This window comes from Pan troglodytes, chromosome 5 (genome assembly GCF_028858775.2).
Source record: "Pan troglodytes isolate AG18354 chromosome 5, NHGRI_mPanTro3-v2.0_pri, whole genome shotgun sequence".
Classification (NCBI taxonomy): domain Eukaryota; kingdom Metazoa; phylum Chordata; class Mammalia; order Primates; family Hominidae; genus Pan; species Pan troglodytes.
In genome coordinates, this window is record NC_072403.2 from 16140121 (window position 1) to 16212209 (window position 72089).

The 72089-nt window shown below is 39.8% G+C and overlaps 1 non-coding gene across 1 annotated transcript; it reads left to right on the forward strand.

Moving 5' to 3' along the window:
• Positions 1-33901: 33901 nt before the first annotated feature.
• On the forward strand, positions 33902-34027 carry LOC112209676 (U6atac minor spliceosomal RNA). The gene has a single exon (XR_002944499.1). It is a non-coding gene; the product is annotated as a U6atac minor spliceosomal RNA (small nuclear RNA).
• Positions 34028-72089: the final 38062 nt, after the last annotated feature.

Consider the following 72089-nt stretch of genomic DNA (forward strand, 5'->3'; position numbering starts at 1 on the left):
GGATAGATATCATTACCCCCGCCCCCTTTAACCTAGAAATAAACAGGCATACAGCTTTACCCATGGTCACACAGGCAGTAAGTTCATCCAGTCAGCAGACTCTGAACCCCACACTGCGTTTTCTGCTGCCTGAATTACTATTAAGAGCATTCCACCTGGTCTCCTTGCCTCTAACTTTTCCTCCCTGCAATCCCTTCTCCAAATGAAAAACAGGAACAACTCATACCTAAGTAGGTAATTTTCCTTTTTCCATGGCTGCTCATGGTTATACAGAAGATAACTCTGGCCCAATCTACTTTTCTAGACTGATCTCACATGACACCTGCTCCACCTATGGGGAAGGTCTCTACAGGTCCCCAAGAAGCCTGTGCTCTGCTCTATATTTTCACTTAATCATCTTCTCCATATACTACATTATATAACATACAAATATTATCTATTATAATAATTATATGCTGTAATGCAATTATTTGTTCACATATCCATCTCTCCAACTAAACTCTGTGCTTCTAGTACAGTGCCTGACACACAGAGAGAAAAAACAGATCTGATGAATGAAATAAGTCAGCAGAATGGCGTTATTGGAGCTTGATGAGAATAAGTAGTTTTGTTCTAATCATTTTAGTAGCAACACTCACTCAAGAACATTGTATTGCATTTGTCCAATGTACTCACAAATTAATATATACTAGTTTATGATTTTAATTTTTTTATTTCCAGAGTCTCAAATTGTGCACTTGAATTTTGAAATCATAATAAACCTCCAACTACTCTTTTTGCCTTCAATCCCTCCTTCCAATTCAAGCTATAAATTTTCACATAAAGGAAATTACTGTCTCTAGACAATTATCTGTTATCCATTTGGAAATGAAAGAGGTTGAGTAAATTTAGCCTTCCATCCATGCCCTCATTTAAGTCAGTAGATTCCATCTCCCCATCCAGCTACTCAGTGGTTTTATATACAAGTGTCACCACAAGAAACAGACAAATTAATGATTTTTCCATTATGAATTCCATAGGCTAACAGGTTTCCCTGAGAATGAAAATATGTCCCTTCTCTCAATATCATGTACATCATTATTCCACATACACTTTCAATTCTACTACTTTTATAGAGCATTAGATGAAGAATAAATTAAGTGCTTTGGAAAGAGTCAAAGCTCCCTTTCTTAGAAATGGAAAGATCTAATCCAGATATCCCCAGTCACAAGATGTGGACCTTCTTGTTGTCTTTGAAGTCTTTCCTTGTTAAGCAGAATACCATGCACCAATATCAACCCTTGGGACCATGCATCAGTTATGAATCCCAGGGAAGGCCTCTAAACACCTCACCAATACCATCCACCAGCATCAATTCCAGAGAACTCTAAATACCTTGCCAATGTCTGCTAAGGTTTTTAGATCTGGCAAGAGGTTTTGCACAAACCCAGCTACCAGAGGCTTTACATAAACCCAACCTCCAACATATGAGTCTAGTGAGACAGAGCACTTACACAAGAAGTCATGCAGAGCAACTTTATCACTCCCAGACAGGCAGCGTGAATCAACAGAAGTCTCAAATCCATGGTGAGCTGGCTCCCCAGGGCTCAGGAAAACTGCCTAGGGAAGATGTAATCTTACTGGATTTTATACCCTGGGGGAACTCGGATTACTGAGCTGAAGCGTTGCAGGACCCCAAGGAAACAGATCACTGAGCTAAAGTGTTGCAAGACATCCTGTCCTAGGAAGGAATAGGACAAAGCTTGGGCTGTTGAGAAATTTCCTCCTTATCTCAGGATACTGCATTCTCAGCACATTCTGCAATTATCCTGACAACTACAAACAGGAGATGGAAGAGCTGGTTCAGCCAAGGCCATTCAGGGACCTGTCATCCTGCATACCAGATTCATTTCTAATCAATTACAGATGCTTCCTTCCCTCTTTAATTTGCCATACTTTCCAACCTAAGAGAGGAAGACAGAATCCATGGTGTCCTCTTCCCTAGTCCTCCACTCAGAAGGTCCATTCATCACCCTCACCCTCCGAACTAAAAGCTTCAACGTCCAAGAAATATCACATATAGCATCAACATCTCTCCAAAAGGGGTTGAGGGCATTGAATAAACCCACTGAGAAATACTGTGGCTATTTTCTCTGAAAGTACTTAACTCATATTATTGGCTAGACTATTGAAACAATTCAGTCAAATAATCAGGTAAGTCCACCAAATAACTGATTTAAACCCCAGAATTTGCTCATTTAAATTTGCTGATTATTTTATCATTATATGGATGGCAACTGTACCACTTAATGCCAAAGGCAACATAATGGTGATAATGAAAATAGATACAGTTTTGCTTGATAATGTCTATGAACATATGAGATTGAGGATTTGTCTTAAATACTAAACCTCTCAGTGTATAGATAATAAAACTATTACCACAGATCAGTATCTTACCTAAAATTATAAAGTTATTCTTTTGCAAAACTGGCATAATTAGCTTCCCATTCAATTGTCTGTACAAGTAATTTAACTTTACAAGAAGTTTCTTTTATGGATTCTTGTTAGATTTAAAACATTACATTGAGCTAAAACTCATAAATTCATCTGAATAAGAATGTATTAATGCTGCCCTCAAAAGACTTCCAGTTTAACAGTCCAGTAATTAGACTGCAGGGAAGATTGAGAGATAAAGTCCTGGCCATTTAAAGGTGAACTCTGCAAGCATGAATCAAAATCCTGTGTACATGGAACAACCAGCTAGGAAATTCGATGGTGCTAAGCTCCATTGGCTAAGTTGGATACAAATGTCCAAGCTTCTAAAGAGTGTTGTTTTGGTGTCAGCGTGGTACCATGTAGAGGATCTAGGACCAGCAAGGCATGTATATTTTCCATTTGTGCAGATATTACTTAATTTGAACATGGCAAATCTAGGCTTGGGAGTGTATGAAAACAAACAGAAATATGGAAAGCTTATTAAAACCTTCCTCCTTACTACCCATCTATTTTTGGGGGGACCCAATCTGGTAAATAAAAATAATATTGTCATATCACACCTAGGAATATCTACGTGGGAAACTGGTGTGTGAAGGAAATAAAATTATGTGTTGTGTGAAATTCAGAAGGCTTGTCATCTGATACAATGCAAAGCAAAGGTTAAGTATTATGTGCTTCTTTTTATGATAATGAAAATAAATAGAAAAGACAAAAAAATTATTTCTAAAAGGTGAGACTTTAGGCTGGTCCAATTTCTGGACTTATGTAATCTTCCCACTAATAGTGTGTATCTGTACCCATTATACCTATTTTCTTATTTTAAATCAAATCTTAAAGGCAATCTCTCCAAGGACATACCAGAATAAAGGACATCTAAAGGACTTATCTTAAGACACTGACACATATTTGCATCACTGGTGGCAAAATGAGGCAGAAGTCTGATCTAAGAACACCTAAACGAAAAGTGTGAAATTATTCTTATACCAGGAGAAATATATCTTATAAAAACATATTGAAAAAGTCACTGAGCTGTATTAATATAGTTATGTGTGTGTGTATATCTATCTATAAATAGATAGATAGATAGATAGATAGATAGATAGATATGTTTGTTGAGACTGAATTCTAGACTCTTCCTTTCATTGTACATGCAGGGCAATGTACAAATTCAATGTACAGTATCATACCGATATGGAAATAATTTCCATTTTGCCTGTTTACTTCTTTACTCTAAAATATGATGTAGGTGAGTACTTTGCAAAATGTGTTAGGATTTCTACTGAGATATCAAACAATTTCTCAAAGCAATGTCACCAATTAGTATTTTTAATTCAAAAAAAAATGTGTGAGAAAACAAACACTCTCTTGGCCTCATGTGTGAAAGAATGGAGAACATGGCCTTTGCATCTCTTCTCAGTCTTTACAGAGCCCATGCTCCAATCCCAATGAAGCAATTGTGCCAAGTTGAATCCCCTACTTTGCCTGTAACTAGAAATAGCCAAGGAGTCCATTAGCATCCCCAAAGTAACTACAGCTGATCTAAATCATCCAAACTGATTCAGATTTTGAGGCCACAGGACCTATGAGATTTCTCGTGAATAGAGAAGAACTTTCAGTCATTCAGGGATTCTAAAGAGTAATCTCCACCTTTCCAACATAATTAGGAAGGAAACTGACCCATTATGCCAAACCAGCCTTGGGAAATAGTTGTCAGCACACAGCACAAAAATCGTCAAACTGAAGGACACTGTAACAATTGTTGAGTTCCGTCTTCTGAGAGATGCAGGCATTCCCTAGACGACATTCCCACCCAGGTGTTCTGGAGTCTGCTTCAGCATTTCCAACAATGAGTTATCTTAATATGATTTTTAATTTTTAGAAAGAGAATTACAGTACCCTCCATTTGTAATACACTTTGGAAAAATACTTTTCAGTGTGTTAATTTCAGACCCCAAGGAGTCCCTGAGGACCCTTCGGGGGTCTTGGAGTTCAAAGCTATTTTCATAATAAAATAAAGATACTATTTTCGTTTTTTAGTGTGTTGACATTTGCACTCATGGTGCAAAAGCAATGGGTGAAACTACTGGCCACTCAGCACAAATCAAGGAATGGTACTAAATTCAACTAGCAGTCATTGTATTCTTCACTGCCAGCCACTGGTGGGTTGGGGCAAGGTGGGAGGGGGTGTTTTACTTACTGATGGCCCTGATGCGGCAGTAAAAATGAACTGACTAAATCTGAACACTTGCATATACATTTTAAAAATATTGTATTATATTTGAAGAAATGGGAGTCAGACATAAAGTGCGTCAGCTGCGTGACAAAGAATGATGCTTGACTTCTGGGATCATTTGAGTTGCAAGTCACATTAGTCACTATTCTTCACAGAACATCATTGGTACTTGGAAGAATGACTGACAGCAGATCATGGTTATTCTGATTTGGTTACCTGGCAGAAACTTTTCAAAAAGTCAACCAAATAAATCTGTCAGGTCAAGGTAAACAACTGGCAATATTTGTTGCCAATGATAAAATTCAAGAAAAGCAGGAAATACACTAAACAAATTGGACTTCAGAACAAACAGAAGTGCCTTTACTTGTGAAGACCATAAATTCTAGTAGCAAAATTTCATACCAGAAGCTTTCTTACTAAAGGTAGACCTGCCCAAAGCATATGCATTAACCCAGAACCCAAATTTTGCAGTTTGCTCTGCTGTTAGCAAGATGTTCCCCTCACTACAGGTGACATGAGCAAGGAGTCCCCAATTTTCTGGGCCTATTCAGAGGCCCATTTGTTGTGGCTAAGGATGCATCCAACAGAGCTTGGCAGAACCTTCCCTGTTTCTAGCCAGAGACGCTTTGACAGGTAACCCTCCTCAAAGCTGAGCTCAGCCCTGGCCTATTGAGAACAAAACAGGAGACCTTCTGCCTTATTTCATAACCATAACCATCCCATCCACCATGAAAGACCCAGTGCTGAAAATGCAGAAACTCCCCCAACTCCCTTCAGGTTTGTTTTTCCCATAGGATTTGTCATTTTATACTATGAATGTTAAAATTTGTTCCAATGTTGGCTTCAATATGCAAGAAATAAGGCAGAAAAGAGATCAAAAGGAGATAAATCCTTTTAATCAAAAAATATTAACACCACAAAACAGCAGGGTTTATGTCGCTTGTGTTCTTTTGGTTTCTATGTGTTTGTTCTTTTTTATTTTGTTTTATTTTAATCTTCTGGCTCTTAAAGAAAAAAGAAACAGAAAATTACATAAACCAAAGAGAAGTTTAGAGATCCCTCATGAACAAAGATTGAATAATAATCTAATAGGACAAGTAAAGACAATTTAATAATAACTCATGGGTCTAGGTCACCAGTGCCCTGTAATGGAAGACACATGTATAATTTAAAATTTTCTCATAACCACTTTTTAAAAAGTGAAATAAAACAGGTAAAATTAATGGTAATAATGTATTTTATTATTTTAATGTCATCAATATAAAAATATTAACTAGATATTTTACATTATTTGTTCATACTATATATTAGTTTGCTACACTTGCCAAAATAAAGTGGCATAGATTGAGTAGCATCAACAATAGAAATTTATTCTCTCAAAGTCTGGAGGCTGGAAGTACCACTAGGGTTAGGTTCTTGTGAGGGCTCTCTTCCTGACTTCCAGACAGCCGCCTTCTTATAGTGTGCTCACATAGCAGAGAGAGAGCTCTCTGGTGTCTTTTCTTATAAAGGCACTATTCCTATGAGGATCCCACCCTTATAAACTCATTTAGGCTTAATTACTTTCTTACTTCAAACCTCTCATTGGGGGTTAGGGCTTCAGCATATGGATTTTGTGGGGTGGGGGGACACAATTCTATTTATAACATACTAAGTCTTTAAAATCTGATGTGTATTTTACACTCGCAGCACACCACAGCTTGGACTAAGCACATTTCAAATGTTCAATAGCCACAAGTGGATTCTGGCTGCTGTCTTAGACAGCCCTGACCTCAATAAATGGTTATTGGCTTCAGAAGTCAGAGCAACTCTGAAACTGAGAATTGCGGAGCTAGAGCCAAGAGCCTGATCTTTAGGTAGAAGGCAGTTACCCTAGGAAGAAGCCTGGCCAGAAGCCAAGGTTCATCTGCAGGCAGCCAGGGAAACTGATGACACACTGCTTAGGGGAAAATAATTAGTCTTCAAAACCCAACTGTCAGTTTCCAAAGTTTGTGGACAAAATTGGCAGCCAAAGCTTAATGGAACATTTTTCCTCAGCTAAGAAAAGAATAGCAAGATTTCTGGATGTGACTCGCTACAGGGTGTGTGCAGGTTCACCCGGCTCCCCACTCAGCCACTGTAAGCTCCCGGGGGACTCCAGCCACAGGCATGGGCTTGGGATGGGGGAGGGTTCTCTAGTGACTTGCCTTTACGAGGGAATTGGTATGACTGGCATTCATCACCGGCAAGCATAAACAACATTAAAGCACACCAAATCCTGCCATGTTACATTCTGTTCACCAAAACTGCAGGCAAACCAAAAACAAACAAACAAAAAAGATGTTGAAATAAGGAAACAATGCCTTAAGGAAAAAAAAAAAATCCCTTGATTTTCACAGAGTAACAACAAACAATAAAACAAACAATAAGTAAATAACCTTCAAAGGTAAAAATTATTGTCCTTTTAAATATAAAATCACACCTGCAGCAAGAAAAACGCAAATCATACATATAACAGATACCAAAACCCAAGAGAATCAAGAAAAACATTTCAGTTCAGAACATTGAGCAGTTGATACACTCTGTAAGAGTTCTCCATTTGATTAGTCATTTTTAATTCTACCTGTGGACTCTTAAAGGTGTTCTTTTCCCATGATGGTAATAGTAACTCTCAGGGACCCACCTAGGCTTTGACCTGCCAGAGGCAAAATTGTGACGGTGTCTTTGGCAGCTCCAACTTCTCCTTACTGGGACTCCAGCTCCCCTCTGTCCCACACACTTCTTAGCAGCTTCGCATTACTTTCCGGGCCTTTAGCTTTCACTGTCCTAGAAGGGCAATCCAATAGGCACATTTGCCCATAAACTTAGCTGCAGTAGAATCTGTTCTTTGCCTGCTCTATAAACCTTCTCCTTTCTTCTGGTAGTAGCCTGCTTTCTCTGGAGAACTATCCCTTCCTCACTCTCTGCCTGCGGTTGAGGTGGAACTGACTCCACCTTCAGTATCCAGGGTGGACCCATGACTGGGCACCCAAGCCACATGTTCCATCCGTTGGCCACAGTGACAGGTGAGGAAAGGGCATATAAACAAAGTCAACCAAGTAAGCAGTTCCCTCCGGAACTTCTCCAAAGGCCACAAGGAAAAACACTGCTCTCCTACTGGTGCTGCTGACAGAACCGTCTTGCCACCATTTGGGGACAAGACTGCCTAAATGAAGTGAGCAGAGGGAAAAACAGATTCCAGAGATGGGGAGATGTGTCCTCTTGACATCGCTCCAGTACCTGGTTCCAATGATCCAGGTTTCTGATTAAGCCGCTTTGAGCTGGGTTTTCTGTCACTTGCAACCAAGAGTCTTGACAAATAGAGCACTATACTAATTTACCTCTTCAGAATAAACATCCCTCCTACTCCACCCCTCCCTCAACATCACCACCACTCCCAGAAGAGAACAAGGCTTAACAACAAAGGAAGAGATCCCCAGTGAGGGGATTTTAGGCACCTACGGCAAATTAATGAAGCTGATAGTTACAGGCAGGAAGTTTTTCCAGCATCCACACAGCTTCTAAAAACGTTACATAGTTAACAGCTCATACTGTTTCACTAAGGCCAATTCTGCTGTTTTGCCTTCTTTGTCTACTGAGTTTTCCTTTAGTTATTTGAGCCCAGAGCCGAAAACATCTCAATAAGCCAGATGCTTTCCATTAGAACAGGCCAGGGTTGGGTTCTCACAACCGTGAGATGAAACAGCTATGTCTCCCTCCTACTGAATTATCCTCCCAACCATTGAAACCAGTCTCCTTTTTAAATTTATTTATTTATTTATTTATTTATTTTTAATTATACTTTAAGTTTTAGGGTACATGTGCACATTGTGCAGGTTAGTTACATATGTATACATGTGCCATGCCGGTGCGCTGCACCCACCAACTTGTCATCTAGCATTAGGTATATCTCCCAATGCTATCCCTCCCCCCTCCCCCCACCCCACCACAGTCCCCAGAGTGTGATATTCCCCTTCCTGTGTCCATGTAATCTCATTGTTCAATTCCCACCTATGAGTGAGAATATGCGGTGTTTGGTTTTTTGTTCTTGCGATAGTTTACTGAGAATGATGATTTCCAATTTCATCCATGTCCCTACAAAGGACATGAACTCATCATTTTTTATGGCTGCATAGTATTCCATGGTGTATATGTGCCACATTTTCTTAATCCAGTCTATCATTGTTGGACATTTGGGTTGGTTCCAAGTCTTTGCCATTGTGAATAGTGCCGCAATAAACATACGTGTGCATGTGTCTTTATAGCAGCCTCCCTTTCATCCAATTATCCTTAGGCCAGAGTCACCTTTCTCTAACATTTATATACTCATCATTTTCCTGCTCAAAACTTTTTCATGGAATCAGAATAATGTTTAAAGTCCTTAGCATTGCCATCTCCTCTGTGAAGTCTTCCTAGACAGCCCCTCTCCTCCACCACAGGATCCATACTTCTTTGGTGGATTAGTATTTTATCTGTCAATCTTCAATGATAGCTATTTGTGTGGCTATATTCTCTCCACCTGATTCTGTATTATAAATTCCTTGAGAATGGAGCTGTCTTATGCATCCTTTTTTCTTTCTTTTTTTTTTTTTTTTTTTGTGAGGGGGAGTTTTGCTCTTGTTGCCCAGGCTGGAGCGCAATGGTGTGATCTCTGCTAACTGCAACCTCTGCCTCCCAGGTTCAAGCAATTCTCCTGCCTCAGCCTCCCGAGTAGCTGGGATTACAGGCATGCACTACTATGCCTAGATGAATTTTGTATTTTTTTATTTTTTTTAGTAGAGACCTTGTTTCTCCATGTTGGTCAGGCTGGTCTCTAACTCCCGACTTCAGGTGATTCATCCGCCTTGGCCTCCCAAAGTGCTGGGTTTACAGACATGAACCACCATGCCTGGCCGTATGCATCTCTTAATTAAAAATTCCTGGCTGAGAAACAGACAAAAGCACTCGAGATGTGCATAGAATGCCTTGACCGCCACAAACTGGCACCAACCTACATTTCCACCACTCTACACACCCATCATTGTTCCTCTGTTCCAGCCATATAAGACAGCTTAGTTGGGGTCTCTTTGGATTTACTCAGACCAGCAGACATAATAACAGTTACCCTCTGGCTTCCCCACTGTCTATTATATACACTTTTTCCTAATATGTAGTGTCTGATTTGTAATAATTTCAACTTCATGATATCTCTTATTCATAATGTCCTTCTCTACCTCATTTCTCCTGGTGCGCACATCCTCTCAGCTTCACTTTCCAAACCTAACTGCCGATTTTCTTCATTTCAGGATGCAATTTTTTAGCAATGAGACTCCAACCAACCCAGTTCTTCCCTATTTGTGCAAAGCTTTCCAGGTCAGGACCCAGGTCAGCCATAGGTTGGCTGCTTTTGGATCAGCTGCTCCTCTCTGGTCCAACCAGCCTGGACAGTAGGGGCCACATGTCTGCCTTGGTCCGTCCATATTATCGTGAGTGGGCTAGTCATCCTTAACTGAGGCCAGGGTTAGGTCAGGCACCCTACAATTGTCCAAACTGTGCCCCAAACACTATACCCACTGACACTGTTTAATCAATCATTCATTTGAAATGCCCTTCCATCCACTTTCTCCGTTTGAAACTTCATCCTTAATAAAATCCAATTTAAATATTACCTACACTATGAGAACTTTCCCAAATCTCCGAATGGATATAAACCTCTCCTTTTTATGCGATCCCAAAGTACATGGTGCCTTTAATTTAGTATTATCACACTATCCTAGATGGTAAACATTTGGAGATGTTTCTTGTGTTTTTTTCTAGATTGTAGATTTCTTAAAGGCCAGGACCATAGCATTTATATTTTGTTTCCCACAGTATACCTCACAGAGAGCTTGAAAACACTGATATTCAATAAAAAGTAAAATTAAATTAAATTCCAAATAGTTACTAAATTGTAAGAACAATTTTGGAGATGCAATACAGTTAGCTATTGCCCTCGACTTCTTTGCACTGAGCCCAAATTGTCCCTAAAATATACATCATTTCTATCACACCATGTGTTCTTTTGCAGCTTTCAAGTCCCTCTACTTCCTCCAGGATTCAGTCAGTTCTTTCCCAAATCCCTCAGGCTACTCTATCCTACTCTATCTAAAAGCCCCAACCACTATGCCTTGATTTCAGTTGGAACAACCTGGCTGTCAAGATCTCCAGGGCCTAGAGATCAGCTCATAGCCGTATCTATTTAAGCTTCCTTAGCAGCAAAATCCAGTGAGCCTCTGCTTTCTAAGTTCCTAAATTTGGACTTTTTGTTCAGAAAAACTTGTACATGTGATTTGCCACAGAGGCAAACTTAAAATAAAATGAACTTTTGCCTTTTCACAAAAATGTGAAATGGGCTTAACTTAGTCCAAAAACCAATAAATAGTTCTGTTTCTTATATGATAAAACATCCAGCACTTTGCATGACAAATCAGACAATCTGGAATTTGCTTTGAAGGCTAAACTTGTCTTAATAATTTTAAATTACTAAGCTGGAAAATAATACTCCCAATTGTTAAAAAATCTTAAAAGAGCCTCTACCATTAGACAGAGCTTTCATAAAACAGTAAATTGTCCTCCAGTCTTCTAGATCTAGAAATGTCCACAATTCTTGATTATTCAAGAAACTAGGCTGGGTGCGGTGGCTCATGCCTGTAATCCCAGCACTTTGGGAGGCCGAGGCGGGCGGATCACCTGAGGTCAGGAGTTCAAGATCAGCCTGGCCAACGTGGCAAAACCCCATCTCTACTAAAAATACAGGTGGTGGGCACCTGTAATCCCAACTACTCAGGAGGCTAAGGCAGGAGAATCACTTGAACCCGGGAGGTGGAGGTTGAGATGAGCCGAGATGGTGCCATTGCACTCTAGCCTGGGCAACAGTGCAAAACTCTGTCAAAAAAAAAAGAAAAGAAACTATTATCTAACTTATGGATTTCCTGGTCTTCACTTTCATATTCTTTCTTCATGCTTGCTTTCTCTCTTTTAACCCCTTCTGGCAAAGGCTGAGTAAAACAAAGTGAGATGAAAAATTAAATAAAAATTGAAAACATGCTGCATGATAGTCATTAGTTTCATTATGGACATTAACTCTTCCTTGGCCTTTTTCACTGAAAAAGTGCACTCCATGTAACACTTCCTGCTAAGATCATGCTATTCCACTGGGGCACACAATGTTACTGACCCACTCTGCTGACTCCATGTCTCAGCGACTCCATTCCCAAAGTGTTAATCAAGCATTCTGCCTCTTATTTTTAAAGTAAGCTTGGGTGGGAATGTGATTTCAACACAGTGGATGATAAAGAGCTATCAAGAATTCATGCTCGGGCATCTAATTTGCTTTTAACCTAATGCCCTTCAATGGTAGACTGGATAAAGAAAATGTGGTACATATACACCATGGAATACTATGCAGCCATAAAAAAGGATGAGATCATGTCCTTTGCAGGAACATGGATGGAGCTGGAGGCCATTATCCTTAGCAAACAAATACAGGAACAGAAAACCAAATACCACATGTTCTCACTTATAAGTGGGAACTGAATGATGAGAACACATGGACACACAGAGGAGAACACCACCCTGGAGCCTATCAGAGGGTGCAGAGTGGAGGGTAGCAGGAGGGAGAGGATCGGAAACAATAGCTAATGGGTACTCAGCTTAATACCCAGGTAATGAAATAATCTGTGCAACAAACCCCTACCATACAAGTTTACCTATATAACAAACCTGCACATGTACCCCTGAACTTAAAATTAAATTTAAAACAAAATTCATGCCCTGGTTTTCCAGGCTATTTTTACCTTGGAAAATAGACTCAGTCATTTTTAAAAGACAAAAGTCCAACTGTTTGAAAAGCAAAGTCCATGCAAGAGAATGCAATGTTAAGTTCAGATACCTGAAAACTTCTACCTGGGGATTATTTTTTGAGACCTGCCACCTTTATATGCAGCAGTCCTCAAATCTTTTGGTCTCAGCATCTCCTTTTATTTTTATTTTTATTTTATTTTATTTGAGATGGAGTCTGGCTCTGTCACCCAGGCTGGAGTGCAGTGGCGCGATCTTGGCTCAAGGAAGCTCCGCCTCCTGGGTTCACGCCATTCTCCTGCCTCAGCCTCCCGAGTAGCTGGGACTACAGGCGTCCGCCACCATGCCCGGCTAATTTTTTTGTATTTTTAGTAGAGACAGGGTTTCACCGTGTTTGGCAGGATGGTCTCGAACTCCTGACCTTGTGATCCACCCACTTTGGCCTCCCAAAGTGCTGGGATTACAGTCATGAGCCACCGTGCCCGGCCCAGGTCTCAGCATCTCTTTAACATGTATACAGGACCCCAAAGAGCTTTTGTTTATGGAAATTACACCTATTGATATTTATCATATTAGAAATTAAAAGAGAAATTTTAAAACTTTTTCATCCATTAAATAACCCAAAATGACTATAGCGAATACATTACATATTAACAGAAATGACATATATTTTATGTTTAAAAATAACTATTTTCCAAAACCAAAGAAAATTTGCAGTGTCATTGTTTTACATTGTTTGCAAATCTTATATGATATCTTTATGAAATACCTTGCTTAATAGAAGACAGCTGGATTTTCCTATCTGCCTCTGCATTTAATCTGTTGCGATGTGTTGTTTTGGCTGAAATAGCTGAAGAAAACTTGGCTTCACACAAATACGGCTGAAAAAAGAAGGACCTTGCCGACGCTCTGAAAGGCACATTTTGAGAACCACTGGGGTGGTGATATAGCTATGCATATGACACAGCTGTCATTGTGTAATTCAAATCCAGGCTTTTGTGTTCTTACTTCAGCAGAGCTTCACTGATGGGCTTTGAAGGAGGCAATCCTGCATTTGAAAGCTGCCTCCATCCCTCTGGCTACGTGTTTTTGGACAGGATACTTTATTCCATCTGGAACTGAAGTTGTTGGGAGGATCTAAGAATGCCTGACATTCTTAGGTGATACAGTAGGCACTTCATAAATGCGCATTTTCTTTCTTTTTCTCTCACCTTTCTGTATGGTAGAGACACCTGACAGCGGTAAGTTAGCTTAAGCATACCCTAATAATGACCCTGCATGGCCAATGCAGTTGAATGTGTGTTCGGAGTTCCAAGCTAAGGAATTCGGGAGTGGCCAACACAGTTTCATTCCTTATCTGTGAGGAACATCTAAGCCCCAGGGCCATCCCATCCCATAAAACATGGGTGTACAGGGGATGGAAGCCCTTTGTTTTGGGTTAAATGAAGGTTGCCAGGTGGTTGTTAGAGGGAGGGTGCTGAGTGAAAAATGCTGCATAAACCACATGCTATTTGCAACCAGTTATGGTGCTGCCTAGGCTGCTGCTACTGGACTGTAGGTAAGGTGGTTCTCCTGTACAGTCAACACCACTGGACTGTAGGTAAGGCAGTTCTCCTGTGCAGTCACCACAACTGGACTGTAGATAAGGCAGTTCTCCTGTACAGTCACCACAACTGGACTGTAGGTAAGGTGGTTCTCCTTACAGTTACCACCAATGGACTGTAGGTAAAGTGGTTCTCCTGTACAGTCACCATCACTGGACTGTAGGTAAAGTGGTTCTCCTGTACAGTCACCATCACTGGACTGTAGGTAAAGTGGTTCTCCTGTACAGTCACCACCACTGGACTGTAGGTAGGGCGGTTCTCCTGTACAGTCACCACCACTGGACTGTAGGTAGGGCAGTTCTCCTGTACAGTCTGCCACCACTGGACTGTAGGTAGGGCAGTTCTCCTGTACAGTCACCACCACTGGACTGTAGGTAGGGCAGTTCTCCTGTACAGTCACCACCACTGGACTGTAGGTAGGGTGGTTCTCCTGTACAGTCACCACCACTGGACTGTAGGTAGGGCAGTTCTCCTGTACAGTCTGCCACCACTGGACTGTAAATAAGGTGGTTCTTTTGTCCAGTTACCGCCACTGGACTGTAGGCAAGGTGGTTTTTCTGTACAGTCACCGCCACTGGACTGTAGGTAAGGCAGATCTCCTCTACAGTCATTGCCACTGGAGTGTAGGTAAGGCCATTTTCCTGTACAGTCACCACCACTGGACTGTAGGTAAGGCGGTTCTGTCTAGCCCGCCACCACTGGACTGTAGGTAAGGTGGTTCTCCTGTCTAGCCAGCTGCCACTGGACCACCTTGTTTGTAAGTTTCCTGCTAATCAAACTCCATGTCTCGTTTGTTGGCTCTGGGTCCCTTCTTTGGCCTCTTCAACCTGGTGCCATCACTATTGAAGCTAATAGGGGTCTGACAGGACACATTCTGGGATGATTAATTTCATGTGTTAGCGTAACTAGACCACGGGATGCCCAGAGTCTGGTTAAACATTATTCTGGATGTGTCTGTTTGGGTGTTTCTGGGAGAGGTTAGCACTTGAATTGGTGGACTGAGTAAAGTAGATTGTCCTTCCCATTGTGGGTGGATTTCATTCAACCCATCAGGGCCTGAACAGAACAAAGAGACAAACAAAGGAGGAATTCTCTCTCTCTGCTAGACTGCTTCAGCTAGGACATTGGTCTTTTGCTGCCCTTGGTCTGGGACTTACACCATCAGCACTCCTGGTTCTCAGGCCTTTGGACTTGGACTGGAATTATATTAATACCGCCAGCTTTTCTGCATCCCCAGATTGCAGACAGCAGATCATGGGACTTCTCAGTCTCCATAATTGCATGAGCCAATTCCTTGTAAACCTCATGTGATGGATGGATGGATAGATAGATAGATAGATAGATAGATAGATAGATAGATAGATAGATAGATCTATAGAGCATATCCTGTTGGTTCTGTTTCTCTGCAGAATCATGATAAATACACCTTTTCTTTGCCTTTTTTCCTCTGCTAATGTTCTGATCACTAACAAAACACAACTCTTGTCATGGGTATTTGTTTAATAGCAGGCATTTGTGGTTTACTGCCCACTATCCACACGTGTTCCTTCTGGTTACAGAGCCGAGTTTTCAGTTCAGAAGTTTGGATGGTGTTGTCCCAGTTCCAACCAATAGACCATGATAGTCTTACTTTAGTCCAGATTGGCCATCTACCTGGCAAGATGATTTCTTCAAGGATAACATAAACCCAGCCAAAGAAAAGTTACCACTCTTGTTTTGGACTTGGTAGTGGGAGGACAAGAGGCAGAGGGGTGTAGGTTGCTTCAGCCTTCTTGGCCCATGAAAGGAGTCACTGAGTGAAGGCAGCTGGCACCTACAGAAAGCGCAGACAAGACAGAAATCTCGTGGATATTGTTAGAGGTTTAAAGCAGGCTCTACCCCAAATCAGAGCTTCCATTGGCTTCCAGTTATGTGAGCCAACACACTGTTTCTGCCAAGTCTAGTTTGACTTAGGTTTTCTGTGACTTTCATCATGCAGAATCCTAACTGATATACCCTCCAGTATGATTGTTTCAGTGGCATCTCCTAAACCTGGTACCTCAGTGAATAAACTTGAGCTGGAGCTGCGAGCCATCCAGCCACTACCAACACCCACACATGGAAAAAACCATGAGATGAGGAAGAGAGAATCCCATCCTAATGACATTGTTTGAGCTGCTAAATCCATCTTAGTGCTGCCCTGCACTCTCCAATTACGTGTATGCATATGCTGATTTGGATTCATTTTTCTGTCACCTATAACCAAAAGATTTCTAATCAAGATATTGGCAATGCCAGAGACTCTCACATGGTAGTGAATGACTTGCACAACTATTAAAGCCTCAAGAACTATGTAAAAATACCCCTGGACCATCGTGCTAAAATCTTAATACTTGACTTTAGCATGGGTGGTTTACCTAAGGAAATGTTGAGAAAAACAACTTTTGCTCAGCATGGCTTAATACCAAACTTACTGCCCTTACTTCCATATTTTCCTTGGTTGTTATCACACTACATCATGGGCCTGGAACCTGATAATCTTGCAGACTCTAATATATACATTGATCTACCTTTCCCCTTTTCCAATTTTCTAGCAAGTCCCCTAAGAGTTTCTTTTTCAAATGACTGGAATTTCCTGAGTGAAATTTGTTCCCTCAGCCTCACTGTAAGCAGGGATGCATTTAGAAAATTCTGATGCATGGAAGGTATTTTTGAAACTTGTAATCTACCAAGAGAAAATGTTCTACCACATTTCAGCTAAGCTACTCCCACAGGACCAGGATCAACTAAATGCTGAGAATTGCCCCTTTACATTTCCAACTTAAACTATTCTGCCTGGTCCTCAGCTTTAAGCATGTTTCCCAAAAATAAAGAAGAAAGAAGCTCCTTAGGAGCACCTCCCAGTTCTCCTCTGGTTTGGACAGCCTCCTGGCTTCAGCACAAACTAGGCCTGTAGAAATGGAAGTGAAGTTAGCCCAAGTCATAGAACATTGGGCCACGGAGATAAATCAAGACTGAACTAGATGCTGTGTCTGAATTATTTGACTTGGCATCACACTCAGCAGATGATTGTCAGTTTCCCATTTCCTTTTGTGCTGTGCTTTCTCAGACCCCACACCAAAAGGAAGCTGATACTCTCTCTCCATCGCTGACACACCACCCTCCTGCCAACTGTGGGAGGATCCTGGCTTTGTACGGCCTGAGGTTTATACCATTTGGGGTCCCTCTTTCAGAATACAGAATTTAAAATAAAATATTGGAAGTGTCCCATATGAGAGAGAAGCCCTCATGCTTAAGTTTCATTAGCTCCATGGGAAATCCAGCACTGCCCCTATCCAAGAAGGGGTGGGAGCCTAAGGCATAGAGCACCTTGCACCTGTAGCTACTTCACAAATGCCTTTGACTGCCAAGGAATGGAGCTTTATCTTCATTGTTATACCTTTCTCTCTGCTCTATTTTGGTTTTTGCATAGAAGAAAGGGAGATTACTCTGCTTCTCTTGGAAACCAACCATTAGGAAATTCTCAAAACCTGCAGCAACACTCAAGAGAATTCTAGAATGTTCCATGTCAAAGAAACATTAACAACTAGATTATCAAAACTTCTTGCTTTCTAGATAAAGAAACAAAGCTAAAAATGTGTCAAAGGCTGTGCTTTAGCAGAATGTCTAGTCCAGAGGACTAGAATTTAGGTCTTTGCTCGAAAAGAAGCATGCAGGAGACACAGCCACTCACACAGCCCCCGATCTGTGCTCTCTCTCAAAGCTCACCCTGTCTTTCAATGATTGCAATGAAACGGTAACTCTTACTTACACATTTTGAGGAAGTGGTCACCACAAATCTGCCCTTTGAGAGAGAAGAGTATTTTAAAGTGTCATAACCAGTTTGAATATCAGCCTAGCCATTTGTTAGCTATGTAAGATTGGGATCAGTTACTTAATCATGCTGATCCTTTTGTGTCTTCATTTGTGAAATAAAAATGGTGCACCTTCTTGGCAAGGCGGCAGTGTGTCAACTATTAGATGTCAACTAATAATAGATGTCAACTATTTCCTGCAGTGGCTGTCATTCCAAATACAGACCATGCAAATGTATCTGCCTCGGGCCCCTCCCAAAGACCCCTGAATAAAACTATAGAGGTAAAGAAAGGAATCCGTCATAAAAGTGAAGAGAATAGGACAGTCACCAATACAGAGAGTTCAACCAATTTCAACACATTTCTGTAACATGGAACACAGATAGGGATGGGTAGACAGAAGAAAGAGGTTTAGGAAGCCACTACATTTAATGGAGGAGAAAAGGATTAGGATACAGTCTGCCCAGCAGAACCTCAAGCCCTAAAGAAGGATCTAGGTCCAGAGTCAGCAGATTTTACCCAGATGGGAGTGAGAGGTGGGGACTTAATGGGATATCTCTAAATGGTGCACGTGCACCAGCCCAAATCCTCATCCTCATCCTCCTCTTCCCTCCCTTGTTTTCAGAGAGAAAGTTTTCTTTGGAGTAAAATATCAACACTTCTGCAAAGCCAGTGAACAAATTATATGAGGAAAGCTAATGCTTTACTAGGGGGATTGACTCTGACATCCCTGATACGGTTTGGCTGTGTCCCCACCCAAATCTCATTTTGAATTGTAGCTCCCATAATCCCCACATGTCATGGGAGGGACCTGGTGGGAGGTAACTGACTCATAGGGGCAGGTTTTTCCTGTGCTGTTTGCATGATATTGAATAAGTCTCATGAGATCTGATGGTTTTATAAAGGGCAGTTCTGTACACGCTCTCTTGCCTACCGCCATGTAAGATGGGCCTTTGCTCCTTCTTCACCATCCACAATGATTGTGAGGCCTCCTCAGCCAACGTGGAACTGTGAGTCCATTAAACGTCTTTTTCTTTATAGATTACCCAGTCTCAGGTATTTCTTCATAGTTGTATGAGAACAGACTAATACAATACCTGAATAAGACCTTCCCATAAAAGAAGTATGCCAGCTTCCCAATGAGAAGCCATTGCACATCCACACAATGGATGAAACCCAAACCAACCACCCAAAGCTTTTTTCTTAGGTGAAGACATATAACAAAGGACCACCAGGTCTAGAAAAGGAACACAGCAACAACAACAACAAAAGATCAAGATAACTAAGCAAAATAACTAACCCAGAGGAAACAGAAAATTCCAAAAGCAGAAGAGACATTTTTAAAGAATCAATTTATTATAAAGAGAGATCAAAGATACTATTACATCTTGAAAATGATGATAAGAAGCTATGAAAAAGGAACAATCAGAGAACAAGAAATAAATTTTGAGGAATTAAAAGTATAATTGCTTAGATTAAAAAGAAAAGTCAAGTCTCTAAAATAAAGTTGAGGAACTCTCCCAGAATATACACGATAAGATAAATAAGATAAGAGACTAGAAAAGTAATTCAGGAGATCTAACATTTAACTAACAGGAGTCTGAAAAAACTACCAGTGGGAAAAACAGAAACCAGTAATATTTTAATAGATCACCTCAGGGAAGAAGGAATAAAGAAACAGAGCAGGCTGGGCACAGTGGCTCATGCCTGTAATCCCAACATTTTGGAAGGCCGAGGCAGGCAGATCACTTGAGGCTAGGAGTTTGAGACCAGCCTGGGCAACATAGTGAGATTCTGTCTCTACAAAAAATTTAAAAATTAGCTGGGCATGGTGAGGCACATCTGTGGTTCCAGATACTTCAGAGGCTGAAGCAGGAGGATCACTTGAGCCCAGGAGTTAAAGGCTGCACCTCCATTGCACTCCAGCCTGGATGACAGAGCAAGACCCTGTCTCAAAAAAAAAAAAAGAAAGGAAGCAAAGGAGCAGAAGGCTGCTGAATTGAGATCTTAGGAATCTCAAGCTCTTAGATACCATTTACATTGTTACCACTGATACCACGATATTGTTACCATATACACGTATTATGGTTGAGCCTTGAACAATGGGGAGACAAGAGGGACAAATCCCCCAACAGAGTTGAAAATCCACACATAACGCCCCCAAAACCTAACAACTAATGACTACAGTTGACTAAAAGCTTTACCAATAACATAAACAGGTGATTAACACATATTTTATATATTGTATGTATTATATGCTGTATTCTTACAGTAAAGTAAACTCAAGGAAAAAAGGATAAGAAAATCATAAGAGAAAATGTATTTACTATTCATGAAGTGGAAGTGGAAGTTGATCACCATAAAGATCTCCATCCTCGTTATCTTCACTTTGAGTAGGCTGAGGAGGAGCAGGCAGAGGAGGGGTTGGTCTTGCTGTCTCAGGAGTAGCAGAGGTAGAAGAAAACCCATGCACCAGTGGACCCTCACAGTTCACACTAGTGTTGTTCAAGGGTTAATTGTACTTTGATACTGGTAAACAGCATATTCCCAATAACTGAAATGTATCGTGTGTACATTTCCACTCTGGAAGATGTCAGGACCAAGGGTATCTCTTGGAGAATTTAGAATTTTCATCTTTGTCAGCCTTCCAAGCCGCCCCCCTAAATAAATATACATCCAAGTCAAGTCAACATGATTTCTACATGAAAGCTACTTCAAGACAAGTCCTCAAATTCTTACTCCCTTTTCTAATTAAATTGCCATCCCACTCTCTTTCAACATAGAGACCCTAGAGTCATCTGTGCTCTGACCTCCCCAGCTGGCCTCAGCTCTCTTCATCCAGTTGTTTAAGGGACACGTACTTACCTGACTCACTCCCCACTGAAACTCCACCATCTAAAACAGTTTATCCAACCTCTGTTCAATTTCCCTCCATTCATGTAAAGCCAGGGGACTAATCTTTCTTCATAAGGAGGTTCCCTCTACCAAGGGCTAAATTATAACAAGAGTTACCTCTGCTAAGGGGTCATTTTATGCTAGACACTTTCTAAATGTTTCCTCTAATCACCCACCATTCTGCAAATAGATATTATAATATTACCCTCAATTTAAAATGGATAAATCTGAGGTTTCAGGGGGTTAAATAATTTGCCCAAGGACAAAAAGTAAGTGGAGGAGCAAGAATTTTGGCCCAGGGTTATCTGACTTCAAAGCCCACACTTTTACATTTCACCACAGCCCTGCCCTAATTATTTATATTTGCATTACATTTTATAAGCACATTTATATATTAACCCAGTTTTATTAATTGAACAACCCTATGATATAAGTTACCAGCCCCATTTTACAGGTGAGAATATTGAGGCCCAAATAAGTTAATGGTTTGCTGTTGATCACATGATGTGTTCGGTGCCCACTGATTCTTAAAACTACAAGCACCTGTTTTTATGCCACTTTTCAGCTCAATTTTCGTCATTTGACATTGTACCCTTATGGTGCATCAAGTGTCACTACAACTGTGACTTTTTGGTTTCTGCTGCCAATTGTTTCATGGCCAAACCCTTCATTCTATCACTCCGCACAATCTTCAGTCTGGCCACAAGGCACATCCTCCATCCCTGCCGGGCAGGTCTCCTGGCCGTGCACCCACACTTGCTAAGCTCATCCCCATCTTTAAACCTATGCCTAGGCTCACCCCTTCCTGGGACACTCTGTGTCTTTTATCTGCCCAAATTGTCCCCGTTATTTTAATGCCCATGTCAGATTCCAGGTGAACGTCTATCTTGTCTATCCCTAATAGCCCATAGTATAGGTTTTCACTGCCCTGCATGTTGGGCATTTATAGTTTTCAATCGGACCCCCCTCTTATGTTTATTTATCCCCCGTGAAGGCTTTGTGCTTCAAACCTGCAGGAGCTCTGTGAAGTCAAGGATGAAAACATGTATTTCTTTGTATGTCCCCCATGCCCAGTACTTCGGGCCTACAAGACGCATAGCTTCTAGAAAATGCTCAGCAAACCCTTGAGGAACTAAACTTACAGCTTTTTTGAGTTGTTTGTCCCCAAATCAAGCATCTCTCTTCCCCTGTTATTCAACTTCTCTTGAAAGCTTGCCAGGTCCTCGTGACTTTCCTTTGAGTCATTTGCTTCTCTCCCCCACATTTTCCAGGGTTATTTTTTCCACTGACCTGGTGTTCTGATGTGCCCCATGCATATTCTTCATTTGTCTTTACTTTCTGCTCTTTCACAAAGCAAAATGTGAAATGATCCATGCTTTCATTGGCAAAGTTCAATCTTGGGTTTTCTTCCCCCTCCTAACTGAACCATTCATGTGGAGGAAGCTTTTGATCCAGGATTCAGATACCCAGTCACATTTTACATAACCAGAAACCATGCTAGGTGGTTATGTAAACTCTGTTTTTGACTTGAATAGCCAGACAACAGTCTTTACAATTTAGGTTAAAGCATGTTGTCAGCTTCCATTCATTTCTTATGGTCTGAGTGTCAACGTTATCCCACAATAGTGCTGTCAAAGAGATTCATGAGTGTGTCAGGGGGAATATTTGAAGACAAAAAAAAATATTTTTTAGACCATTTTTGTGTAATGTGTTGTCATTATCATAGAAAATGCCTAAGAAGAGATCAAGTTTGCTCGTACAGTTTAGTGAACAATAGCTAGAAAAGAGGTAATGGCCGGGTGCGGTGGCTCACGCCTGTAATCCCAGCACTTTGGGAGGCCAAGGCAGGTGGATCACGAGGTCAGGAGATTGACACCATACTGGCTAACATGGTGAAACCCCATCTCTACTAAAAAATACAAAAAATTAGCCGGGCGTGGTGGTGGGTGCCTGTAGTCCTAGCTACTTGGGAAGCTGAGGCAGGAGAATGGCATGAACCCAGGATGCGGAGCTTGCAGTGAGTCGAGGTTATGCCACTGCACTCCAGCCTGGGTGACAGAGCAAGACTCCGTCTCAAAAAAAAAAACAAAGGTAACATAGATGAGGTAGCCCGCTACGAAGCAAGGCAGAGGGTCAACATTCAAGGAAAGTGCCTTCATTTATAATAAAATGTCCAGGCAAGTGGCCATTTCTTTAGATACTGATGAACTAAGTGACTTTTTGTTGTTATAAATAACCTTTTATTTTGGCAGGGACTGCTTTCTAACATACATTCACTATCACTTAGCTTTGAGAATTCAGGATATTTCTGGAAGGACATGACAATGAGAGGAAGAAGCATGGAGAAACTGAGGAATCAAAACACAAACTGACCTGTCATGAAATCTCGGGGCGGGGGACGGGGAGCCACTTCAAGTTTTGAACCAAATGTCCCGTCTTTAGTTCCTGGCTTCTTCAAGTTGCTTTGTCCTGAGGTCTTTGCCCTTTAAAGTTACACCTTTGGCGTCTCCAAAGTACTTGATGTACATGGAGACTTACTTAAGCTCTTGTCAACATCGGCTCATCCATTTTCTTCCTAGGATCATGTAAACATCACATGCCACAGTTTTGTGCTGTGGGACTTGACCATTTGATCAAACCACTGTAAAGGAGGTATGCCATGTGGTTTCTAGCCTAATCTGACAAGGTAGAGGTCAATGTGGCCTCAGTCATAGTTTGCCTACCCTGGGGACAACATGAACCTAGTGATTAGTGAGAGGAACCTATGTTTTTGTACTTTGAAGGGGATGAGGGTGTAAGCTACCACCTTGAAGATTCTGCCTGATGACGCAGAATTTTTAGAAATCTTTCAGACTGATTAATGAACCAAGCTCACTCATGCTTCCTCCTGGTCAGTCACCTTAGTGAGCAAAAGTTCTCTTCCAAAATTAAAAAAAGTCATTCCCGATAGCGATCACCGAAAAGCTTTTAAGGGCTAATACAATAATATAGAATTATGTCAAAAATCTTCTCATCTGAAGTTGTTAAATTTTAAAATCAATCCCAACATTTGCCAAGCAAAAGTGGGATAGATTTGACAATAAGATATTTAAATTACTTTATATCAAACCAAAAAATAGTAATAATTCCACAAATGAGAAAAATCTTCACAGCTGCTGTGTCAGAAAGTTGCTTAATATTTCTACCATATGAGGAGTTTATACATGTCAATAAGAAAAACACTACGATACCAATAATTAAGTTAAGGATAGGAATGATTTTACAAAAAAGAAAGTTTAGCAACAGTAAGTATAACAATTATTAATCTCAAAAATTATCAAAGAAATTTAAATTAAAAATATTAGCCATTTTCCCTCATCACATACCTATTTTTTAAATAATAACTTAGTAAGGGTTTTCTAAAACAGGTGATGTCACATATTTTTGGCATGAAAATGTCTTATAGCAGCTTTGGAAAGAACTTCAGCAAAAATTATCAAGGATCTAGGAATTTTATTTCTGAGAATTTATCCCAAGGAAAAAACTTAAAATTGGGAAGGCGGACTTCTATGCATACATGTTTACTAAAGTGTTCTTTGAGGAAGAGACAGATTGCATAATTTAAATTTTTTTGTGTGATTACTAAAAAGTTAAGAATAGTTAACACTTTTGAGCACTTACACTGTCCCTGAAACTGTCCTAAAGGTTTATGTGATTGAATCGTTTACTGTCATAAAACCCCTATTGAGTGGATGTACTATTGTTATCCAGTTTTACAGATGAGGAAACCAAGGCACAGAGAGGCTCAATAACTTGCCCCAGGTTAAATAGTAAGTGATAGGGCCAGAACTGGCATCAGGAGCTGATTCTCAATTACTCACTTATATTCCCTCTCTCATTGTATAATATTTTCATTGTAGAGAACTTACAAAAGACAGGTAAACATAACAACAAAATTTAAATTCATTTGTAATAACCAGAGATAACTAGTAGTTAGTTCCTTTCAGTTATTTTGATAAGCATTTGTAAAATCCTATTACACAATTCCATCTCATGCTGCATTTATTCAACAAAATATTTCGAGAATTTTCCGTTCTCTTCTACAATTACTTGTGTTCCACCTGATATACATGTAATAGAGGTATATGGCCAGTTGATTTGCCTCTACTTTTAATTACTATATTCAATGCATTAAACAGCTTTATACATAAATCTTTGTCTGAACTTTTGATTTCTGAAAACAGAACTTTGCTTTTGAGGACAAATGCCTTTCTTAAAAACTATACAATTTTTAAGGATACTTGACATATTTTTTGACATTACTTTGCTTTTATTCTTTTTTATCTTGTTTTTGTTTTTGTTTTTGTTTTATTTATTTCAATAGGTTTTGGGGAACAGGCAGTGTTTGGTTACATGAATAAGTTCTTCAGCGGTGATTTCTGAGATATTGGTGCACCATTACCCAAGCTGTGTACACTGTACCCAATGTGTAGTCTTTTATCCCTCACTGCCCTCCCACCCTTCCCCCGGAATCCCCAAAGTCTATTTTATCAGTCTTATGCCTTTGCATCCTCATAGCTCAGCTCCCACATACGATGTTTGATTTTCCATTCCTGAGTTACTTCACTTAGAATAATGGTCTCTAATTCCATCCAGGTTGCTGCAAATGCCATTTTTTTGTTCCTTTTTATAGCTGAGTAGTATTCCAAGGTATATGTATACCACATTTTCTTTATCCACTCATTGACTGATGGGCATTTGGACTGGTTCCATATTTTTGCAGTTGTGAATTGTGCTGCTATAAATGTGTGTGCAAGAGCATACTTGACATATTTTCTATTTTTCTTTTTCTTTTTTTTTTTTTTTACAGTCCAGAGGTCTTTTATTTTTTTAACACCTATGATGCCATGAATTCATAGGGAAGAGGTTCCAGCAGCTCAGGCTCCTTCCCACTGGCTCTCATAAAGTGTGCTTCTCTGGGTGGAGCAGACTGGTGCTTCAGTTGAACCCAGGCACCTTTCTCTTTGGCTTCTTTCTTTTTCTGATCATTGTCCTTCAAGTGTTTCAGGAAGCTAGCTTGGCTCTTAGAGTGTTTAATGTGCTCAATACACATATTAATTCTCTTGGCAAGAATCTTGCCCTTAACTTGTTTGTTTACAACAATGCCAACGGCATGCTGGGGAACACTGCAGACTCTTCCCATTTAGCCATGGTAACACTTGGGGCATTCTTTTTTGAACAATACCCATTCCCTTGATGCCTACAATGTCACCTTTCTTATAGATTCGCATGTATGTGGCCAAAGGAACAACTCCATGTTTTCTAAAAGGCCTAGAGAACATACATTGGGTGCCTCTTCTCTTTCCCTTTGTGTTCTTCATCTTGGCAAATTACTGGAAGATGGCGGTTCCCGCCGAAAGGTGATACATTTTCAAAGTGTTGTTCAGAAAATGTTTTATCAATTTATTTTCTTGTTAAGGGTATCTGACAACCTCTACCCTACCAATATCATTATTGAAAACATTTGCTAATTTAATAGTTTAAAAAAAGTCTCTTGTTGCCATCTTATTTGTCACTTTTTGTTCATTAATAGATATAAACATGTATCATATATCTAGTGGCCACTCAATATGTATTTTTTGTATAATTGCTCATTCATGTCCTTTTCTCAAAATTGGTGTTTCACGTATTGATTACGTAAGCTGTCTGTATATTAAGGCTATTATTCCATTTACACTACTTATTACCTATATTTTTAAATGTTTTGTTTACTGTATTATTTATAAACATAAAAATCTGGAAACATGCTAACTCCAAAAGGGAAACAGTAAGTGTGCTACATTCATTTCGTGGGATATTATTTATTGAAGAAAATGTTTCTGAAAAGTTATCAATATATGGGGGAATGTTTATTTCGTGGTATCACAAGAAAATATAGGAAAAAGTTGGATGTTCAGTATGATAAAAACAAACAATATTCATATTAAAAGACTGGAAGAAAAACTATTAACAGTGATGATTTTTAGTATTGGGTCTTTCATTGATTTTTTTTTTCTTTCTTTTCTTCCTTTTTTTTTTTTTTTTTTTTTTTGTAGAACAGTAGTATTTTCCACCAGAAAAGAAGAAATAAACTTGAAGAAGAGAGAGAAAAAGGAGAAAAAGGCATTGTAAAAGAACCAAAAAAAAGGGGAGGGGACTAGTACAAAGCTGATCTTCTATACAGCGTTTCGCTTTGCTGAACTGCATGAGAGATTCCCTAATAAACTTCTTCTCACACTTGAATATCTTGTTCCAAAAAGTAGGAGAGGCACCAGACAATCTGCCTTCCCTCAGCTTTCCTGCTTCTCACCAGGGGTGGCCTGGACCAGGTATTTCCACAAACCAGAGGGGCCCATGGAACCCCAGAACACAAGACAGATGGGCTTGAGTTCCAGGACCTGAAGACTCTCCATTAATTCCTCACTGAGGGCAGTTGGACTTGCTGCTGAAGGGCAGCCGGGGGCCCTATCCCACAGGCCTGGAGGGGTGGGACAGCAGCTGGTACACACAGACCCCATTCTGCCAGCTGTTAGCCACACAGCTGCAAAAAGAAGAGAAAGATCCAGGCAGCTACTTAGCTGACTGCACAAGGAGGGCCACTTACATCCTTTCACTGGATATAAGTTAGTTTTCCGACTGTCTTTTCCCCAGATGGGGTTTTACCTTCTCAGGGTATGAGTGCCCTTGGGATAGGAGAACCACTGACCTTATGGCATGACCAGAAGCATCCTTTTGTGAATTGATTGCTGAACTCAAAGCATTTCTCCAAAAATCATGATGTTCCTCAAAAGGAAGAAAGGGAGTTAAGAAAAAGAATTTTAATCTGCACATGACTGGGCATGGCACTGGTTCTTAACCCTGGCTGCACAGTGGAATCACATGAGGAACTTTACAAATGACTAATGCATCAGGGATTTTCAAAAAGCACCACAGGTGATTCTAATGTGCAGGCGGTTGGGAATCTCTAGGCAAAAGCGATGAGTTAAAGCGATTGAGAAGATCGTTAAATCCAAATGAAGCGTTTGAGAAACAGACTCAGTACCTCTGGTGGAGCTGGAATATTTGTAATTGTGTAATTCAGTTCAAGGGTTTAGTACTTTTTCCATCACTTCGTGTCTTCATCTTACATCAACTTCATCTTGCATCTCTATGAATAACCCTCTTCCCCATTGTCAAAGGCAGCAAAGAAAGGGTTACAGTATCTTGCCCAATGTCCCCTCACTAATACAGGATGAGGCACAGAGAGCTTGAATAATATAATGGAAGCCTAAGGCCACAAGCCACAGCCCTAACATCCTTGCTATTAATAGAATATTGTTTACTTTGGAGTGGAAGAGCTTTTTAATGGAATTGGTATATGTGCAGAATAGTGTTAAATCAGTGGAAGATTGAGAAAATATTAGGGGGAAATTTGTTGCTACTCTTATTATTAATTTGTAATGGGTCTTTAATATGGCAACAAATGAAAACATCTTTGACTACTTGTTAAGCCAATAGAAATAACAAGAGAAATTCAGTGTACTAAACAGCATTTTAAAGACAATTACTAGATAAGGATTTACTAGTGAAAATTCTATCAGAAACAAACCCAAACAAAAACTCTATCATTAACAACACATATGGCCCGATGTGAAAAGCGTTATGAGACCAAAAAGAAAGTTCTAATGCTGTAAATATATTAGAAGTTTATCAGCTAATGAATAGAATACAATTGATTCAGTGACTTAAAGTTTAACTAGTAGTTTATTTTATTTACGATTTTATAAAGTGAAAAGGGAAAACAATCAATAAACCTACATGAGAAGAAACAAGAATGGAAAACTTGGTGGTTTCGATGCCTATTTACATGGGAAAACGTTTCAGATCCCCTGGGATGATAAAATGTCTGTTGAAAGAAACATAAAAGGAAGATGATAGGAAATTTAATAAACCCAAATTACAGAATGTGTTTCTTTCCATACTACAATTTGGCTGTGGTTACATATGATAAATAGAGATAAAGAAATACAATAGGAAAAGAAGAACAAGTACAGTCTTCTTGATGACAAGTATCTTGTAAACAGGCAGTAACATTTATTTTTAAATGGTTGTCCTCTTTTGCATGCAGTCGTACTTTTTTAACATAAAAACCAGACATGTAAAGCTAAGAAAATAAGCAGCTATAATTAGAGTGGGAACTGGAATTGGGAGTGGGTGACCAGGGAAAGACGATGGAGTGGGCTTGTTCTCTTTTCTGTTCGCAAACCTGTAGTCAAGCAACAGGTTAAGAGAAGAAAACTCTTGTTCTGCAGCCAGAGACAAGTTCAGCAAGTTTCTGGACCAAAGAGTGAACTCACGGAAATGCCAATCCATCCACAGTCGACTATTAGTAAAGTAGAGTAGATGACAGATCTGGAAGAACCCACTGAAAGCCTGGTTGAAATCTCTAATTGCAAAAGAACATCAACAGAAAAATACAGCTGGAGGGAAACGAGCCTTGGTTTTCCTCCCAAACAGGCCCAGGAACAGACCTCAGAAATAATCCTGATCTAAATGTGCAGACTGGCCAGTGGAGTCTTCCTCCCTGGCCACGTTTGCCTGAAAATGGAGCCTTCCCACAGCTGTTTGGAGCAGCTTGTGGCACACTGTTGTGTCTGTTCATTCAATATAATTAAGAACTGCTTGCTCTAGGGGAAATGAAGGATTTGATTAAGGGGGAGTGTTTCTTCTCCCTTTCTTCTTTCTTGCTTTTGTTCAGCCTTACCCAAATTTTTTTACTATTTTTTAAGTCATGTCACTTTCTGGGGCAATTTCCACTTTTTGTTATGGACAACCAAGTGCTAAAGGCACATAGTAATGGGGTGTGTGTGTGTGTGTGTGCATGTGTGTGCTTTAAGATGGAATAAGGGAGGCTTGGAAAGAGGAACGCATCCCAAACTGGTTTTTAGACCCCAAAAAGCAAAAAATTCATAAAACCAAAACTGACTGAAGCAGATTATGAAGAACCCTGAGCAAATGCCAAGCGGCGTGTTCCCCAGGCTTGGAATGGCATTTGCACTCGGCGGCAATAATTTCTTTGTTAACAAGTAAATCCTCCCAGTTCTTTCTGTGGCTTCTGAAGTGTCACTATTATATACCACTATGGAACAACCACAGAGGGTGGGCTGGGGAGGGAGGGGACCTGACACCGGTTATCAATCTTTCACAAACCACAAGTTCTAAAACAGCACAGGATTCATGAGCAAACAAGTCCAAAGAGCCCCATCCAGGGACTGAAAAAATCATGGAGTTGGGATGACTGTGAACATGTCAGAACCAAAGAGGGAGGAGAGAAAGATGGCACAACAAAATGGGCCCTCCTTGCAGATGGATGATTCTAATTGCCATCAAACCTGATTTCAAGAGCATTTTACAGCTCTTCTTTACCCATTTGAAAAAGTTAAATAAGTAGAACATGTCAATAAATGTGATCAATATCCAGAAAACCTTATAGTTAGCTAATATCCCAATGAGGACGTTTGTATTGATTCAGTTCTTGATGAGGTCCAGTTGTATACCTGAGGGATCTGCTCTATGAAATGTGTAGGGCCTTGAACACAGTGGGTGTTCAGTAAATGTGAGTGCATTGGATTAGTGGCATTCTAGATAACTGAGGTTAAACAAAAACTGTCCCTTTTTTTCTCCTCTATTGTCCCATCAACTATCAAATGCCCTTGGTACATCCCCCAGAAATATTTTAAGATCAATTTATCTTTCCCATTCCCAGAACTGCACCCTTTCCTAAAATTTATCATCCAATGCCTCAAATATCACAATACCTGCCAAGCCAGTCTCCTAGCTTCTGGTTTATCAGATTACTCTTACTAAGCATTCACCAGCTCAAAAGCTTCGAATCACTTTCTAATGCCTTTGGGATAAAGTTCAAATCCTTCTGCTGACATTCAGGGCTCATCACAATTCAGTTTCATCATGCCTCTCCAAATTTTCAACAAATCTCAAAAGAAAAATGATGCTGGCATCAAGTCAATGTCCTCTCTGGTCTTGGTTAGCAAACTGCATTTCTGCTGCCATAACTTTGCTTTTCCTGTTCACCCAGCTCACCGCACCTAGAATGGTTTTCGCACTCCCTCCTTCTCCTCTTTCCTCTCTCCATCTTTTCCATGGAACCTCACCCCTCTCTTTGTCCTGAGGGAGACTCTCAGAACTCCAATGTTGGGATACTGTCTGTTTCACTATCGCCAGCCATTGCAGGCCATTAGTAGGACTTCTCTCTCTCAAGCATTGTCCTGACTTCTCGATCCACTCTCCATTCATTCTTTCATTCATCCGTGCCTTCATTCAACAATCGTTTATTGACTATTTTGGGCCTATTTTGGGCCAGGCACCATGCAAGGACCCATGTATCGAAAGATAAATGTGAAAGAGTCTATTGTCAAGGCAATCCCAATCAAAGAGAAGGAAATTACAATGCACTGTGCTCAGTTCAATAAAATATATTTACATTATGCATATGATCTCTCTGGTTGTCAGAATCTTAAATTCCTTGAGGCCAGAAACTATACCATGGACTTCTTTTGTGGTCCCTAGTAAGCTTATTGAGCATGTAACTTGGTTTTTGAAACATGCTTACACAACGTTAGTGAATGTTGCAATAATAGATTAGAACTCAAAAATTTTCTTGGTATTTCTTCATTTTGCCAGGAAAAATATTCAGGTCTAAAATGTGAGTTATAGAGAATATTTCTGAAGGGATAAAGTCACTAGTGACCCCAAGAAAGAATGAGTTGCCTAACAGATGGGGCAAGAAAAAATACTTTTCTATGTACGTGTTTTTATACTTTTGAATCTGATACCATGTGAATGAATAACTAATTGAAAAATAATACATTTGTTGGTACAGTTTTAAGGAATCAATAGAGATAAAACTATAGATGCCACATTTTAATTTTTCTCTTGTCCTGTTGAGCAGCGATCCCCAACCTTTTTGGCACCAGGGACTGGTTTCATGGAAGACAATTTTTCCACAAATGGGGTTGTCGGGGAATGGTTTTGGGATGGTTCAAGTGCATTACATTTAGTGTGCACTTTATTTATTGTGCACTTTATTTATACATTTATTGTATACTTTATTTACAGTATAATATATAATGAAATAATTTTATAATTATACAACTCATCATAATGTAGAATCAGTGGGAGCCCTGCGCTTGTTTTCCTACAACTAGATGGTTCCATCTGGGGGTGACGGGAGACAGTGACACATCATCGAGCGTTAGATTCTTATAAGGAGCACGCACCCCAGATCCCTCACATGCACAGTTCACAATAGGGTTCATGCTCCTATGAGAATCTAATGTTGCTCCTGATCTGACAGGAGGCAGAGCTCAGGCGGTAATGCGAGCAATGGGAAGTGGCTGTAAACACAGATGAAGCTCCACTCACTTGCCCGCCTCCTGCTGTGTGGCCCGGTTCCTAACAGGCCATGGACTGGTACTGGTCTCTGGCCCAGGGGTTGGGGAACCCTACTCTTTAGGATGCTTGATAAAATGACAACTTAGAAAATCTTTACCATAAACACAGATGATAAGAATGATAGGAAGAATACAGGTGAATGGATAATACACAGTGCTATTCCAGAATAATTCTTGACTCTCCCCTTTCTAATGGATTTGCTTCTCTTTCCTCCTGCATTTGCTTCTAACCTAGAATTAAATTTGAGTTCAAAAACAAACAAACAAAAAAATCAGGCTTGGTATTCAGTAGGCTCTGGTTCTACTGGCCCTGGTGCTTTCTTGCCCACTAAGAAAATAACCAATAGCAGAGTCCGTGGGGTGTCCTGAAAGGCCGCGTGCCCTGGCCATGCCTGGAACAGAGCTAAGCATAGTCAGCCTGCACAGTCAGCAGAGCCCTTCTCAATGCCATTTCCCTCCTATATACCCCTCTGGATCTGTTCACCTGTTTACCCGAAGAAGGGGCTGTTTTAGGGTGCTGGCCGTGGTATTAAGAGGGTCAGCTGACAAGCACATGGGTAAATGACATGAGAGGGATAATGCCCTTTTCTATCTATCTACCCCACAGCTGGTAATCTTGCTTTGTCAAGAAACAAAAGGATTTTAAAATAGGTGTTCTCTGTGTAACAAATATAGAATGGAAAGTTTTTACAAGGTACCCCTTTTAACAAAGCACCATGCATTTGAATTATATCGAGCTCAGCATCACACTCCCGGAGTTGTTCATGAAAATTAAGAACTATCCAAACTATTGAACCTCTATTAGCTGTCTGTTTCCCCCCACAACCTCCACTCCTTGTGCAAATCATATTCAACCCATTCGTGATAATGTTCTCACTGGCACGCCTGGAAACTATTAAAAACAGATGTCCAGACCACACTGCAGACATCTGGGATGGAGCAACTCTGGTGGGGTCATAAACATGTCTCTGTGCGTGGAGGATAAGCCCCCTTCAGGTGTCTGTTTAGGGTCTTCTTATAATACCAAATATATAACTTCCAAACGAGAAACTAGAGGCAGCTTGCATTTGCATTTACTTTGGCATCTTTTTCTTATTTTTAAGTTTGCTTTCACGGATTCTGAAACGTAAACTCTTATCTTGAGCTGCTGAGGCCTTCATAAAGATTACAGTGAGACCACACATTTATACATTGAAACTGGAGATTCGACTTGTGTATGTTACCCACCCTGGAAACACCAGATCCTACTTTGTTTCATCTAATAAATGCTCTATTATTAGAGAAAGAAAGAGGGGAAGAAAGGGATAACTATATTTAAACCAAGTTTTATTTGCTTTCACTGTTACTATCAATTGTTCCTCCAGTATTTGCACAGTTTCTGAAAGTATTTAAACCAAAGCAATGCTTGTCCCAACTTTTTTTTTATAATGAGGAAAATATGTCTGGTCTTATTCATACTATCAGAATACAAGAGTAGGCTTTGGGCATGAACAAACGGTAGTGATTGGAGAATCCCAAAGACTGATTTCTCTAAAGAAAAATTTAAAATTGACTTCGGTATTGTATGAAAGGAGAGAAGGTTGGCATTCCCTTTGACAAGGATGGAAGAGGCCCTCAGGCCTGACAACAAGCATTTAGTTAAGGCATTGCCACCTACTTCATGGCATCTAACCATTATTTAAATAAAAATAAAATAAAATAAAGTTAAATATGGCACCTTTTACTGCTAAATCACTGACTTTTGAGAATAGTTTCTATGTTGATTGTTGTTTCTCATACGATAGTGTTGGGAAAGGATTCAAATCCATCCCATTGAAGGAGAAATGCGTTTGACTTAACAAGTGTTAAAATCTCCGGAGCAAGTACATACATGAAAGATAGAATGAACAGCTTTCTATTCTGTATCCCCAGCCTCCACCTCACCTCCACCCTGCCCTTTACTCTCAAAAACCCATATGCTATGATGGTTTCTGTCTATTCTTCCTGGGCAGCAAATCTGGAAAGCGGGGTGCTAAAGGGAGCCCAGAGTGAAGAGGGTTTTTGAGCTTCCAGAGGATTATTGAGGGCTGATTAGCCATGGCTTTCCCCAGAACTCATATGTTCTCAGGCAAGTCTAGGTTCTGAGCCAATAGAGAGCTTAATGGAACCACAAGGAGTTAAGCGTGACTCTTTCACAGTGACTCTCTTGGCTGTCATCAGAGATCCAGAGCACAATACAAAAAGGGCACTTAGTCTTCCTTTCTTTCAGCCTAGGAAGTTACATATTTAGTAGTTTCATGACCAGTAAGCAGAAAATCAAGTCATCCGCTCCAAAAGAAATAGCAATAGAAGTATATGCTTACTTCTGTATCACTTTTTTTCTGCTTTGGGGGGGCTCAAAGTTGTTTTTTTTTAATCTTAGTCAATTTTTTTAATACACAGTTGATTACTTATTATGGTTTTTATCTGCTTATGATACTTCCACATTTTTCTTGACAAAGATTGAGATGATAGTCATACCCCCTTGGATATTAAAAAAAATCACAGATGAAAAGGAAAAATCTTTCTGTGGTTATTTCACAAACTGGAAAAAGTAAACAACATATAATAATCATAAATCAATATTATTTTCAGACCATGCAAAGAGAGGCAGCAGCTGAAGAAACAAATTGCCCCTTAGAGAGTAGGGTGAAAATGCAAAATGTTTTTGTGAGAATTTTTTTAATACAGCTGTTTGGAGTCTTATGGATAATTATTTCTAAGTCACTGTGATTTGGGAAGGACTTCTTTCCCATACTTCCTTTTCACCAATAGCCTTTGAGCTTCTCTATCCACATTCGTGAACATTCATCAAATCAGAACACCCACTACCTCCTGGATTCTTAGGATTATCAAAATGCAAAGAGAAAGAACCCGATGATACTCAGGTTCGAGTTTTAAAATTGACCGGTGAGACTCCTACACAAATGATAGGCATGCATACCAAAGATGTGATTTTAGGAACTGGGCTTTTGAGTTTCAATAGACTGAGCCTATTGATAACACACAAAGTTTATGACATAAACAATAGATTGGAAAGAGTATCGCTGAAAACTAAATTGCAACTCCATCGGCTAGGGTAGACAATTAGGAAAGGAAAACAGTCAAGTCAGATGATGATGCGGGCCTACAAGAGAGTTCACCAGACCCTGCCCTATGTCCACAGCCAAGATGGGCTCCGGAGGGAGGGGAACTGGCAGAAATTTCAGATAGGGACCTGAGATCAGGGGAGACTGGAATTCCTCAAGGAAGCCTGGGACATTGAGAAACTTTAAGGAGAAGTCACCTTAGCCAGCTTGAAGTGGCGACTAAAGAAGTGAAGTGGCGGGAGGTCTGAGGCAGGTCCCTGAGTCTCTGCCCCGGAGAGGAGCGGGAAAGCAGCACACAGTCTTACACCCTCCCGCTTCCCATGAGGGAGCAAAAGGGCTGAGAAAAACAGGGAACTAGGAGGGGCCTCAAGATCAAAATGAGTTGTACTTGGAGTATGTGGACCACAACCAGAGACAATAGTGTGATCATAAATGGCTCAAGGAACACTGGATGAATAGACAGTGAAGACAGAAGACCAGATGCCCCTCCTCTCCAATTCACTGACAGCATGAAGCTCTCCCCTGTGTCTCAAATACAGCCCCAGGGAGAAGTTATCCCTCATTGACTAAGTTTTAGTGCCTGTCGCCAGTGGAATAAGGGCTTAAGTTAGAAATGAAATGGAGTAACTTTTCTTATGTTTTTAAAGTCATGTTTTTTGTGCACTCAAGTTTGTGGACAGTGAAAATGATATTTATGCTACATTGTGGTAACAGGAAAATATATAAATAATCCATAATTGTCACATGACAAGGAATGTTTAAAAAAATCTGAATATCCTGACGAGCCAGGGTAGATCATTGCTGGTAGTCACTCTCAGGGTCGCTTAAGAAAGAGGCTCTATAAAATTGAAGTAAGCATATAGACATCTCACAGTAATTACATTTTTCTTATAATGATCAGATCTTTGTTAACACGACATGATTTTGATCTGAGCACCACAAATGAAAACGAAGTAAACATAGAACATTTGAGCCAGGCACGGTGGCTCATGCCTGTAATCTCAACATTTTAGGAGGCTGAGACTGGAGGATCAATTGAGTTTAGGAAGTCAAGGCTGCAATGAGCTATGATCATGCCACTACACTCCAACCTGGGTGATTAGAGCAAGACCCTGTCTCAAAAAAGAAGAAAAGAAACAAGAAAGAAACAGAAAGTTGGTATGTAAAATGTATAAGAAATGAAAAATAACTAAGATCATGATACAGTCAGGAGGAACAAAGGATACCTTTCTAGGGCTTAAAGCATCAAGATGAATGGATACCTCCACAATGATCTTGAGGACTTGATCAATAGTGAGCACCTAATAACTGTTTTAAAAATAAAAATAGCTTCATTTTTAGGGAATTTTCAAAATCACCCATGATTTTCTTCTTTTTCATTCTTCCCCTTCTTCCATGAAAAGAAAACAACATTTGAGCCCTTTAATGATCACTTTCTGTTCCATGTTCTCAATTTGTCCATTTTTGTCATCAGGCTAATTATTCCACTTATTCATTCATCCACTCAATAGCTATGTATTGAATGCTCGGTATGTGCCATGCACTGTATTAGGTTCTGAGAATCCATCAGTGAACAAGAGAGAAAAAATTGTCTTACCTGAAGAAGCTAATAAGAGCACCAAATACTAAACAAATTGAATATGTTAGAAGATAAGTGCTATGGAGAGTTATAAAGTAAGGAGGGGAATAGGGAATGCAGAGGGAGAGGTAATAATCTTAAATGCAGTGGTCTGATCAGAGCTCACGAAGATGGTGACATTTGAGCAAACACCTGAAAGAGATGAGGAAATGAGCTCTGCAGAGATCTGGGGAAAGTGCTCTTCGTGGAGCGGACATTAAGTGCAAAGGCCTTGAAGGGGATGCATGTCTTGTGTGTTTAAGGAAGGGCAAGGAGACCAGCGGAGCACAAAGAATACAGGGGAGACAGTAAAAGGAAGTGAAGTCCGAAAGTGATGGAAACCAGATTGTAAGACCTTAAGACCATTACAAAGACTTTGGCTTTTACTCTGGAGGGCTGTAGGCAGAGGGATGACATTATCTGAATGACATCCTAATAGCACCACCACAGCCACTGGAGTGGGAATAGACTAAAGAGGCCAATGGCAGAGACAGGTGGAGCATTTAGGACAGTTGTGGTAAATCAGGTAAGAGTTGATATTAGCATGGACAAGACTGGTTGCCATGGAGGGGAAAAGAAATGGTCAGATTCTGGACTTAGTATGAAGATAAAACTAGTGAGATATATTTATAGATTAAATGTGGGGTGGGGCAAAAAAGGAGTCCAAGATGACTCTGAATTAGAAGAACTGGAAGGATGCAGTTGCTATTAGCTAAAAGGAGGAAAATTGAAGAAGAAATCAATTTGAGGTGAGGGGCAAAGACCAGACACTGTGTGAGCTGTTCGACATCCAAGTGGAAAAGTCAAGTAAGGAGCTCAGCATAGGCCTGGGTTGAAGACGTAGATGGAGAATAATCTGTGCATTAATGGGTTTGGACTTAGGCATTTAGACAAGGTCATCAAGGGAATGAGCATAGATAAAAAATAATTCTAAGAATTCTAAGCTATGATCATGCCACTATACTCCAGCCTGGGTGATAGAGCAAGACTCTGTCAAAAAAAGAAAGGAAGGAGAGAAAGAAAGAGAGAAAGAAGAAGGAAATAAAGAGAGAGAGATAAAGAGAGAGAGGAAGGAAGGAAGAGAGAGAGAGAAACAGAAAGAAAGGAAGGAAGGAAAGGAGGGAGGGGGAAAGAAAGAGAGAGAGAGAGAGAGGGAGGGAAGGAGGCAGAGAGAGAGAGAGAAAGAAAGAAAGAAAGAGAAAGAAAGAAAGAAAGAAAAGGAAGGAAGGAAAAGTTTGTATGTAAAATATGTAAGAAATGAAAAATAACTAAGATCATACTACAGTCAGGAGGAACAAAGGATACCTTTCCAGGGCTTAAAACATCATGCTGAATGAATACCTCCACAATGATCTTGAGGACTTGATCAATAGTGAGGGCATTCCAAAGATAAAAGGTCTAGAAGATGAGAAGGAATAAAGAGGCTTTGTTTGAGATAGGGTAAAACCAGAAGTGGGGATATCCCTGAAAATATCAGAAGGAAATTAATAGCCACCTAGAATATTCATTGATACTGCTGCCCTTAGAGCATCTTGTGCTCTTTAATGACCATGAGCTTTCATTTGGACAGTCACAAGAAGTGTGATGAAAAACAGATAAAACACAGGACCTTACTAAGGAGGTTACTCATAGGAGACCCTTTCATTAAAAATGGTGATTCAAAGAATACTCGAGCCAAGAATTTCTTCCGAAAGAGTCACAGGGCAGGGTGCAGTAGCTCACACCTGTAATCCCACCATTTTGGAAGGCCAAGGTGGGAGGATCATTGAGCCCAGGAGTTTGAGACCAGCCTGGGCAATATAGCAAGACCCAGTTTCTACATTTTTTTTAATTAGCCAGCTGTGGTGGTGCACACCTGTAGTCACAGCTACTAGGGAGACCAAGGCAGGAGGATCACTGGAGTCCAGGAGTTTGAGGCTGTAGTGAGCTATGATCCTACCACTGCACTCCAATCTGGGCAACAGAGTGAGTCGCATCTCTAAAAATAAATAAAAGGGTCGCAGGTTGGTAATGACCCCCAGATTCCTGACAGAAGAAAATTTCTCTTGAAGAATGCTACTTCAGTCAGGTTGCAAAGATTTCCATAGATAAATTTCCATTAAACTTGATCTCACATTTGAATGTCCTTAAGAACATGAGAAAACAAGGCACCATGAGCAAGAGTCAGCAGGAATAACAGACAGTAGAATCAGACCTGCATAGACTTCAGTAGGTGTATTTTGAAAATCTGTATGGTTAAAGAAAGGTGTTGTGGTTTGCAAATGTTTCATTATATGTTTAAAGAAATAAAAAGGGGCATTGAAATTATGAGTAAGAGTGTAAAAAAGACAATAAAAATATCCAAGCAGTTTTGAAAAAACACTAAGTAGAACTAATAGAGATAAAAAATGATAGTAACTGAAGTTTTAAAACACAAGAAATGGATTAAATAGAAGATTAGACACATCTGAAAGTAGGATTCATATATAATTTTAAAGTTAAAATTATACTGAGATGCAGCACAGAAAGACAACTAGATTGTAGAGTGAAAAGACAAGGAATAGGTGCTCGAGAGCACCTAACACACAATAAAAGCTCTACAAAATCATAAAAGAATGGTGAGCTGGGGAAAATAATAGTTGGAGACAAAATGGCTGAAAATTTTTCAGCTTTGATGGACAAGACTCAGAGCCAGAAATTAAAATGAATTCTAAGCAGGATAAATACAAAGAAATCTGCATCTACACCATTATAGTAAAACTACAGAATAGCAATGGAAAAGAGATCTTAGAAGGAATCAGAGAAAGAAAAGACCTATGTACATTAAAAAGAACAATTCTTACACAGACCAGATACAGTGGAAACCAAAAGACAGTGGACTAGTGTCTTCAAAGTGCTAAGAAAAAAAAAAAATGACTGCCCACCTAAAATTGTAAAGCCTGTATAGATTGTATTTAGAGCAAAGCCAAATAGAAACATCGTTTAGACAAACCAAAAAAAAAAAAGAAATTTTACAATCAAGTCCTTACTAAAGGCAATTAATCAAAACCCTATAGAAGAATATCAGCAGGAAAAAAGAAAATCACAGAGTAAAGATAAGACACATAAGTAATGTCAAGCAAAAAACATTGTTAACATTTAATGAAATCTAAAACAAACATTGAAAGTATAAAACAAAAAGAATGAAGTATCTAATTTGTAGTATCAAAAATATAGGAAGAATTAAAATAGCACTTGAGCAGAAACAGGGTAGGCAGATTGTTTGCACTATCTGCGAGAAGGGTAAAAACACTAATCGATGCTTCAAAGAGAATAAAATACCTAGGAATCCAACTTACAAGGGACGTGAAGGACCTCTTCAAGGAGAACTACAAACCACTGCTCAATGAAATAAAAGAGGACACAAACAAATGGAAGAACATTCCATGCTCATGGGTAGGAAGAATCAGTATCATGAAAATGGCCATACTGCCCAAAGTAATGTATAGATTCAATGCCATCCCCATCAAGCTACCAATGACTTTCTTCACAGAATTGGAAAAAACTATTTTAAAGTTCATATGGCACCAAAAAAGAGCCCGCATTGCCAAGCCAATCCTAAGCCAAAAGAACAAAGCTGGAGGCATCACGCTACCTGACTTCAAACTATACTACAAGGCTACAGTAACCAAAACAGCATGGTACTGGTACCAAAACAGAGATATAGATCAATGGAACAGAACAGAGCCCTCAGAAATAACGCCGCATATCTACAACTATCTAATCTTTGACAAACCTGACAAAAACAAGCAATGGGGAAAGGATTCCCTATTTAATAAATGGTGCTGGGAAAACTGGCTAGCCATATGTAGAAAGCTGAAACTGGATCCCTTCCTTACACCTTATACAAAAATTAATTCAAGATGGATTAAAGACTTAAATGTTAGATCTAAAACCATAAAAACCCTAGAAGAAAACCTAGGCATTACCATTCAGGACATAGGCATGGGCAAGGACTTCATGTCTAAAACAACAAAAGCAATGGCAACAAAAGCCAAAATTGACAAATGGGATCTAATTAAACTAAAGAGCTTCTGCACAGCAAAAGAAACTACCATCAGAGTGAACAGGCAACCTACAAAATGGGAGAAAATTTTCGCAATCTACTCATCTGACAAAGGGCTAATATCCAGAATCTACAATGAACTCAAACAAATTTACAAGAAAAAAACAAGCAACCCCATCAAAAAGTGGGTGAAGGATATGAACAGACACTTCTCAAAAGAAGACGTTTATGCAGCCAAAAAACACATGAAAAAATGCTCACCATCACTGGTCATCAGAGAAATGCAAATCAAAACCATAATGAGATACCATCTCACACCAGTTAGAATGGCAATCATTAAAAAGTCAGGAAACAGCAGGTGCTGGAGAGGATGTGAAGAAATAGGAACACTTTTACACTGTTGGTGGGACCGTAAACTAGTTCAACCATTGTGGAAGTCAGTGTGGCGATTCCTCAGGGATCTAGAACTACAAATACCATTTGACCCAGCCATCCCATTACTGGGTATATACCCAAAGGATTATAAATCATGCTGCTATAAAGACACATGCACACGTATGCTTATTGCGGCACTATTCACAATAGCAAAGACTTGGAACCAACCTGAATGTCCAACAATGATAGACTGGATTAAGAAAATGTGGCACATACATACCATGGAATACTATGCAGCCATAAAAAATGATGAGTTCATGTCCTTTGTAGGGACATGGATGAAATTGGAAATCATCATTCTCAGTAAACTATTGCAAGAACAGAAAACCAAATACCGCATATTCTCACTCATAGGTGGGAATTGAACAATGAGAACACATGGACACAGAAAGGGGAACATCACACTCTGGGGACTGTTGTGGGGTGGGGGGAGGGGGGAGGGATAGCTTTAGGAGATATACCTAATGCTAAATGATGAGTTAATGGGTGCAGCACACCAGCGTGGCACATGTATACATATGTAACTAACCTGCACATTGTGCACATGTACCCTAAAACTTAAAGTATAATAATAAATATATATATATATATATATGTGGCCTGAAAAATAAAAACAAACAAACAAACAAACAAAAAACACTAATTGATTTATTAAGTAGGCATGCTAAACATCCCAGGTAACTAAGACTAAAAGTATAATTTATTACTTTCACACTAGTACAGTGAAAAATAATAGAGTGAGAAAAATCAACCAAAAAGAAGTCAAGACATGAAAAAAGAAAAGTGGAGCCATATGGCGTATTTGAGAACACAACATAGCAGAAATAAATCCAAACGCATCCAAAGTTTGATAGCCTGAGTAAAAAATATAAGCATAGCTATTAGCTGTTCATAAGAGAAATTCTTAACTCATCTCTCACCTTATATAAGAATCAACTCAAGATGGATCAAAGACTTAAATCTAAGACCTGAAACCACAAAAATTCTATTAGAAGATAACATCAGAAAAACTCCTCTAGACATTGACTTATGCAAAGAATTCATGACCCAGAACCCAAAAGCAAATGCAACAAAAATAAATAAATGGAACCTGATAAACTAAAAGCTTCTGCACAGCAAAAAAAAAAAATAATCAGCAGTGTAAACAGACAACTCATGGAGTGGGAGAGAAAATACTTGCAAAATGTACATCAAAAAAAGGACTAATATCCAGAATCTACAAGGAACTCAAACAAATCAGCAAGATAAAAACAAATAATCCCATCAAAAAGTAGGCAAAGGACATAAATAGAAAATTTTCAAAAGAAGATATACGAACAGCCAACAAACATATGAAAATATGCAAATTAAACCACAGAGTAATGCAAATTAAAATCACAATGCAAGAATAGCCATAATTTAAAAGTCAAAAAATTATAGATGTTGGTGTGGATGTAGTGAAAAGGGAATAGTTGTACACTGCTGGTGGTAATGTAAGCTAGTACAACCACTATAGAAACAGAATGAATATTCCTTAAGGAACTAAAAGTAGAGCTAGCATTCAATCTAGCAATCCCACTACTGGACATCTACCCAAAGGAAAAGAAGTCATTATATGAAAAAGATACATGCACACGCATGTTTATAGCAGCACAATTCACAACTGCAAAAATATGGAACCAACCTAAATGCCCATCAAGCAACGAGTAAATAAAGAACATGTAGTATATATACACCATGGAATACTTCTCGGCCATAAAGTGAAATGAAATAATGGCATTCACAGCAACCTTGATACAGGTGAACATTATTCTAAGTGGAGTAACTCAAGAATGGAAAACCAAACATCGTATGTTCTCACTTATAAGCAAGAGCTAAGCTATGAGGATTCAAAGGCATAAGAATGATGTAATGGACTTTGGGAATTCAGGGGGAAGGGTAGGGGGAATGAGAGATAAAAGACTACACATTGGCTACCGTTTACATTGCTCAAGTGACGGGTGCACCGAAATCTTAGAAACCACCACTAAAGAATTTATCCATGTAACCAAAAACCACCTGTTCCCCAAAAACTACTGAAATTAAATTAAAAAAAAAAAAAAAGTCGTACTCGGCTGGGAGCAGTGGCTCATGCCTGTAATCCCAGCACTTTGGGAGGCTGAGGCGGGCAGATCACCTGAGGTCAGGAGTTCGAGATCAGCCTGACCAACATGGTGAAACCCCACCTCTACTAAAAATACAAAAATTAGCTGGGAGTGGTGGCTGGAGCCTATAATCCCAGCTACTTGGGAGGCTGAGGCAAAAGAATTGCTTGAACCTGGGAGGCAGAGGAGCCCAGATCACACCATTGTACTCCAGCCTGGGTGACAGAGCAGGACTCCACCTCAAAAAAAAAAAAAAAAAAAAAAAAAAGGCATGCTTAAAGCACAAGGACATGAAAGGTTGAAAGTAAAAGGTTGGGAAATATACCAGGAAAACACTAGCCAACAGAAAGATACGGTGGCTAGGCTATACTACCACTGAACAACAACAAAAACCTTTAAGAAAAAAGTATTCCTAAAGATAACATGGTCACTCTATATTAACAAAACCTTCAATCTACAAAAAAAGCTGTAATAGTTCTAAACGTTTACATACTTAATAATAAATCCTAAAAATATGGTTAGCATTAGAGTAGAAAAAGTATTAACTAAATTATAAGGACAATTTACAAATCAACCATCTTTGTAGAATATTTTAATGCAACCTTATCAGTTATAGTTAAATCAAGCAAAGAAAAACAATGAAAAATAAAAAGACAGGACATTTTAACAGCCCAATTAACAAGTTTGGATTTATATATTACCCAACAATTGAAGAATATATATTCATTTTCAAATACCCAGCATATTTTTGAATAGGCCACATGCTACACTATGAAACAAGTCTCAACATATTTCAAAGAATTCATATCATATGGGCAAATTCTTTCACAACAATAAAATTAGGTTAAAAATCAATAACAAAAAGAAAACTAGATTTTAAAAAAATCATTTGGAAATTTAAGTCATACTTTCCAATAACTTATGAGTAAAAAAAAAAAAAAAGAAATTAGAAGAGAGTCAAAATGAAAACATACTGAAAATACACATATTGAACTGAAATGTTACTAACAGAAGTGTTTTTTGTTTTAGGTGCTTATATTAGAAAAGAAACGGTTGAAAACGCACAAAACATCCAGCTTCAGAAGCTAGATAAAAGGCAGGAAAGTTAAATTTAAGAAAGCAGAAAGTGGGCAAAAATGAAGAAAAACAAATTAGTAAAACAGAAAACAAACATACAATAAATATCAACAAAGCCAAAATTTAGTTCTTAGGAAAAACTAGTTAAATTGACAACCTCTTGCAAGATTAATCAAGAGAAAAGAAAGAAGATATAAAGAAACATTATTAGGGATGAATACAAAGGCATAACCACAGATGCTATAAAGATCTAAAAAGATAATAAAACATTATGAATAAGAAACCAATAAATTTTCAAAAATTATACAAAATGGAGAAATTCACAGAAAGAAATTTAACTTACAAAACTGACTCAGAAAGAACCAGAATGCCAAATTAGTTCTATGACTATTAATGTAATCCAAATTTCTCACAAAGGCAGCAGGCCCAGACTTTTATGGCAAGTTCAGCAAACTTTTAAAGAACTTATCAATCCAATGTTATCCAATTTTCCAGAAAAAAGTGGGAATACTCTTCAACTTATTTTATGATGTTGGATACTGTATACAGGACCGTATACATAGGAACTGTATAAAAAAGGGATATTACAAGCAAATTTCACATATTAACACAGATGTAATACCTAAAAAAGATATTAAGAAAACAAATATGTTTTTAAAAGTTAATACATACAGACCAAATTGGTTTATTGTTAGAAAATTGATTAATTCACCACTTTGGTTAAAAGAGAAAACCATTTGATTATCTTAATACGTGCAAGGGGCATAGAGCATTAAAAAAACACATTTTGCGAACTAAAAATTGACAGGAACATCTTAACCTCATAATGAGAATTTAAACAAACTAATGCAAATACTATATTTAACAGTGGTACAATCATAGCTCACTGTAACCTCTAACTCCTAGGCTCAAGGCATCCTTGTGCCTCAGCCTCCAAAGAAACCAGGGCTACAGGCACATGCCACCACACTCAGCTAATTTTTTTATTTTTCGTAGAGACAAGGTCTCCCTCTGTTGTCAAGATTGGTCTTGACCTCCTGGCCTCAAGTGATCCTCCTGCCTCAGCCTCCCAAAGTGCTGGGATTCTACGTGTGCACCACCATGCCCAGCTTGCACTGGCTTTAAAATTAGAAAAAAATGACACACATGACCATCTTATTCACGATGTACTGGAAGGCCTACCCAGTATGATAGGAGAGCAAAACAAGAAAAGCTTCAAAAGGAGTATGATTAGAAAAAATATCACTAGTGTTCTTCATTCTAAACCCCAAAGAACCTATAGTAAATGTTTGGCATTTGTGCTCAGCAATGTTACTAAAACAAAACAACTAAAAAAGCTAATTGCATTTCTACGCACCAGAAACAAATAAGTAGAAATTAAAATTTTTAAATGATATTATTTACAGAAGTAAAAACGATGGGGAAAATGTAAGCAGCGTGGACGAGGCACCGAATGTCTCAAAGAAGATGAGACACGCAAGAAGGTAGGTGGCTGAGTTGCCATGATAAAAGGCTGTGGTCAAACAGGATAATTGAATTTAAGATTCCAGAGGTGAAGCCACTCTGTGTGATGACAAGGGCCAAGGCATTCAGCAAATGGCTGAACAGAAGCAGAGGTACCAGTAACTTCATCATTTCCTTCTAAGAGGTATTGGACAGGAGAATCTGTTTGTAGGCATGGAGAAGAGTCCATAGGTCTTGTCGAGAGATTGTTTTAGTATGTTTTGATTCAGATCAGTAAATGTAGCAAAAATGCTTTCATTCTCATTTTTCTATAACAAATAAAAACATGTTTTGTTTGTATTTATTGTATGATCGTCTGGCTTAAGGGTGCAGAAGATGGAGAATGCAACTCCCAGACACAACCACCCAGGAAATAATACTGGAAAAAAATCAGGAATATTTACTTTCAAAATTCACAATTCTTATAACAAATAAATGTATCAACTACAAACATGTGCATGCTTGTGTTTTTGTGTGTATGCTTTGTGGGCAAACACTCTAAATCGGATTATAGGAAATTGCCATCTTTGTAGTCATATAAGTCAATATAAGCAATTGCATATTTTCATATTTTCTGGGTCTGCTATATGAAAATACTGACCAAGCTGAAAAGATTGGTTTTACAGATAAAGGGGATGGGGTGTTACCACACTACTTTATGCTTTTACAGAAAAAAAAACAAAAACAAGCACGGCTAAGTGGCAATTATATTTTGCTACTATTGCCAATATGATTCTATTAACTATGTTAAGAAGCTATAAAGTAAAATATTTTGCTGGTTACTTCTTTAGTCAACTCGAGTAGATATTATCTCTTGACTAATGAATAAAGGTTCATTTGATTATAAAATGCATTAGTATATTAGTGTGATCTTGGCACATATTATATGTGGTACAATAGCTAACTGGCATAGATTCTAATTCCGATGCTTTTATGTAGGCCTTGCTTCCCTATTAAAATTGGAAGTGTTAATTTGCCAGTAATCACTCCACTTTCTCCTATCGTCTAGCAAAAAGGACAGGCCCTTACTGCATGGATAAAATGTAGTAATGCATTTAGTGCTAGACCTCCAGCTGTTTTACTGGTTGTGTAACTAAAAATAAGATAATGTTATGCTGGGTAACCACGGCTTTTGTAGGCATTCACATTTTACAAATCACTGCACAGTATGCAAACCATTATATTTTTTAAATGCTTAAATCCGACCTGGGAGTCTCACACTTCCATTATTAAAGAAGAGCTTGCTAGACTGTGAAGTGGTCTGAATCCTGGAAAGGGAAGCTGGTGGGCTGAGTTTATACTGTCCGAAAAATTCCTCCACACTACCCATCCCCGAAGCTCGGTTGAAAACAGGCATTCCTTGCCGTCAACGATGAAGAGCAGAATTGTCAAAAGTTGATGGGGTTTTTTATTTTTATTTTTATTTGATCTGTAAACCTCCTACTTATTCAAATAATGCAAACCAGAGAGCAGTATATTGAGCAAGAACAGTGGCGAGAAATAGCATGCCTCTCTAAACAGGCTTACATTAAAAATGAAGGATCAGAGGAAAGAACTTTGCTGGTTCACATCATGCAAACACATAAAAGTCCTGTGATATTTATACTTCTGTGATCTAATCAGAAGCCCAAAGCATGCTGTCTTTAACTGAATTATTTGTTTTGCATGAAAGCATTGATAAATAAGTAGAGCTATCCTGAGCCACATTTTTACAATAGCATCTGCTTTCAGAAATCCCAGTCATTCAGAACAAATGCTCCTGGAGCACAGTGTCCCACATAGACACAAATACTGGTAAGGACTTGGTGAAACTGTACGGTATCTGAAATTGCTCTCAAGGTTCTATGGACGATTTACATTAAAAACAACAACAACCCGACGACGACAACTGAGATGGCCTTTAACTTCTCCAAACACTGCATCCCATATAGAAACCCGAGTTTATGTAGAGGCATCTAAAGCTCATATAAATGTGGTTGCATTCCCTACTTGGGCAGGGAAGACAGGGATCCCTGGGAAGCGAAATGATTCAGGTGTCAGTCAATCAAGGCCAAATAAAAAGCAAAACGTGTGTAATTAGAAGTGCATACACGCCCAAGCAATGTTAGCTGATTCTTAGATCCAAATTTTAACTCACTTTTAATCACCGAGTGAGTAGTTGGGAGGCTGATCATAGGAATGGAAGAGAGAAAATAGGCTTGTCTGTGACTTCCAACCATTACAATGTTGGTCGAGGGGCCAGAGAGGAACCAAAGGGATTTGGGAGGGTGTATTTGAAAAATGAGACTTAGTATATAGGAAATGAGATTAGAAATCACTCCATGTGTGAGCTTTTAGGAGTGGATTTCTATGTGGGATTGCTAGAGGGAGAGGGACAAGGTTATTGATTCTGTGAAAAAAAGTGAAGGTACAAAGATCAGTCAAAAGCATAGTGTTCCTGGGAATCCAGAAAAAGTAAGGTGTATAAAACTCATCTTTTCTAACAAGTTCCTCATGTTCTTCAAGAGTGAAGACTAGAATCCCTTCCTTCCCCAGCCTTTGTCTCCTGCACAGGTGCTGTTCGCTACTCTTAAGGATGCAAAACTGGGTCTTCCATTAAGGCAGGAATGGGCAGGACTCCATTGGTCTAAAATGTATCTCCTGTGGGGCCAGGCGTGGTGGCTCACGCCTGTAATCCCAGCACTTTGGGAGGCCGCGGCAGGCAGATCACCTGAGGTCAGGAGTTCGAGACCAGCTGGACAACATGGCAAAACCCCATCTCTACCAAAAATACAAAAATTAGCCAGGTGGTACGTGTCTGTAGTCCCAGCTACTCAGGAGGCTGAGGCAGGAGAAGCACTTGAACCCAGGAGGCAGAGGTTGTAGTGAGCCGAGATCATGCCATTGCACTCCAGCCTGAGCAACAAGAGCGAAACTCCATCTCAAACTAAATAAATAAATAAAAATAAAATATATCTCCTGTTGGGTTTGGCTCAGGATCTTCAGAGCCAGAGGGGAACTTAGAATCCGTCTGGTGCAAACCTCTAATTTTATACACAGGGACCTGTGACACAGAGACGTTAAGTGGCTTGCCTGAGGTCACACAGCTAATAAGCCATGAATTAAGCCAAATCTTTCTGAGCCTAAGTCGTGTCTTCAAGTTAATAGTACCAGACTGTCTGTACTTTCAATTCTTTCCACTCCAAAAAGGCAACTGGGAATGGTGAAACTAATTCTTCAAAATCATACCTATCCCCTTCACAAGGGACAAAATCAAATGTCAGAAGATAAAATGTCACAAGCCATGCTTTGGCATGGACATGAAGCACAGTCTGAGAGCCTGTCTGAGTGGACAAGAGGCTGTGGCTGAGGAGTGGCCAGTGACGAGCAGGGCGTGGACAGAGGCCTCACCTCCCCTCGGAGCGCCAGATGGCAAGCACAACTTCTCTTTGAGTCACCAAATCACTGAGTCACACCTTTCCTTTCTGGCTGACTCCAGCTTAATCTGAAGGGTGGGGTGAATACTCCCAGTCCTAAACTGAAGACTGTGCCTTTTTTTTTCTAGGGAAAATGAAAGACCTAAGGAACTTAGCTTGGGGTTTGGTTGTTCTTTTGAAACTTTATAATATCTGCATCTCAGGCCAAATTAACAATTAACATATATGTATATAAAAACATAAACATATATATACATTATATGTACATAAACATATATATACATAAACATATATACACACACCATAAACATATATATTAAAAAACCATAAAACAAAAACAAAGGCCAACTTTTAACATATATAATATATAATACATATTATATATTATATATGCTTGACATATATGTTAAAGTATTATATAATACATATTATATATATATTGTATATGCTTAACATATATGTTTAACATATATAATACATATATAATATATTATATAACATAATATAGATGTTTAATATACATATGTTTAATATATATGTTTAACATATATATGTTAGAGTTGGCCTTTGTTTTTGTTTTACGGGTTTTTTTAATGTCCTAAAAAAGCCCTAGGGCCTTTGCAAGCATTTTCAAATAATGCCAAGTTCTTAACATTATCCTTTGAAGCCCTGCAAGTTCCAGCCAATTTGGCCCCTACTGTCTTCAAGTTTAAGTGCAACACTTTTACTTCAGAAAAATTAAACAACAGACATATGACATGAAGTCATCTAAGTATGTTGATGCTGTGTCTTCACATTTGCACCAGGCCCACAGATATGACCCCTCCACTCTCAGCCAATCCAGCTCCTAGGATTCAACGTTCTGAAATCCAAGCTCTTTTCGATCAGCTCATTGAAAGCGTGTTACCTCTGCACTCTGCCCTATCCCCACCTTCCTGGCTGTCCCATGTCTCAGCCTAATGACAACATATTAACTAATTTACTTTATCAGTCTTGTGGTTGCTGGGAAAATATTTCACAGATTAGATAACTTATTGAAGAAGGCTGAAAATGCCTCTTCTCTCTAGCCTTGTGGCAATTAGTAGTCACTCAGCCCACCTGCAGTTTGGTTCCCATCTCTGGAAGGTGCCCGGATGTTCTGAAGCCCTTCCTCTCATTCTTCCTTAACTATGCCAGGTATTCTGGAAAACTGAAAGGCCAGAATAACATCTCATTTCTCTCCCACTTCCCCCAAAATATTATATTCATTGAGTAGAGAAGCTTTTGACAAGGAAAGTCTTCAATAAACAAATAAAGCAGGCTTTTTTTAAAACTCTGAAGTTATCACAAAGCAGATATCACATTCAAAAGATGATGAGAATTAGGCTTTCCCCCACCCACCAATCACTCTACTGAAAGCCATTAATATTATTAGTTGCAAATCCATTAGGTTAAATTGCCTCATCACATTTTCTATACCATGATCTAGGAAATGTAAAGATGAGGGGTAAAGAGTGAGGACAGATTCCCCTGGAAGAGAAGTTATGACCACTCAGCAGGCAAGATTTTTCTACTGAAAGGGGGCAGTTCAGTGGGATTCTCTTAATGTGAAACCCTAGGGTTTCACATTAAACTTGTTAGTGTATAACTAGCACCCTTGCTTTTGCTAATTATATAAACCTGTTAGCTGCTATTATTTCTTGACCATTTCTTTAGCCAGTGTTGCCCACTCCCTAAGTTTAAAAAAGTTACATAAAGTTGTATTCATACCTCATCAGTGGGTGATGCTTCTGTATCTTTGTCCTCTGAAGATGATGTGGAGAGATAGCCCATCAACAGTGCCTTCTATAGCTCTAGAGATACCCTCCCTGGTCTCCGAGACTTTGGCTGTTAAGTTTGGTGCTGCTCAACATTTTAATATTTTTATTATTGCTATAGAAATATTTCTTAATTGTAGATGTTTAAATATCACTCACCATTTGTTGAATCTCTAAGAAACTGGTGGGTTTTCTCATTTCTGCTTCAGAAACAAGGAAATAAGAGATTAGGTGGTACTCAGGATTAGTATTCTTCCTGAATCCCGTTTCACAGCTCCCTAAGAGGCAGCACCTGCACAAAGAGGGAAGAGGATGGGCATCTTTTTCTTGGAAGCAGGAGCACCTGGGTCCCAGTCCAGGCTTGCTCAGCCTTTCCCTAGCTGTGTCACTGTGGGCAAGTTACTTAACTCCTGTGAGACGCCTGTACTTCCTCAGTCGATGTATCTACCTTGTCAGAGGTCAATAGAATAAATTGTGGAGAATAACTAGCATAATATTAATAGATAATAGCAACTATCGTGAGGCCCGAAAGAGTCAGGAAGGCAAGCTCTATACACAATTGGTTCAATCAGTCATTCTGTTGTAATTGACTGACTGGACGTGCTAAGTGGCATAAAATGTTAGGCTTAAGCCTACTGTTAGTTCAACTGTTTAGGGAGATAATTTTGACCCCACTCAAAGATATCCCTCCTCATCCTCTATTAAAGTAGTAAACTAGAAAGCAATACATCTGGAATAGAATGTCTTATTTATGTCATAGAATAAAATATATTGCTTTTGTAATGGACCTTGTCAATTTTTCCCAAAGCCTCCCTCCCATCCCTTCACTTTCAATCGTGGAGATTGGGTATCTTGGTGTCCCATCTCCAGGGTGGATCCCAGTGGTCCTGTGCTGGTCAGTTTAATTATTGGTTCAGGAAGGGGCGTGTAACCCATGCTAAGTTAGTCCTAGGGATGTCCAGGATTTTGTTTAGTGGTTGAGGGAAAAGCAATTCTCTCTTCCTCTAGGAAGGCATGGCTTGCCCATAAAAAGCCTGGAGCTGCTGCAGCCACTTCCCGCTCTGAGAGAATCCAAACTGAGGATGAAACCAACCACCAAAAGAAGGCAAAGGAAAAATAATCTCAAAGAAACAGAGCTGGGGAGCTGCTCAAAGCACTCTGAGGCTTCCTAGAATGTTGAACTTTTCAATTTCTTGAGCCAATAAATTCCTTTAAGTCCATTTAGAATTGGGTTAGCTGGTATGTGTGGCCTCATGTATGTTAACTGTATGATTTATTGAGCTGCACTATTATACTACCACCCTTTATCAAGGATTGATGTACAAAACCCATTATATATGTTTCTGCAACTTCTGGAAAACCAGTCTTGAAGGCATTATATTACCATTGTCCTTTAAAAAACAAATCCAGCTAAGTGGGGTAGCTCACGCCTATAATCCCAGGTACTTGGAAGGATGAGAGGGAAGGATCACTGGAGGCCAGAGTTCAACATCAGCCTGGGCAACACAGCAAGACCCCATCTCTAAAAATAAATAACTTAAAAAACATGAATCCATGTGGTGAATTTACTCTTTGAATTTAATATTAGAGGGGAACAGAGCTTACTTCTAGAGAATCTACATGCTATCATCTTCCAAACTAGATCTATATACCCACATAATTTCCTTTTTGCCTCAACTGTCTGGAAAGCAGAGATACATGATGTTGGCAGGTTTGGTCACAAGCACTGCAGGGACCTTGGCAATGTGTAAAGACAGGAAGACAGGAGAAGCTGTGAACATGGTTGTCAGGGTCCCCAACCCCAGCTGGGCATCAAAGAGTGGCAGGAGCCCTGGATATGTTTGGGAGGGCAGAAGATTCAAACAGACAGCAAGTGCACTCAGAGGTTTAGAACATCTTGGATTGGATCAGGCTGCTAGTAAGCCCTTAATAAATAGCAGTTCTCTTCGAGGCCACATTGGTAAAAGCGAACATGAGAACCACCCACATCAGATCTACCTGAAGAGTACAGGGGAATTGTTGAGAATGAAGATTCCTAGGCCTCAGCCTAGGCCAGCTGCATCTGATTCTAGGTGGCCTTTGGAAATCTGCACCTCTTATAACCTCCTCAACTAAATCTGATGCATTCTGAATTTCCTAAACTTGCTTGACTGTAAGACTTGTTAATACACTGACTACAGTTCCCCACCCCAGAACTCATGAATCAGAATCTCCAGGGAAAGGGTCTAGGAATATTCACATTTAACAAGCACCCCAGGAAATTCTTCTCATCAAGTGTGTTTAGGAAATGCTTCCTACTTTAGGTCAGGCTTCTATAACAAAGTAACATAGGCTGGGTGGCTTATAAACAACAGAAATTTATTTCTCGCAGCTCTGGAGGCTGGAAGTCTGAGATCAGGATGCCAGCATGGTTGAGTTCTGGCAGAGGCCTTCTCTGGGTTGCAGACAGCTGCCTTCTTATATCCTCATGGTGGAAAGAGAACAAGAGAGCTCTATGGGGTCTCTTTTATAAGGACATGAATCTCACTCAGGAGAGCTCCATCCTCATGACCTAATTACCTCCCAAAGGCTCCACCTCCTCAAACCATCATGTTGAGAGTTAAAATTTCAACATACAAATTGGAGGGGAGGATAATTCAGTTCATAAATTTTCCCTAGAGAGTGCTGGAAATCCATTGGCACCAGAGCCCAAGGGCTCCTGCATCCCAGGTTTACTGGGAAGTTGTGTACGGGAGCCCCATGTGACACTGGAAGATGTAACAAAGTCATCAGATCCAACATCTGGAGAGGCTGACTTGCTTCTAAGTCCTTCAAGATGGTGAACTGGAAGCTAGTCATCCACGGGCTTCCCACACCTGCCAGGTGCAGGCCTGGATCTGCTAATGCTGCCCAACACCGGGACCACCTGCCCAAAGCTGGGCAAACTGAAGCCAGGGCACAGGAGGTGTTTGCCTGCAGCAGCCATCAGACTCCAAGCATTTCATGCTCTCTCATCATTGGATCTCAACTATGGCTGCTTTAAGTCAGCTGAGGAGCTTTAATAAAACCCATGCAGTGCTCCACCCAAACTAATGAAATCAGAATGGTGGGGGCAGGGGGGACTGCTGTGTTTATTACCCCCATCACCCCCATCTAGATGACTCTGTGCACAGCCATAGTTGGGAAACACTGTGAGTTGTGTCCACTTTTCTTCCTTCATCTCTGCTCTCAACTGCCCTGCTCTGCATTCTTATTTAAAAGGCATCTCTTTAACTGTTGTTGCAAATCTGTATGGAAATACTTTAAAACATTTTAAGTCACTCATTAATTCAGTCAACTAGTGAGTTCATATTTTTAAGGTTATTTTTTATTTTTTTAAAAACAGGGTCTCTGTCACCCAGGCCAGGGTGCAGTGGCACAATCATAGCCCACCACAGCATCAAACTCCTAGGCTCAAGCAATCCTCCTGTCTCAGTCTCCTGAGTGGCTGGGACTACTGAGTTGCTGCACAGCACCATGCCTAGCTACTTTTTAAAACATTTTTGTAGAGACAAGCTCTTACTATGTTACCCAGGCTGGTCTCAAACTCTGGGTCTCAAGTGATCTTCCTGCCTTGACCTCCCAAAGCTCTGGGATTATAGGCATGAGCCTCTTCATTTTTTAAAAATATACACCATATAGGTGAATTGGCATTTTAAAAATCCTTCCTTGATGATGGAATATAAATCAAAAAATTCTGTAGCCAGAATTATAAATGTGATTGCCTCTTTAGAATTCAGTATTTATGCACACAAATATTTACTAGATATATTATAATGTAAAAATCATCTGATGACTGGAGTGATGTTTTGAAGATGAAATAAGAGGATTGCAATAAAAGGTGGTGTGATGAAGAGTAAAGGCTGTACTATATTTTTATCTGCATAAATACCAAAACACGCAGTCAGTTAAGTCTAATGTTAAAACAATAAATGGTAATGGTTGAAAGCAAAAAAGAAAAAACCAAAAAAAAAAAAAAAACCAAAAAAAAAGAATTGGATATTTATACTTTTTTTTTTTTTTTTTTTTTTTTGAGACAGAGTCTCACTCTGTCACCCAGGCTGGAGTGCAACGGCTTGATCTCTGCTCACTGCAACCTCCACTTCCCCGGTTCAAGTGATTCTCCTGCCTCAGCCTCCCAAGCAGCTGGGATTACAGGCACGCGCCACCACATCTAGCTAAATTTTTTTGTATTTTTAGTACAGATGGGGTTTCACATGGCCAGGCTGATCTCGAACTCCTAACCTTGTGATCCGCCCACCTTGGCCTCCCAAAGTGCTGGGACGACAGGTGTGAGCCAGGGTATTTATACTTTTATGGGATAGGAAAACCAATCTACATAAACACTAAGAGGTGGAGCCCTGGCCTTGCACCAGTCTACCCTCCACAGACTTTGGTCACAAACATAAGAAGCTGCATGTGCTCAGAAAGAGCACCAAGCATCCTGGGCTGTACAAGAGGAGAATGCACTGGAGAGGGTTTGTAATCACCTTTTCCCCCCCACAGTAAAATATCATTTTTAATGGAAACAGTGAGCAAAAAACTCTATAGGCAGCAGGGTGTGGTGGCTCATGCCTGTAGTCCCAGCACTTTAGAAGGCCAAGGTGGGTGGATCACCTGAGGTCAGGAGTTCGAGACCAGCCTGGCCGACATGGTGGAACTCCATCTCTACTAAAAATATAAAAATTAGCCAGGCATGGTGGCGCATGCCTGTAATCCCAGATACTCGGGACGTTGGAGCAGGAGAATTGCTTGAACCCCGGAGGTGGAGATTGCAGTGAGCTGAGATGGAACCACTGCACTCCATCCTGGGCAACAGAGGAGACTCTGTCTCAAAAAATTAAATTAAATTAAATTAAATGTAAAACGTTATAGGCAAAACTTTATCGTTGCAACATGGGTCATTAGGAGTAAAACTACCAATTGGTATCTTTGAAATAACAATGTTTCCAGAAGCATCACTTTAAGGTCCTTACTCACGGGACACATTTGCCATGAGCCTACTCTCTCACCAGCCAGTGACTCAGCTTCATCATGCAGTGGTCCAAGTAACAAGGGATCCGTGAGTCAAATGGAAGAATTTGGAAAAGTTTGGTGGGGGAAAATTAATGAATTAATAAAACTGACCCAACTATGTGGGGAAAAAAAGAGCTCTTGTGAAGTAGAGCAGAAAATTATTAAGGTGGCCCTGCACTTTATAAATTGTTTATAGGCGTGAGCTTGGATACAGTAGAAAGAACATTGGAATTAGTGACCTCAGTTCCAGTCTCAGCCATAATATGTGCTGGCTCTGTGCCTCAGGCAAGTCTCTGAATCCTTCTGAATCTCAATTTCCCCAACTGAAAAAGGGGGGTGATAGTACCTACCTCACTAGATTATAATGTAGATCAAAGCAAATAACAGGTAAAGAAACCCTTTGAAAATTACCTTTGCTGGACAGTAGGGCATCTAGAAATGGTATAATTATATTCCATGCTGTGAAAATTTCTAGCTTAGAATTTTGAGCAATTAGGTGCTCCACAGCAAAATAGAGGACATGGAGAACTTGGAGAAGGTTCAGAAGACAGCCACAGAGATGATTAAAGAGATTGAAAATCAAAACCATGCCTAGGAAAGGTTAAAAGAACTGGGTTCATCCTGCTTGGAGAAGACAAGTCTACAGGGTAATTAATTCATTGTTTACAAGCACACGCAGCCTGGTGTCCAGCTGTTCCTTCCAACTGACAAAAGAGAAGAAAGTACTGTAGACCCTCATCACTGGCAGATTTGACATATGAGGTTTCAAATCATTGTGCGTGACTCTGGAGGTTCATGACATGTCATAATTTGTATTTTTTTTCTAAGTCACAAATTCTAACCACAGGTGTGTGAAGGGAGCCCTGAGATGATCAGTGACTGAGTCTATCCAACTACCCAACATAGAAATCTCAATGGGGGCTGGGTATAGAATCGCTTCAGCACTTTGGGAGGCCAAGGCGGGTGGATTATTTGAGCCCAGGAGTTCGAGACTAGCTTGGGCAACATGGTTACATCCCATCTCTACAAAAACATACAAAAAATTAGCCAGGTGTGGTGATGCACATGTGCAGTCTCAGCTATTCAGGAGGCTGGGATGGAAGGATCGCTTGAGTAAAGGAAGCCAAGACTGCAGTGAGCCATGATCACACCACTGCACTCTAGCCTGGGTGACAGAGCAAGACCTTGTCTTAAAAAAAAAATTTAAAAAAAAAAAAGAATTCTCAATGGAAATATGTTGTACCCCACTAATGTCTTTCACACAGTAATTCTCAGAAATAACAAAAATAATAGCTACCTTTCATTGTTGACTCTGTACCAAGCAGTGTGTGCTAAGAGCTTTCTGTGCAGTATTTCATCTCATGGAGAAAGGAAATGAGCATGAATCGGTTAAGGAACCCACTCAAGGTCACCCAAGTAGTAAGTAGAGGAGCAAGGGTTTTGTCCTGCGTGTTATCCAGAGCCCAAGTTCTTCATAGCTGCCACAAATTTTCTTTGTGAAAAATGGCCCCAGAAATAGAGTCACCATGGATCTTAAATTCAGCTGATTAGATAAAAGAAAAAAAAATTAATTAAAATAGAGTCACTGTCTAGGGCTGATGACAGCAATGAAGGCAAAGTGACAAATTCAAATAGTGATGGTTGTTACTAGAAATTGGAAGTGTCACTGCACTTGGATGTAGCTGATATTTATGACACCAACTTGACCACCTGAGAATTTGACATTCCACATGATGTTATGTGAGCACATTTGGAGATTTTCTAGACCTGCAGCCTCTCTCCAGGCTTTTTGGTTCAAGTCAAGTTGGACTCTGATCACCTTCCTGCCGATATTTGTCTAGAATGCTCACTTTCTTTTCTGCAACCATCTTTGCTTGCTGTCTACACAACAAAATTAACATCACCTACAATCCTGCTTTCTATTTGTAGCTCACCTTCCCATATTCTTACTGTTTTCCATAATCTTAACACAGTACATGCACTTTCTGGGTAAATTCTTCAGTTCATTGCCACAGAACATGAGATGAACAAGGCCTGAGCGTTAGCCTATGAGTTGGTGCTGAAGGAAGAACTTCTGTGTTAGGTTGCGTTGTTGTCAGAGGGGTTAGAAGCAGACTCATTGGGACAGGCGCAGTGGCTCACGCATGTAATCCTAGCACTTTGGGAGGCAGAGATGGGCAGATTGCTTGAAACCAGGAATTCAAGACCAGCCTGGCCAACATGGCGAAACCCCGTCTCTACTAAAAATACAAAAATTAGCCACGCCTGGTAGCATGCACCTCTAGGTTCAGCTATTCTGGAGGCTGAGGCACCGGAATCGCTTGAGCCTGGGAGGCAGAGGTTGCAGTGAGCTGTGATCGCACCACTGCACTCCAGCCTGGGAGACAGTGAAACTGTCTCAAAAAAAAAAAAAAAAAGTAGACTCATTGGAAGTGGGAATTAGAAATCAGACCCAAGATCAAGCCCAAGACTAGGAGCACAATACCCAGTTTCAGTTAAGTGAGAAGCCACCATCGGAAAACAAGGCAAGAAGCCAGAAGCCAAGGAGAAGAATAGAGAGTGCAAGAAAGAGTGACGGATTCGCCACACAGACAGCAACATAAGCAACAATGGCAAGGCTCACTCATGGTGGGATGAATGGCATGGAGGCAGTTTTGCCAGTTTAGAATACAGGATTGGGCCAGACTTATATTTCCGTGCTCTGCATGTCTGGAAGCAGAAACCATGACATAAGCCATGTCAATGCAATGTGGTCTTCTGCTAGAGTGGCAAACACAAGTGTGATGTGGAATCACAGAGACAGAGCTGTCAGAGGATTCTTGGGGAAGATGAGACTTAGACTAAGTTTCAAAGGAGAGCTAAGTGAGAAACAAAAGAAGATATATTCTAGGAAGAGGAACAGTGCAGGCAAAGACCTCTGCCTTGGTTGTAAAGCCGGTCAGAGAAGCCAACGGTGTGGGGGAAGCTTTTGGAGATAGGGCTGGGATTGATTATGTTGCTGCAAAAGTAATTGCTGTTTTTGCCATTGTTTTCAACGTCACACAGGGCTGCTGCGAAGAGGGGATGAGGTCACATGTTTCAGCCAATCAAGTTACAATCATGTTGTGGTGGCTGGTGTCTGCTCCTGGACTAGAATTTCAGGCAGGATGAAGGTCAAGCAACCAGACCAGGAACACTGGACCAGTGAAGAAACCGCATGTAGTTTCAACCCAAGCATTGCAGTCCTCCTGAGCTGTGGGGAAAACTCAGATGTGCTGAGTGTTTCTGAGGGAAGCAAAGTGTTCTTTCTGTAGACTAAAATTTGATAAGGATGAACTACAAGCATCAGGGAAGCTTTGCAAAGAAACAGGCAGCACCGAAAGTGCTTCAGAAAAATCTTACTGTCAACAATGAGATTGGCTGACTTTAGAAGAAATTTCTTTGCCTTTCTTGGCACTAAATACTGAAGGATCAAATCAGTGTAACAGACCCATGGAAGTACAGTTGACCCTTGAACAACACGGGGGTTGTTGTCATATAACTTTTGACTCCCCAAAAACGTAACTACTAGTAGCCTACTGTTGTGTTAGCCTTACTGATAATATAAACAGTCAAGTGACACATATTTTGTATATTATATGTGCTGTATACTGTATGCTTACAACAAAGTAAGCTAGAGAAAAGCAAATGTTATTAAGAAAATCATAAGGGAGAGAAAATACCTTTACAGTACTGTGCTGTATTTATCAATATTGTAAGTTTCTTGTGGTCTGTCTACAAGATGAGTCATCTGCCAAAAGGGTGACAACCACAGTGCAGACCTCAGTCTATGGTACATATCAAGCAATTCAACTTTTTCTTGTAATGTCATGACTTCCCTCTGCTTTTTGGGAGCACTTCCAGGACACTTCATATGCATTCCATTGCGTTATGCAGGGTTTATGGTATTGCACTAAACACAATGAAAATATGCAGGAACTTCAAGAGATCGCTTTTTAGTGTGATGCGAAATTTACCAGGGAGAGGAAGTGCTCAAGGGGAAATGATTAGCATCACAATGCTTTTTTTTTTTTTTTTTTGAAACGGTATCTCACTCTGTCTCCCAGGCTGGAGTGCAGTGGCGCCATCTCAGGTCACTGCAACCTCTGCCTCCTGAGTTCAAGCTATTCTTCTGCCTCAGCCTCCTGAGTACCTGGGATTACAGGTATGTGTCACCACGCCCGGCTAATTTTTATATTTTTAATAGAGACGAGTTTCGCCATGTTGGCCAGGCTGGTCTCAAACTCCTGGCCTCAAGCGATCCACCCACCTCGGCCTCCCAGAATGCTACACACAGCATTTTAAGTGGGTATTCACAACACTTGAGCTCACGGCAATAGCAACAGGAGATGGCTATGAAATGATTACAGTAGTATGGCGTCACTACAGTTAATTTTATGCAGTTATAATTCAGTACTGCATTTTTACATTTGTTTACATTTCTCTCAGCTACAAATGGCACCATATACATCCATAGTGTCTGTATGCACAAGTTTTGATAAATTTTAACTTTTTATAATACATTTGTGTATATTTCATGGTGGTAAATTATAAAATAGACTAGTACCTACATATATTTTATGAATTCATGACATACCTAACATTTTCTTAATGTTTTCAATATTTCTAGGCTATGTGGTTCGTCGAGTTTTTCAATTTGTTGCAAATCTCAAAAAAAAATTCTAATATATTTGTTGGAAAAAATCTGCAAATAAACGGACCCACGAAGTTCAAACACATGCTCAAGGACACTGTACCTATTTTACAGATAAGTTAGAACCTGATCAGGATTCCTTATTTAAGACATACTTACTTTATTTCTTAATTATGAAAACAGTATTTGCCATAAGTTGATTTCATTTGTTCAGATATCAGTGTGTTGTAAAATTATTCTTGCCTCTAGAAACAAGAATTTAAAAGCCATCTCCTATCAATTACATGAAAACCCAGGGAAAATCATAAGCAAATTCCCACTGCCATTATTAACACCTCTTATTGATCTAACGAGTATTATCTACTGTAACATGTCCCCCTCCTGCCTCAAGCTTCTGAGCTGTATCCTGCCACCAAGAGCGTATGTCACATTGAGAAATACCAACAGATTTAAACAGATTTAACAAGACCTAATTAAGAAGTTTAAAAGTCTTTCCTAAAATTTAGATGCTGTCTTCCAAAGTCAAACCAAAATCATTGCTCATGTCTGTACTGATGACTTTCTCACCAGTGTGTGCAAGTTAGAGCCCACTGGAATTCTCCTACATTTTCAACACACCAGGTGACATCTTTACTTAGTTTCCGTCTATCGTCTCCACCCAGCAGGCCTAAAACATTGCCCTTCTCCCTTAATTAGTTCACGCTTTTAAATATCCTATTCCAACAAATACAAACCCTTTAGCACACAGTGTCTTACAGATACCAGGGGCTCTGTATATTATCTTCAAATGGCTGAATGATTGAGGGGTACCCTCGACCTCTCTGCCTCTCTAGTCTCCTCTTCTTCCTCTCTGCCTCTTATGCACTCCCCTCCAGCCACATTGACTCCTGTTTCTCAAACACACAAAGCAGCATTCCAACATCAGGGCCTTTGCACTTTCTGTCCCCTTGGGCTCAATACCATTTTCCACCACATCCATATGGTTCATCCTCTGAGCTCCTTCAGGGCTCCTGAAATCTGACAACTTAGCAGTGAGCTCCTCCCCACCCATCAGGCTCAGCACAGCATCCCCCCAAACAGTCTCCATCTCTGCAACAACTCACAAACTTCCCCCTTCATTGTTCTCCATGGCACTTATCAACAGCTGACATTTGCTTATTTCACTTGCATATTTGTTTGTCAGACTCTTCCATATAAACTCCATGAAAGCAATGTTTTGTTTACTGTGGTATCCACAGTACCTAGGACAATGCATACATAGAGGACACTCAACTAACATTTGAATGAATGAACGAATGTTCGAGAAAAAAACTCAGGATCAGGGTGAAACAAACAAGAAATTACTAAAGTGAATTGGTTAGAGCTTTTGGGGGGAAATTTCCTCTTTCCTGGGACCTGGCGTGTGCATGTACACACAGCCAAGTAAATGCTATTGTGAAATTAGACTTTCTTTCTTAGGTCTTCAGCCTGTCCCATAAAGCATTTGAGACTCTAGGCTTTTAGCAATAATCGTGCTGATGCAGCTGAATTATAATATGGCAGAATGGATTTGGGCACTAGTGTTATGCTTTAAATGTAACAATGTGGTTGGTTTCTAAAGGACTAATTGGTGACATGGTGAAATCACTGGTTGCCCTGATATGATAAGGCCACCGGCCCCTGTGATCTACCCTTGTTGATAAGGATAAGGATTCCACCCAGCTGGTTCCTTTAGGGAGGTGCCCTGGCTATCTCTCTACAAGAGCCTGTAGAAACAGTACAAGCAGCCACTATTGCACCAGCCAGGACTGCTCCTGGAAATGTCATCTCTCCTCCCACTGGGCAATAAAGGACTCCACTTTTTCCAGGATCTGCCTGCACCCAACCCTTATCTAGAGCGGAAAGAAACCATAACCCTTAATTTCCTCCAAGGATCTTGACACCTCCCCACTCATTCCCCAGTGAGTCTCAGGAATACAGGTTTGTTTTCCTGTGAGAGTCTACATCTCTTTGCAAAGGTCTGTTCTTTCAAAAGAAAAGGAATTTGCTTCAGTTCTGCTTCTGGAACTAGAAAGTCAGGTCTTCATCAAACTTATATACAAAGGGATAAAGTCACAGTTGCCATGACCTCAAAATAACATCAACAAATACTTACTGGGTGTAAGACATTGTGCTAGCTGCCATGAGGGAAGAAGAATGGATCTCTTTCCAAAGATCTTAAAAGACACAGACTCATTATCCATTAAAGAAATTAATTACTCATAGCACCCAGTGGAGCTCACTCTTCATGCCCATCTGATAAATGCTGGGACTCCAAGACAGGTTTCTGAGAGGATGCTAGCATTCTTGGGTGAAATGGTAAATGAGATATGGATTCTTCCAAACTATTCAGCTGCTATTGTCCTTCTCCATACCACAGGCCTGGAGCTGGTCCAGAGCTGGCTCAGCATGTAAATTCCTCCCCACCTAGCATTGCTGGCCTCTTTGAAGTGAGTGAGGGCTCTGTCCAAGGGAGCTTTCTGTCATGGGCTAGTCATGGGTAAAGGGCACCAAGACCTTGTCTACCTAGTGTCAGATGAGTGGCTGGGAGTGGAGGATGTCGCTTGACTGATCCTTGGTGGAGAGGGCTTCTGGCTTCATGGAAGGTTTGTCTCACTATCATTTAAGGAACTTAATGATATTAGCTTTTCTCCTATCTTTAATAAAACTAAGTGTAGTAAAAAAAAAATGGATAAATGGATAAGTGGATGGATAAATCCTAAGAAATCGGAATAAAACATTATAACAAGAAAAAGAGAGATGAATCCTGCTCTGGACCCTAGAGAAAGCAGGAACAGTGGGAGGACTGGGAAAGTCCAGGAGAATTTGGCGACATGGACCTTGCCTCTCTGTGAGCACACAGGTTTATGTTTGGTGAAAAATATTTTGAATGGGATGCCAGGTATTGTCACTTAGATTAAGCTCCAGCTTCTAGAACCTTCTGTACTTCTCATCCCCTTCAGTTTTCTTTGAACCTTAATAGAGAAGAGTGCCTTTTAATGAAATAAGATTAAAGCTAGGCCAGGCAGAGTGGCTCATGCCTATAATCCCAGCACTTTGGGAGGCCAAGGCAGGAAGATCCCTTGAGCCCAGTTCAAGACCAGACTGGGCAATGTGGTGAAACCCTATCTTTACAAAAAATACAAAACTTAGCCAGACACAGTGGCATGTGCCTGTGGCCCCAGCTACTCCAGAGGCTGGGATGGGAGGCTCACTTGAGCCGGGGAGATAGAGGTTGCAATGAGCTGAGATTGTGCCACTGCACGCTAGCCTAGGCAACAGAGCAAGACCCTGTCACAGAGAAAAAAAAAAAAAAAAAAGATGCTAAGCACTGAGCTCTATGAGGTTGTCAATATAATCAAAAGGCTTAGCTTTGTATGAGCTCCATTCTAAGAATCTGGGAGGGCTGAGCCTCTGCGAATATCCTGCTGTGCTGCCAGATGATGGGGTCATGCCTTGACCTTTTGGGTCACCACCAGAATAAAGCTGCAGGTAGAAAATGTGGGTAGAGAGTGGAAGAAGGGATATCAGAGTGGGAAAAAGGACCTCCAACTTCAATCTGAGAGAATTTTACAAGAAAAGTAATTAAGGCTATGCACCACGCTCAGGTGTATTCTAGACCAGGGGTTGGCAAACCGTGACCCACTGCTAGCTTTTGTACATAACATTTGACTGGAAGACAGCCACAATCTGTTTTTTCCTTATTGTCTATGATAATTTTGTGCTTCAGAAGTAGAGCTGAGCAGTTGTGTTACAGACCGTATAGCCCAAAAGTTAAAACTATTTACAATCTGGCCCTTTAGAGAAAAAGTTTGCCAACCTCTGGCTTCAAACATGAGTGAGAGTTCTACCAGCCTGACTTGTACTTTTGGTCAGAAGAGTAAGGTTACTCCAGGGATTTCCAGCTTTTTCCTTCCTACCTATTCCCCTTTGTTGAAATTGCCTGTAATTCCCCCAGCTCCACTCTCCTGTTTCATTAGACCTAGAGTTGGAAGGCTGTGTGCACTTGGAGCTGCACACATCTATCTGTGCAGTAGGTACCATGAAGGGGAGATTAACACCAGCTTCTTTTTTTGAGACAGAGTTTCGCTCTTGTTGCCCAGGCTGGAGTGCAATGGCACAATCTCAGCTCACCGCAACCTCCACCCCCTGGGTCCAAGTGATTCTCCTGCCTCAGCCTCCCGAGTAGCTGCGATTACAGGCATGCACCACCACACCTGGCTGATTTTGTATTTTTAGTAGAGACGGAGTTTCTCCATGTTGGTCAGGCTGGTCTTGAACTCCCGACCTTAGATGATCCACCCACCTTGGCCTCCCAAAGTGCTGGGATTACAGGTGTAAGCCACTGCACCCTGCCCCACCAGCTTCCTTTTTTTGAGACAGGCTCTCGCTCTGTCACCCAGGCTGGAGTGCAGTCCATGGCTCATTGCAGCCTCAAACTCCTGGGCTCAAGAGATCCTCCTACCTCAATCTCCCGAGTAGCTGGGACTACAGGCATGCACCACCACAGTAATTTTTTAATTTTTTTGTAGAGATAAGATCTCACTATGTTGCTCAGGCTGGTCTAGACCTCTTGAGCTCAATGAATCCTTCTGCCTTGGCCTCCCAAAGTGCAGAGATACAGGTATGAGCCACCGTGCCTGGCCAACACCAGTTTCTTTAGAAATGAAAGTGTGAATATATTTTAAGAAAAGCACTTCCCTGTATTCTTCTGTAAATATTGAGAGTTTATTTTATTTTTCCTCCAATGTCCTATGTGTTTCATCAATAATCACAATAATCTTCATAACATTGCATGGTTTGGCATGATGTTTTTCTTATTAAAATAAAAATAAAGCTGAAGCCATCATTCTCAGCAAACTAACACAAGAACAGCAAACCAAACACCACATGTTCTCACTCAGAAGTGGAAGTTGAACAATGAGAACACATGGACAGAGAGAGGCGAATAACACACACCAGAGCCTGTCGGGGGTAGGGGGTGAGAGGAGGGAGAGCATTAGGACAAATGGCTAATATATGTGGGGCTTAAAACCTAGATGACGGGTTGATAGGTGCAGGAAACCACCATGGCACACGTATATCTATGTAACAAATCTACACATTCTGCACTTGTATGCCAGAACTTAAAGTAAAATAAAAAATAAAATAAAAACAGCTAATATTTATTGAGCTCTTACTAAATGCTAGTCCCCATTCTAAGAGCTTTATGTGAAATATCCTAGTGAACCCTCATTATTGCCCCAAGAGATAAGGACTCTTATCATCATCATTTTACAGATAAGCAAACTGAGGAGGAGAGGGGTTAAGTAATTTGCCCATGGTCAGACTCACAGTAAGTAGAGAAATAGGGTTTCAAACCACTCCTAAGCTATGACCTTGGCCACTCTGTTATGTACTACTTGCCTCAAGAAATGTGAAAATAAACTTAACTAAAAAGTCTAATTAGGAAGTAAATTCTCATTAGGCATTCAACATTCAAGTATCTATCAAGTGCTAATACCAAATGTTAATATGGAAGGACAATATTAATTTTTTTTTAAGATGGAGTCTCACTCTGTCACCAGGCTGGAGTGCAGTGGCGCAATCTCGACTCACTGCAACCTCCGCCTCCCAGGTTCAAGTGATTCTCGAGCCTCAGCCTCCCCAGTAGCTGGGACTATAGGCGCGCACCACCATGCCCAGGTAATTTTTGTATTTTTAATAGATATGGGGTTTCACCATGTTGGCCAGGATAGTCTCGATCTCTTGACCTCGTGATCCACCTGCCTCGGCCTCCGAAAGTGCTGGGATTACAGACGTGAACCACCACACCCGGCCGACAATATTAATTTTTTATCTACATTGATCTATGATTTTTCAGATAAATATCTTGAGACTAAATTTCAAAAACCTGTAACTTTTAGTAATTTTTATTTTCTTCCGGGCCTTTATTGGACTTTGATTTCTTTTTTGGATTGGGAAGCATTTTTAAGTCATTCTTATCAAACTCAATTATGTAAGATTATCACACACTAGTGATTTTTTTCATTACATCCAAAGTAAAGACAGTGAAAAAAAGCAAGGCAACTACATCTTTTTCCATATTTTATTTAACTATATTTGTCAAGATAGTTGCAAAGCCTTTGGAGGTCTAGGAACATCTCAGTGTCAGCAACATTTCCATTCTTGCACTTCAAGCTCTACTGATTCATCAGGGGCCTCCAAGTAGCAAGTTCTTCTTTGTTTGTGGATTCAAAAGATCAGTTAACAATATAACTCATTCATGACATTTCAGTTAACAACTTTCAAAAAGAAGCTTTTTAAATTAGAACGAATGTCCTAAAAAAGAATAGAAATAGGCTCTGCTAGAAGTAGAACCCTCAAGTTCTCCTCCACAGAATCACACCTGAAAGTTTCCAATGATTCCACCTGAGAATTTCCTCCGGTTTTAATTAATATTGTAGGGTGGAGATACTATATGCTGGAGACTTTTATATCTGTGTTTGATGTTACAACAAATACAGTTTGAAAAACATTTTTTTAAACACATGAACTGATGGAGCTTCCCCTTCCCGGTCTGGTGTATAAGGAAGGAGCTTGGAAGTCTTTACTCCATCCTAAAACAGGTAAAAAGCTGATCAAACTGAATGTCAACAAACTGCTTAGATCTGTCAGAGAAGTAAGGTTACAGGGTAAACTGCTGCCCCTAAAATTGGAGCAACTAACAGACAGATACAGAGAATTACAACTTACCAGAACAGAAACCCACAGCAGAAATCTCAGGAAGTAGTGCTATGGTAGGTAAACCTGAACTGAATTCCATAAATTGCTAGAGGCTCAGTGAGGAAAAGTCCAAGAGTTTAAATTCCAGGGGACCCAGTTATGAGGGGCTTCCATAATTTGTGAGTTTTACCTCCAAGAGATCAGCCAGGTTCTCATAATGAGTATCAGAGAAAAATTCCCTCACGCCTCCACCAGGGGGAGGAGAAAAGGAACCATTTTTAAATATAAAAATATACCAGAGTATTCTGTTCTTGACAAGGCCTGCCCTCAGAAGAAGCCATTTTATGAGAGTCTAAACTGCTGGAGTCTTATCCCAGCCCAACTTACCTGGGAGAAGAGAAATAACCAACTCCAGCTCCCTCCAGCTTTCCTAACTCACCCTGTGAGGCCAGCTTAACACTAGTACCAAAACCAAAGACATTACAAAAAAAAGAAAATTATAACCGTGAATACAGATATAAACACTCTCAATAAAATATTAGTAAATCAAATCCAACAATGTATACAAAGAAATATACACCGTAACTGACTGGTATTTTTCCCAGGTATTCAAGGCTGATACAACATTCAAAACCAATTAATATAATCCAACATATCAACAGGCTAAGGAAGAAAAATTACATTTTCACAATAATAGATACAGAAAAACATTTGACAAAATCTACACTCATTTATGGTAAAAAAAAAACTCTCAAAAAAAAAACTAGAATTGAGGAAGACTTCCTTAACTTGATTTTTTAAATCTATGAAAAACCTACTGCTAACATCATACCTAATGGTGAAAAACTTGAAGCTTTTCCACTAAGATCAGGAAAAATACAATAATGTTCCCTCTCACCACTCCTTTTCAACACCATACTAGAAGTCTTAGCCAATGTAATAAAACAAGAAAAGGAAATATATGATACACAGATTGGAAAGAAAGAAATAAAATTGTCTTTGTTAGCAGGTGACAAGGTTGTCATGTAGGAAAATTGGAAAGAATCAACAGAAAAACCCTTTTGGAACTAATAAGCAATTATAACAAGGTTGTATAATACAAGGTTAATATATGAAAGTAAATTACTTTCCTAAATATCAATAATGAACAAGGAGTATTGAAATTAAAAACACATTACCATTTATACTCGCACCTCAAAAATGAAATACCTAGATATAATCTAACAAAGCATGTACAAGATCCATATGAGAAAAACTACAGAACTATGATTAACGACATCAAAGAAGAACAAAATAAATGGAGAGACAGTCCATGTTCATGAATAGGAAGATGCACTATTGGTAACATGGATAGGAAGATGCAGAAGACGCACTATTCCAACTTAATCTATAGATCCAATGCAATATCAATCAAAATCTCTACAGGTTATTTTGTGGATATTGACAAACTGATTCTAAACTTTATATGGAGATACAAAAGACCAAGAATAGCCAATTTAATATTGAAGAACAAACTCAGAGGACTAATATTACCCCCAATTTCAAGGCTTATCATAAAGACACAGTAATCAAGATAATGTAATATTGATTAAAGAATAAATAAATCAATGGAACAGAATAGAGAACAAACATATAAACCCACATAAATAGAGTCAACTGATCTTTGACAAGGGAGCAAAGGCAATACAATGAAGCAAACAGTCTTTTCAACAAATGATGTTAGAGCAACTGGACATCCACATGCAAAAAAAAAAAAAAAAAAGAATCTAAGCATAGACCTTACACCCTTCACAAAAATTAGCTCAAAATGAGTCATAGACCTAAATGTAAAGTGTAAAACTATAGAACTCATGGAAGATAACACAGGAGAAAGCCTACATGACCTTAGGTATGGTGATGACTTTTTAGATACAGCTCCAATGGTAAAATTCATTTTAAAAAATTGATAAATTAAACTTTATTGAAACTAAAAACTTCTGCTCCGCAAAAGACAATGTCAAGAAAATGGAAAGATAAGTCACAGACTGAAGAAAATATTTACAAAGACATGTCTGATGAAGGGCTCTTTTCCAAAATACATGAAGAACTATTAAAGCTCAACAGTTAAAAAAATATGGGCAACCAACTTAAAAATGAGGAAAAGACTGGAACAGACACATTACCAAGAAGATTATACAGATGTCAAGTAAGCATAATAAAAGATGCTTATGCTTATTAAAACATCATATGTCATTAGGGAATTGAAAATTAAAACAATGAGATACCACTATATATCTATTAGAATGGCCAAAATCCAGAACAAGGACAATACCAAATGGTGATGAGGATGCGGAGCAACAGGTACTCTCATTCGTTGCTGATGGAAATGCAAAATGGTACAACCACATTGGAAGACAGTGTGGCAAGTTTTTCCAAAACTCTAACAATATGATTTAGCAATATCCCACATCCTGTTTACCCAAATGAATTGAGAACTTATGTATACACAAAAACCTGTATGTGGGTATTTATAGCAGCTTTATAGGTGCCAAAACTTGGAAGCAACCAGGATGTCCTTCAGGAGGTGAATGGATAAATAAACTACTGTGGTACATCTAGACAACAAAATATTATGGAGGAAAAGAACAAGCTATGAAGTCATGAAAAGACATGAAGTAAACTTAAATGCATATAACTAAGTGAAAGAGGTCAATCTTAAAAGACTACGTACTGTATGATTCCAACCATATGACATTCTGGAAAAGGGAAAACTATGAAAGCAGTAAAAAGATTAGTGGTTTTCAGGGATTGGGGGACAGAGAAAAATGAATAGCCAGAACACAGAGGATTTTTTTTTTTGAGACAGAGTCTCGCTCTGTCACCCAGGCTGGGGTGCAGTGGTGCAATCTCGGTTCACTGAGGCCTCTGCTTCCCAGGTTCAAGTGATTATTGTGCCTACTGAGTAGCTGGGATTACAGGCCCTCACCACCATGCCCAGCTAATTTTTGTATTTTTAGTAGAGACAAGGTTTCACCATGTTGCCCAGGCTGGTCTTGAACTCCTGACCTCAAGTGATCCGCCTGCCTCGGCCTCCCAATTTGCTGGGATTACAGGAATGAGCCACCGTGCCCAGCCCACAGAGGATTTTTAAAGCAGTAAAACTATTCAGTATGATACTACAATGCTGGATACTTACCAGTACACAACTTTCAAAGCCTATAGAATGTCCAACACCAAGAGTGAACCCTAATGTAAGCTGAGGACTTTGGGTGATAATGATGCATCAATGTAGGTTCATTAATTTTAACAAATATGCCACTTAGTGGGGGATGTTGATTGTGGGGGAGGCTGCAGGGAAGGGCAGAGGGACTAGAATATACAGGCACTTTCTGTAGTTTCTGCTCAATTTTTCTGTGAACCTAAAACTGCTCTACAAAGGGTTAATAATAATAATAATAATAAATAATTTTAAAAACATAAGAGAACCTGAAAAGAAAACCAAAACAGCCTCCTTTGTATTAATATCCGATTAAAGCATTCTTAAAAAGCCAGGAATGCTGATGGCCAGCAAAGTAGTGTCCCCATTACCACTAATTACTGTTCAAGGCATCATTCTCCCGAAGTTCTGAATATTGATTAAGACCGGAGGGAAAACAATGACACTTGAAATTGATTTGATCTGCTCAGAAGAAGAAAATCTCAGCCCAGTTCTCCATAGGTTTTCAGGTTATGCTGTCGTCTCTCAGTTTGAGGTTAACAGCCAAAGTTGAGACACACACAAGACCAAAATTATGTCTTTGGAGAGTCCACTCTGCTGGCAAACCTTTTCTCTCTCTGACGTTCTCTCTGGAAGAGAGTTCATTCATTTCAGAGTTCTCTGTTTCCCACTGGAACGCTGACTACATTCCATGCCAGAAATAAACCATCATTCTACAAAAACTTTCAGGAGAAAATTAAATTCAGCATATTCTAAAGGCAGAAAGCATTAGTCCTTTCCGATATTTTTAATTTTTTTTCTTTTTTTTCCTGCAAATCTAGTCTCTATGTTAAAAACCAGAGTGCATTTTCTAGAAAAGAAAGAAAAATATCATCACAACACAAAATAATGACAATGTGGACTAAATTTATGACAATGTGGACATAAATAGCTTTATAGTGCTGACTTCACTGAAATATATCAGACCAGTTCTGCATTTGGAGACCTGGATTGTAATGTGAGGAAGGTGCATTGCCTGCCT